The 72089-nt window shown below is 37.0% G+C and overlaps 1 protein-coding gene across 1 annotated transcript; it reads right to left on the bottom strand.

Moving 5' to 3' along the window:
- Positions 1 to 27754: 27754 nt before the first annotated feature.
- On the bottom strand, positions 27755 to 52683 carry LOC145681835 (protein THEM6-like). The gene is made up of 2 exons (XM_081753444.1): positions 52482 to 52683; positions 27755 to 28079 (listed from the first exon to the last, which is right to left on the bottom strand). Exons 1-2 carry the CDS (start codon positions 52548 to 52550, stop codon positions 27765 to 27767), a joined length of 384 nt encoding a protein of 127 aa, XP_081609570.1. The 5' UTR covers positions 52551 to 52683; the 3' UTR covers positions 27755 to 27764.
- Positions 52684 to 72089: the final 19406 nt, after the last annotated feature.

Here is a 72089-nt window from a genome sequence, read left to right as displayed (position 1 = left end):
CTGGTGGGGAACGACTTGGTCAACGACTCGCGAAAGAAATCTGAAAATGGTGTGTCGTAATAATAATATCAAAAACAGTTTTTATAAAGGAATATTAATACATACGAAAAGCTGTTTAAAGAATGAATTGTTATACTGACTTTACACGTATAAAAACATATACCATATACCAAACAGATTGAGCGATATGATGATAGCTGTTTTGAGACAAACTCTTTCGAAGTCCAACTTCGGGTATCTTCGGAAAACAGTAAACTAAAGCTGCTGGTTCGAACCTCCAAAGCCAACCTTAGTAATCGGGAAACGATGTACAGATATGTTTTTCCTTCTGTTAAATATAATAAGACATGTTGAAATGGTATTAAGTGTAGAAAAAAGTAACATTGAAATACTTAATGATACAATATTTCGAGACTATGTATTCACACTCTCGTTTCGTCATTGTGATTTCCATACGGAAAAGAGCATTTACGTATGAGCTCAGTTATATTTCAGAAGCAGCTTCCGAAAAGCGGTCATGTTAGCTCAGTGGTACACCACCGAGCGTTTAAATCGTGAGTTCGATACCCGTTCAGGTGAAATTCTTTTATGATATTCTACTTTCCTCAATGCATGAAAATTATGTAAAATAGTTACATTACAATTCATCAGTTGTATATATCAGTTGAATATATATCTTCATATCATTAGTTGTATATATCAGTTGAATATATATATTCATATCATTTCACGACATAAGTAATTCTTATCTTTAAAATATAACATCTGAGGTATTGACAGAACGTCGGTGTGTTATGTGTGAATATTGAATACAAATTTAAAAAATCGTGTAATAGCAATAAATAAGTTATGTAATGTATTTATTTGCAGCTACTTTCATCGCAGATAACTTCTCAATATTCGCATTACAGCATTTAGGTAGAGCATATCGAAAATCGGATCGTGGTCCAAGACAAAAAACTAGCTAGCCCCAAACTGTCACGTAAGAAATTCGCGAATCGCAAAAGTAAAGTGAAGAGATTGAGAGCAGTAATTCCTTAATCGCTCTCTCCCAACTCTCTCTTATCTGCATTTATACACATAAAAGTGTATGTATGTATGTTCCAACATAACTCATGTATGCCTAGGGCAGGGTTTCTCAACCTGGGAGTCGCGGCCCCTAGGGGATCGCGAAGATAGGCGGAAGAGATAAATATAGTTAGAATCTAATACCAGAAATTATTTTTAAATATTATTTTTAATTTTGTTCTGATAGGCATACTTTTGTTTTTTATACACACTGTAAAGAACAATAAAAAATAAGTCTACTGAACATTTTCAAAGGGTGTAGAATTCGTGTTACTATTCGGTTCAAAGTCTTGTCGTCGCGAATTCTGTCGAGAAATTTGAAGCTTAAAATATACAAAACGATAATCATGCCTGTTGTTCTGTATGGTTGCGAAGCATGGTCGCTTACTTTGAGGGAAGAACATAGACTGAAAGTATTTGAGAACAAGATCCTTAGACGAATATTCGGACCCAAGAGGAACGGGAATGGGGAATGGCGGAAACTTCATAACGAGGAACTACATAATTTATACGGTTTACCCAACATTGTTAGGGTCGTCAAGTCTAGAAGGCTTAGGTGGGCAGGTCATGTAGCTAGAATGGAAGAAAGTAGAAACGCTTTCAAAATCTTGACTGGAAGACCAATCGGAAAACGACCATTAGGAAGACCTAGGCGCAGATGGGAGGACAATATTAAAATGGATTTCGCTGAGATACGAATACAAAGTAGAAATTGGATCCAATTGGCTAAGGATAGAAGTCAGTGTAGAGCTTTTGTGAACGCGGCATTGAACCTCCGGGTTCCATAGGCCATAGAGTTAGTTAGTTAGTAGAGTTGTTTAAAAATGAATTTAAATCAAAGAGGTATGATATAAAACTAATGAGAACTGTATATAGAAATACTAGAAAAATACACATGCAACAAAACCTGCACATTGAAATACAATTAAAATTAAAACCTAATGAGATACCTAAGCATGGTGTAATTTCACTAGTTCAGCAATGTCCGGTTCAATCTTCATGACGAACATTATCAAGCCATTTTCAACTGATAAGCGATTTCTTATCTTTGTTTTAATGTTTACCATAAAAAACACACTTTCGCACAAATACGATATAGCAAATGGAATTATTACTTTTAAAGCAGCAATCCCCAGACCAGGATATTCTTCTCTCCTCATCAGGCAGAACTTGTCCAAGTCTTCGTTACAAAAAACCAGTTGCAAAGACTTGTCGCATGATCATTCTATTATTTGGTCAAGAAGTTGTGGGCTTAGATCGGATACGTTAATGGCCTCTTCAATGAAGGAGTTTAACATCCATCTTGAACCAGCACTTTCGTCGTTGGGAATATAGATATTACAGTTACTGTATCCACTGTCAGTGCCGGGCGCCGAAAAAAGGGGCCACACATTTCGGAGGAAGTGTGTTACTCATGTTAGGAAAGTGCATGTGCACATGTGTAAAATAGAAGGAAAAACGTAATAAAATGTGCTCAAAATTAAGGAAAGGTAGGGTTTATTTTGAAAATGTTATTGAGCTTCGTGCCAGCCATGGTGGCGCTTCGTAGCTAGTCTGTCGACGTCACTCATATATACGGTGACATCGTACTATACTCTCGCCCCGGGCGCTGATTTTCCATGGCACTGTTCACTATAAACAAAAAAATGGATTCTACTATTATAGAAATAGGTATGTTAAAAATCCCACACAAGCTTATTATAAAACAAATTATAAAAGGGTCGCTGGCAAGAGCGTGTGATAAAAGGGGATCGTGATAGGAATTAGATTGAGAACCACTGGCCTAGAGTAATTTTAACCACATTTCTTATAGTTTCGAAAAAAGTGCTGTCGGGTTACCTATGGTGAATGGGAGGGGGATACATATAAAAGATTAGTAGAAAATGATCGATATTAGATTCATAGTTTTCGGGGTCGCTTAGATAAATAGTGAGACTTTCAATTTCGCTTAACTCCGATTAAGCTCTCATTAGTAGGGATGGGCACGAACGACTTTTCTTTGAAACTCGACTCGACTCGAAACAGACATCTTTGAGGTCTACTCTTGGACTCGGCGCGAAAAATATCTTCCAACTCGACTCGGATTAGAGTCAAGTCGAACCAAAACGAGCAAAATCCTGTGTGTAGTCCTACCTGGACAATACATAGACAATAATTATTCTATCATCAATTATACTACTATTACTACAAATAATAATAATAATAATAACAACAATAATAATAATAATAATAATAATAATAATAATAATAATAATAATAATAATAATAATAATAATAATAATAATAATTATTATTATTATTATTATTATTATTATTATTATTATTATTATTATTATTATTATTATTATTATTATTATTATGACAACACCGTGTACAAACATGAACAATAGATGGTTAGTGAAGGAATACTAAAAGCTAGTTGACTGCCGACGTCGGTAGTCATGAACTCTACAAGGCAAAGACATCGTTCATTACTCTAAGCTGTAAGCGTCGGTGGACTACAGATGGTCAACTATTGACCTCTCGCCAGAAATTGGTGGCCCCGCAGCGACGATCCGTGGTGGCCCAAGTTCCATTTTGAAAACTTTACTACCAGCAGCAGAGACGCGATGAAACGCCAACGAACCACAAAATTACTCTCCCAAAATATGTCAAAATGCCTATATGTGTGATTTGTTTATATTTAGGTGAATCAAAAAACACAAAACAAATACCCGGGGTGGACGCAAACTATCAATATTACGATTACTAGGCACGTGTTCTTCTGACTTCCCCACGGAAACGATCATAAAAAGCTTGGTTGTTGAAGGATAAATCATTGACGTCTTAATTTAGCCAATCAGACAAACCCCTACATCTCGAGTTCTAGAAGGTGACACCGTGAACCGTTTCAGATTTATTGCTTCCTGGTGGAGTACTATCTATGAGCAAAATTTGAGCATAATAGCCGACATGCATCTTCGGTGCCTCTTATCTTTAGTACAATTTTAACCAGAGATGGTGTGGGTCAATGAAAATTTGATCCACGACCCACCATGACCCACTATCACCCACCACCCAAATGCCCCATTGGCCCACTCTGATCCATCAACCATCGTGATCCATTCTTACCCACCACCAACTATGAACCACTCTGAACCATTGTGACCAACTCCGACCCACCAAAACCCATCGACATCAACTCTGACCGATAGCCCACGTCCTCCTCTCCATTGGCTAAAGAGGTTACACTTGTAATAAAACAAGACTGTGAAATTATCACTTATCGGAGTTTGAATTTCTACCGTTAATGGCTCAAGCACCTCTCTGTTACAATACTGGTGGGTCTGACCTTTACGATATATAATGGCAAAGTGTTTCTCATCTTCCAAATTAAAATGAATTTAAATTTATCATATATAATTATTTCTTTGTTGCCTTACGGACACATTTCAGTAGAAAATAGGGTGAAATTTGAAAGTTTCAAATCAAGGAAAAGTAGACCAACGTAAACAACAGAGAGAGGGAGAGAGAGAGAAACTAATTTTCTATATAATTAAGCATGCCGTACTAATTGAAAATGCCCATGTAATTAAGTTTAGAATACAAATTTTATGGCCATTTTTCTCTAACTTTATGGCTTGATTGCCTTATGCTCGGAACGCTCCATATATTAAACACCAGCTTCAGCAATTATAAATAGAAAGCAGTGGGTATAAAATTCAAAAAGAACTTTAATTTGCATTACTCAATTTGTTTCTCAACTAATATCAATCGTTTTCGATTATTTTTACAAATCAACCCACTACCAATTTCCAATATATAGAAAATGCACCCCCGTCCCCCCGCTCATAAAAGATAATTTTAAAAAAATGCCAGGACATATTCTCTTTATTTTTAATAAAGAGTTATATGCTGAATTTCAGCTCTCAGTTGAACGGCTTGTGAGATACTCAATTTTTCGCTCATGTGGTTCGGATTCCACGTTAATCAGTAGGTCCACGTCTCATATAGCCTCGCTGCTGAAAGGGACGCTAAACTCAACTCAACTCAACTCAATTTTTCGCAAAAATTCGGACTTCTACTCCCCCTAAGGATATGTATTATAATGAAAGTGACACGCGTATGATAACTTCCCAGTTGGGATTGGAGCCTGATTATATACCAAACGTCAATTTATTTGACTTTGCAATTTGACCGTGATGATTACGGAGACATAGTTACTTTCAATTTTTTATGATACATATCCTTATTTCATATGTTACAGATGATTCAAAAATACTTTTTCAAGCAGTTAGCTCCTCTAGAATCTCACAGGCTGCATCCCAAAATCCAACTCCTACTATCCTATGACAATCCAAAAGTGACTGAACTGTTTTTATTAGGAACAAATGACAAAAGAAAAATGGAGATCTTGAAAGTAAAATGTAGAAAAGCTCGGTGCCCCCAATAACTACATATTTCTCCGCCCCTTCATCCCGAACTTAAAAATAAAACTTAATTCGAATATGGTTAATTAGTGAATTTATTACAGTTAAATTCCACTCACTACATGCTACAGCTACAACTATGTAACAAAAAATAACAACTGTAAAACATGTTCTGAATTACTATTAGATTTCTTACGCTATTATTAAACATATTAGAATAGTAAAAGAGGATTGTTCGTGAAATAGTATATTTGCTCTTGATTTATAACTTTTTCATACGGAAAAAAATAAAATATTATTCAAGTTTTAAACTTTGCACTCTGCAAATATGTTGCCCTCTAGGCAATGGGACTAATGTGAAATGTGGACTATTGTGGACTAATGGGAAATGCTGCACTGTTAGCGGCGCTGAAAACTTACGATTCGATTCTAATATCGAATGATTTCGATATCTTTATGTCGCTACGTAACCACCCTGGGTGCTAATGGGAGCTTAGTTGGACTTGAATTGAAAGTAGAACCATTCACCTAAGCGACCACGAAACTATGGATTCGATACTAATATCGACCCGTTTCTAGCATTTTTGATATGTATCCCGACAGTACTCTTTTTCCAGACTGTAAGAAATATAGTTAAAATTGCTCTAGATATATCAGAATTATGTTGAAATACACACATAAATCCACTTTTATATTCTGTATAAATAGAGAGTGAGCGAGCGAGCGAGCGAGAGAGGGCGACTGAAGGCATCACCACTTCCACATTGCAAAAGCATATATCAGGAATTGAATTGAAAATCTATGTAAGGACTTTCTGCTGTGGCATGCTTCATAAGGACAATTCCAGTCTGCTCACGTGACCTTTGGGGTTCATGAATTTTTTGTGAGCGTTCCGACTTTGGATTCTCTGTTTATACCTTCTGTTTATGCATCGAATAACTTTTCAAGAACATAAATGACATTCTGTATTATGAATGTTGAGAATTACCCTCTATATGACAAATAGCTGCAAATAAATACACTACATGATTTATTTATTGCTATTGAACGAGTTTCTTAAGTTGTATTTACATCCTCATATATAATACCGACCTACTGTGAAAATTATCTCAGATGTTATATTTTAAACATAATAATTACTATGTTCTGCAATGATTATGTTATATATACACAACTTATGTATTCTAATGTAATTATTTTATATAATTTTTCATGCATTGCGGAAAATATAATTTAAAAAAAGGACTAACCTAGACGGGATTCGAACTCTCAACCTTAAGATTTGAAATCCGACAGCTTACCAATGAGCTAACACAAGGACTTTTAGAACTATGCTTCTAGCGATGTATAAAGGATCTCAAGATAATTATGACATTCATATCCATTACAAACGCTGTTTCTGTTCTACTTTGACTTTTATTTTAGTACTCAGGTGATAATTATGTTCTATTTCTTAACTTTGAGCATTCTTTTACATATGGAAAGATTCTTTAACGTATTTAAATGTTCCACTACGTATGGAGAGCTAAATGACAAACAAGCATGTGCTGACATTAAAAAAAAAAAGGTTTCGAAATATTGTATCATTAAGTATTTCAATCAATGTTGCTTTTTTAAACACTTGGTAACAAGTCTTATTATATTTAAAAGAAGAAAAACAAATCTGCAAACTTTTTCCCGATTGCAAAGGCTGGCTTGGAGGTTCGAACCTGGCTTACTTTTTCCCGAAGATACCCGAAGCTGGACTTAGAAAATTATTGCCTCAAAACACCAGTAAAGAATGCGCTCAACCTTTTTGAGACAAGGTGTACATATATATTTTTTAAAAATAGATTTTCATTTTCATGATAGATGTGCAAACCATAGAAAATTTTGTCATTTCTATGACCAGTAACTTGTACCATTTGCGACTGAAAAAAAAAAGAGGTGAATTAGAAGTTGCAATGTGTTTTTAGCATAGGTTGATTGTGTTTGGATCAAATTTGTGAGAGAATTGTAATGAAAAAGTATGTTGTTGACGTACTGTTCCGCCAGGATGTGTCCACTTAGAGTGACTTGGGGGGTAAACCCTGTGGGTAAACACATGACATTATGGAATATGATGTGAGAATAAGTAACATATATACTAGCTGAATAAACCCATTCTTCGAATGGGTCAGATAAAATATCTATGTAAACAAACTGAACAACGAAAAAAATATCGGTCATTTTCTGCTACTTGTTCATATCTCGGTAAACGCTCCATGAGACCCCCTGGTTCGAATTATTAAAACGCCTCTGGCCCCAGCCGATGGGAGCTGTATTTGCAACTCAACGCCTGTAGGGGTATCACTATTCATCTCAGCGACCGCGAAAACTATGGATTTGACACTAACATCGGTCATTTTGGATTATTTTTACATGTCTCGATAACCTTTCTATTATGACCCCTGTTCCTGAGCTGATGGGGGCTAAATTTCGAAGTAAGCGCGATCTTGAGTTTCACCATTGAGCTCAGCGACCCCGAAAACTATGGATTTGACACTAATATCGGTCATTTTGGATTATTTTTACATGTCTCGGTAACCCCGGCCCGTATACAATAGTAGCTGAATTTGCAAATCACCGCTAATTGAAGTGTAGCCACTGTGAAAATTATGGATTTGCCACTAATATCAGTTATTTTGGATAAATTTTACATGTCTAGACATTTCCCCGGTGACCCCAGGCCCGCAGGAGAATGGCGTGAATGCAGTTGGAGTTTCACCATTGATCTTAGTGACCGCGAAAATTATGGATTTGACACTAATATCGCTCATTTTCTACTACTTTTACATGTCCCGGTAAACGCCCCCCTGAGACCACCCTTGCTCGAAATTTGAAGAAAACTCTTGGTCTTGATCTGGGGCCTGGGCCAAGGTACCCCTAACCAAAATTTGGTAACTTTCGACCCACTCGTCTGGTCCCCAGGCCGCACACAGACAGGCAGACAAACATAAAAACAAACTCATTCTTTTATTTATATTAGAATATATTAAGACGATAAAATCACTATTCTGGTTCTTTATAATTATTATTGAGCCTTAAGAAAACGAGCCTTAACTCCTTTGCTGCAATTCATCCATTTTATTTATATCATGATTCTGGTTGCCCCTGACAACCTCATATCCAAAATCATATTATTTAAAACATATACAAACATATAAACATATTTCTTTGTATCGATCTTATATAATTATATTTAACATATTTCTTTCTCTTCTTCGAATGTCATAATCAGTCTAGTACATATATAAAAATACTCTGCGCCTCAAAAATTTACAAGTAGTAAATATACAACGTATACAACGTATCGTTGTATGTTATGGCGCCCGACGGACTTTTCTTTTTATTCATTTACTTAATAAAAATAAAAAGAATTCTGGATCGTTTACTTTTTACATATCAATCATTCGAGTTTTCGAATGCACCTCGTATACTTGAAAATAACAATTCATATAATTATATATACATATATATCATATTTAATTTTATAACAATATTATTATCATATTTATTTTAAACTTTATCATCATTTTCATTTATTTATACATTTCAACGACGATAAGGCACATTCGAAATTTAATTTGTAAGTTATTTGATTTTAAATCCTCTTTCGGGTCCATTAAATGCTTGTTACAAATTATTAATTACTATTTAGGCAACATGAAGAATGTTTTGAAAAAAGATGTATGCGATATTCATATAGGTGTTCATCTAACGAAAAGTGATCGGATATATTTATATTATTAGCATATAATTCGAATGTAACAAGAACACAAAAATAAGAATTGTTTAAAATACAAATTCCTTATAGAAAATATAAATTGTTAACTTCAATATATATATCCTAGCATTACAATGATGTTTTCAAATATACTTCAATAACATGGAACACGACTGATTGATAATACAAATGTCAAAGAAAACAAATAACATTAAGACATATGTAGACATAATTTGAGTAATTGCGATCATATACATGAATTCAAGATACGAACAACACACGAAATCATACCGATATTTAAAGCAAAATCAATTGAATACGGTCCCCTCAGACGCCACTCCAATCTAAGTTACATGTCCAACAAATTCCTTCAAGTCACACTGAAAGTCACAAACCGGAATACGGTTTTTCGCTTTCTTTACGTCTATAGTTCTTAGTTTCTTACTTGTATTACTGTAATTCCTGCCATCTACGCAGCGTTTCTGACAAATCGTATTATTTCGGCTGTGATTAGATGGTGTTGTATTATTGGCCAAATCAGGTTCAGTTCTTCTTCGTTTCACTGGTAGTGAAATATCGTGTCTTCTAATGGATCTGTATTTGTCCTTTACGTGATATCTACGGTATTCTGTCCTGCCATGATTTCTGCTTCTTCTGCAATCAGACTCGGTTACATTACCGGTACATATGGATTTAACATAACCCTTTACATTGGGATCACACTTTAATTTCACATGAATGTATCGAAGTTGGTCTCGATTAACGTTAGTTCGGTTCAAGTTGTCACTATATTGTACCATTGAAGAATTTTCAAAATTTTGCAACGTCACACCTGGATGACTGAAATTAACGCACTGCATTACGTCCTGCGAAGACACCATCGGACCGTTCACCAACATCATTCTGGTCCTTTTGTTGAATGCACAATTCAACACCTAAAATTCAGTTGAACATTCACTACAAGCATTGATGGGAACGCACGCTTTCTTTCTGAATTTCATAAATATTGGAATCAACTTTCTTCCTGCTACATGAACCAATGTCGTGTACTTAACATCAAACGTTTCTATTATCATTACCTCATTTCCAACATTAATATCATATAGATTATATCGTGAATACAAACGATCAACAGCGTTCATGCCACGAAAATGATCATAACTGCTCGCACATTGATACATACCAAAATCTTCATTACACATAGTATCAGCAAAGCAGTCATAAACATTCGAATGAGGAAAGAAGTTAGGATAATCTGATCCAACCAATAGAACAGTATGCTTAATGTGCCCACCATTACGCACTACACTCTCGTGAATACACTTTTCTTTAATGAAGTTCAATTCATCCTGCAATCGTTTAATTCGGTTGTCGTGTTCTTCTACCACAGTCTCGATAGCCTCAACAGAGTCTTGAATCTCAGTGCACCTCTGTACTATCTTGCCCATTTCCTCATCATAATGTTCGAATTTAACTACAATTTGTTGATTCATGTGTTGCAATTGCTGTTGTAAGCCATCATTACGATGTTGCAATTGCTCTAATCGCTCATCAAAATGTTGACCTTGCTGATTCACCTTTTGGTCCAACTTTTCCAATTGCTGGTTCACCCTAGCAAACTGTTCAGCTTGGTCCTGAGCTTGGTCCTTGACTTGTCGGGATAGTTCCTCGCTACACCGAGCTTGGTCCTGAGCCTGTTCGTTGATCTGTCGGGATATTTCTTTTAAGAATTAAAACATGTTATCTGAAGAATTTTTCACTTGATTTTCGATCGTTTCTCTATCAGTAGTACTAATAATGGCCTTGTGTATAGCCCGCTCCCCCCAGTTCTTTGTCACCGGAACTAAAAGAGTCGTCACTACTACTACTACTCACTACTCGAGAACAGAACCCAACCAACCTCTGCGGGGCTTCTAACCCGTCCCTACTACTACTACTACTAGTACTATTACTACTATTGCTACTAACTACCACTACTACTACCTATACTGAAGCCTCCTTACCACAAGATTTATATCGTAAATCTTTATAACATACGATTCCAATTCATTATGAACTAATATGAATCGTTAGAATCACTATGATTTGTAAAAATCACTGGGAGGAGCGGGCTATACTCAATCCTCATAATGTTTATAATCCGGCCACTTCGTAAAATGTTTTACATACATTGTATAAATTTATTAGTCAAACTGATGATAAATATATTTTTCAACATTAGTTATAGCATATTTGTTCCCAAATAAACATCGGACAGCTTGACAACAATATCTTCCGGGTCTTTAACGATTTTGAGCAACAAAGTAAAATCTGTAGATACTTGTAATGTTGCTACCACTCCCAAATTTACCAGTATATTCGTAAAATAGTATAATTAATATTGGGCTCAATACTGATCGCTTTTTACTGTACTTCTAAAAACGATACTAATTACTTTTCCACTCTCGGGTTTCCGGCACCATATAAGACGATAAAATCACTATTCTGGTTCTTTATTATTATTATTATTATTGAGCCTTAAGAAAACGATAACTCCTCTGCTGCAATTCATCCATTTTATTTATATTATGATTCTGGTTGCCCCTGACAACCTCCTATCCAAAATCATATTATTTAAAACATATACAAACATATAAACATATTTCTTTTTATCGATCTTAAATAATTATATTCAACATATTTCTTTTTCTTCTTCGAATGGCATAACCAGTCTAGTACATATATAAAAATACTCTGCGCCCCAAAAATTTACAAGTATTAAATATTTACAAGTAGTAAATATACAACGTATACAACGTATCGTTGTTATATATATATATATATATATATATATATATATATATATATATATATATATATATATATATATATATATATATTATAAACAGAAACACTTGAAGCTTGCAACACGCAATATGGGTGAATTGGTAATACTGACGGTGCGTCTTCAACTGGTTAGTGGTATATTAAGTGATCGAATTTAGTAGGTCAGTTGGTGTAGAATGGAGTCGTAGTATTGAAGCCAGCGGGCGATGTAATATAAAATAGGAGACCTCTTTGAATTCAAAGAGCACAAATTGTATGTCGGTGGGCACAAGTATGTCGAGTTGCAATTTCCTAACCGCTGATCAGTGCCAATAGTACTTTCTCTCGAATTGAATGGTGCTGAAAACCGACGATTGGAAACGCATAATATGGTCGAATCCTCTTGCTTATGTATGTCGGACCTTCAAAGAAACTTATGTTCCGAGCGGTTTTCTCTCTACCATGAAACATGGTGGCGACTCTGTGATGCTGTGGACCGCAATTTCCTGGTACTTCATGACTCTTGTGATTATGCTTACAGGATGTCTTTACGTGCATCCTATAGTCCTGATGTTTCCGACCAAGGACACTATTTAGTATCCAATGACAATGCAATAGTTCATATTATTGGATCTATTGATACCTGGTTTCATAATCATTGGGATTAGCAGCAAACTTTCCTGGCGCTCCCAATCCCTAGATCTGAACGTTATTGAAATTTAGTGGCAAGTTATGGAGTTTAGAATGCGGAGTACATATACTCCTCCATCCATGCTGACGGAGTTCAGTGCTGCACTGCCTGAGAGATGCTACATTATTCCTCTGGAAACAATTTGTATGGCATTGGACAATTTCGCCCCCAGAACAGATCTGGTATGATGTGGGATAGTTCACAAAGGTCGTGAATGGTAACAAGTGAAATATTACATCATCTCGTTTGCAGTGTATCACTCAGTTCCGTTGAAAGGATAGAGACATAAATCTGAGCAGGATTCGTGTCTCCGAAATGGACCATGGGAGTTTAATTTAGATCAGGTCTGGAGTTTGGGTAGGCCAGTGGAGGTGTTCGACTCCATTTTGATGTATCTCAACAGCTCCAGCTCTGCGAATGGACTATTACCATCCCGAGATATGGCCAGAAACGTCATCTGGACGGCAGAATGTACGTGGTCTCATAAAATGGCAACAATCATGACCGGTGATACAACCGGTAATCGTCAGCTCAGGATTTCCACCACTGATAATCACTGAAAGCCAGGATATTGTAGCCCACAACATCACGGAACCGTTACTATGTTTCACAGTAGGGTGGATACAGTTCTTTGACATTCTCTGCACATTATCACAGCCCGTGGTTTGAAATAAGCTGAACTATTGTTCATCTGATCATATCACACATTTCCAGTTACCAGTGGTCCAAATTCCATGTTTACGGGATCACCACAGCTTCACCCGTACAGCCCGACGCCGTATGTCAGCAACATGACGGAAAAAATCGTAATAATGTTTTGTTCCGCTGATAAAAGCACATAAAATAACCAAATAACAAAACCACAGGTTTATTTGTTATATTATGAGACCAAGTTGTTTAGGAAAAAAGCGTGTTCGGTGAATCTGTATTTCGCCATCAATATTTCTCTAGAGCACGATATTTAACCTAGATGTCTTCACATATTTTCGTTTAATAGTTTATTTTTTGCTCAATTGACTATTTTTGCTTCACTGAATTAATATCATACATGCGACTTAGAGTGCAAAGTTTTTTTTTTTTTTAATATATAGCGGATTTCCAGAACAACCTGAGTTTCTAATATATTCAAGTAGATATATCAAACTACAGTTTGACATAGTTTGGGTGTTGTTCTGGGTATCCGCTCTATTGTTAATACAACTCCGAAAACGAATATTGATGGCGAAATACAGATTCACCGAACACGCTTTTTCCTAAACAACTTGCTCTCATAATGTAACAAATAAACCTGTGGTTTTGCTATTTCGTTATTTTATGTGTTTTTATCAGCGGAACAAAATATTATTACGAATTTTCCCGCTATGTTGCCGCTTTTCTCGCAAATTCGTTTATCACGCACCCACCGACTTTTCGAAGGTTGGAGTCAGGGGTCCGCTCTACAGGGACAACCAGAAATGATCTCAACATAATCTAAACGACCTTTGACGTGGAATATGGTGGAGATTAAAGGTATCAACTTTCATAACAATCCATTGCTAGGCAGAAAATGGCCCTTATTATGACCCATCCTTTATATGTTTCTGGTACTGTAACGCCCTTAGTTTGCAACACTGAATAAGAAATGTGATATTGTAAATTTTCACTTAACGTGTAGATTTTAAATATGTAATAACCTGCTGTAGTGGCATTTGAAAAGTATAATTTTATATTAGGTTAGAAATATTATTAACCTGATGTTATCACAGAGCATGTCAAAACAAGTTCCCATGTTAATGTTTGCGTGCGTCCAAATTTCAGAGTTTTTTTTGTTTTGTTTATTAGTTTAAAAATCAAAAGGGCGCATCAAAATGAATTGTCCACCCTGTATATGAATGGCGGTATAAATCTTATGATCTCGGGTGGAGGCAAAATTTCCTTGGATAATTTTTACTCTTAATTGTAAAATATATTAAGTGGTCCAGAAGGGACTTTTGCCATATTTCGTATTGTTCATAGATTATTCAAAAATGAAAGCTAGTGTACAGAAAATAGGTATTGTCTTTGTAATTGGTGTTCTGTGATCACGACTCAATAAGGATTTAGGATTTGACTATTTCAGAAGGCCATGAGAGCTAAATAATTTCAAGTAAGAATTGTAGAATTATGATTAATTCCGATATTTTTTTTAAAAAAAATGCAAAAGATAGGGTTGGAATTAAATAAACAGAAAATGCATTCATTTGTTACGAATTAAATAACTTTGGTGAGAAAACGCTAATATTCCGCCTACTAATTTTCATTTTTCTAGAACTTTTATTAGTGAAAATGATGGGAAAAAGTATTTTCCCTTGACTTTTAACATTTAAACGCCGATTGACGTAACTGCTGCATCAAGGATTTAAGCCTCAACAGCTCAATTCCTAATTAAGCTAGAAAGATAATTTTGGTATCAATGTATTCCTGAAGGACGAAGCTTTCACCCATTATTCATTACGTATGTGTGTGTGTGACGGGGGGGGGGGGTACAACGGCGGATGGGAGGATATATATTTTTTTTTGTTTTTTGCATCAGGTTTTTTTTGGGGGGGTCATTCCTCTCTTTGGGGGTACACTCATAAAAATTGGTATGTGAAGCAATTAAGTAGTTCACTATATGATAGTACCCTGTATGTGCTTTAGTTGCTTATATTGGTGAGGAGTGGGACAAAGCTGTCCAAATTTTTTAGTCTCAGTTTTTTTTTACGTAAATTACATTTATTTTCAGGACAGTTCCATGAACGACAAGATATCTTTTCACTGACTTGGTCTAGAAGCATAATTCTTGTTGCTGTGCATGATGTGTGCAGCAAAAATGATGTGCATATAACGTGGTACTTTGGGGGAGGGGAGGATTTTAAATTCAATGAGTTTTTCTTTTGCTCATAACATTTTTTGAGATTTTTTACATAACATGAATCCATTACGCCTTCCTTTTTAGTAAAACATTAAACTACTATTTTCTTTTACACACAAACACACACGTTCTCAATATTTCTTTCAAGAAGAAAAGAGTAACTAACATCATTTTCACACCTACATTCTTTTCTACAACTTAAGCTAAAAATAGAAAGCTAGCGAGGGAGTGATTGTTTACTGGAGTTCAGATGGTTGTTGATAAAAAAAAAGGAGGTTTTGTCTCCGAGCGCGAAGTACGAATGCCAAAACAGAAGCAGTTTCGTCAACCTACCCCTTCCATGCTCCTCCAGCACCCTCTCCAACGTGATAAAGATTTCAACTCAGGCTTCCTTTTACTTATTAATTTGAAATGTGCTTCTCTGTCAGTGCAAGGGTGTCAGATTTAGTTATGATAGAGAGTGAATAGTGCATCTTTTGTTTTATATAAAATTGTGGACGCAGGGTACTGGTGACAAATTGGTTCATTATTTCCTTAGAGGGGGACTATTTTTGAAGCTTACGAAACTTGAAATTCGAGGTTGTGCGAAGGTATCTTTCTGAAAAAGGCATAATGGATATACTCGATGAGGATACTGATGTTGAAGATTTGGATGAAGTAGAGGAAAAAAATGAAATGAAATCTTTGAGTTTTACGTCCCACGGTTATGCCGGTTAGGCTAAAGGAGACGGTGATGATGAATAATGAATGAAATGGTGGAATGAAGAAAGTGGGAGGAAACAGGAGAACCCTGAGAAAACCCACGCACACGGTGTTTGTCCACCACAAAGTTCACTTGGCGGGGGCTGGGATTGAACCCGGAACCCCAAGCACCAGAGGTGAACGCTCTACCACTGAGCCACCGCGGCCCCCATAAAGTAGAGGAATATGCAGGAGAGGCGAGAGGGGAGATCTATTATGAGGTTATTGATGATGGAGATGATGATGAATCTGAAGACAATCCTCAGCTCTCAACTAGTCAATCCTCAGATTGGATGAGGGCTGAAGGTTCTTTCAGACAGCGAATGCCAACTGTTGCATAATTCGGTGCAACAGCTAGAGTGGCTGTAAGGAATCTTATAGACACAAGCGCTCTTTTTGTTGCTGTTGACGAAGGAGGCGCTCGATATTGTAGTGCAGCAGACAAGCCTGTATTATCTCGCTTGCTGTTATAAATACGGAGTTGATTTTGGAGAACAAGAACCTTACGTTACTCTTTACGAATTTTATATCTTTTCGGCTATAATTATATATATATATATGGGACGAAAGATCAAACTGACGTTCAGACACTATCGTAAAAGTCGTCTAATTTGTAATTTATAAAAAGAAGGCAAAAATAAATAAAAACGAGTAAAAAGGAAATAACAAATAAAACTACGTATTCCAAATTAATTTTTATTGCATAGAAAAAAAAATACTTTTCTTACTCATTCAATCGGCCTTCAGCATTAGCCGGGAAACAGACATGCAGACAGAGCAGAAGATAAAAAAAATTCAACAAAACTCCAAACCTAAAATGAAAACGCATTGAGGAGAGCTTTCCCATCGCCAAAAAATCGATTTGCTGAGGTATAAACGCTTCATCGCTCGAAGAACGCCATACAAAGTTACAAATAAAACTAACAATTTGTAACATTAATCTTTTTGCCTCTAAAATTCTGTCGCGCAAAATCTCTGTGTGCGAGCGCATCCTATTTGCTTTACTTTATCACCAAAAAACATTAATATGAGGAAAAAAATATCCAATATGTAAAAAAAAAAACTGTTTTATAAACCTTTAAATCCTTCAAAATATTTAAAAAATACCCTCGACGTTCTCCCAAAAAGAGGGAAGTCGCCAAAAACATCGCCCTCACAGAAAAGAAGGGAAGGGACGATTGCTAGCCAATTACGATGCTGGAACCCCGCCTCCTTATTGGTCACCGCACAGGACTAACCTTCTAGCAATTTTAATGTCCAATGAATTAAAGGACTTTTCATTCTTCTTTATGAACTGAACAAGTGCCACCGAACAATTTCTACAAACTGTGTTAGTAGTAAAGTGTTTGTGTGAGTGTTTGTGTCAATTACAACAAACTAAAATTAAAAAAAAAAACTTTAAGTCCGTAAGTAATAATCATTTATTAACATAAATCTAAATCTATTACAATTTCTTTACAAATTCCTATAACTCTGCTCTCCCGTCTAAATGTCTTTTAAAGCTGTGTTGTTTTCAGTCCAACACTAATCAAAATTTTCCCAAAAACTAAATCCCAAATTAAATTCATTTTAAAAACAAAGGTACTCGCATTAAGCCTCACACATTACCTTTGCTATTAATAAATGTTTCCTTTTGCTCACATTTTCCTCCACAAAATTTATATACCTTTTATTTACTCAAATAATCTCCCTAATAAAATAAACATGGACATACATTGTAGGTATAAAAATCTCATCTAAAAAAAGCGTTTAGTGTGCGCTGCGCCTCTAAACCCAAGTAAGCCTCAGTAGCATAGGCACACAACGCTATGGTCGACTGACGAATTCTACTACCAATCATGGTTCGATAACACCATGTCTTGTAATAGATTTCTTCTCACTCTTTGCTCATTTCGAAGAAAATCAGAAAGCTCCAAATCATGATACAGGTCCCAATTACAATAAACTACGGAAGTTTTGCAAGGTTTTTAAGTTACTCAATGCTTCATTCAAGAAAGTTTTCAGTTCAACTGAAAAACTTTCCTGGATCAAGCTATTGTGCCATTCAAAGGTCTTGTCGGCTTCTAACAGTATATTCCGAAAAAGGACAAGAGATTTGAAATTAAAGTATTCGAAGTTTGTATTCGAACAGATATACTTTTAGTATTCTTACGTAGTTGGGAAAGATATACGATTTGGATCCTTCTGAGGGGACTGGGCTGAAGCCATAGTTCACAAACTTCTAGAGGAATTGAGCGGAGTTGGCCATAAAGCTTTTATGAACAACTATTTCTCTTCTCGTAAATTGTTTGATGAATAAAACTATTGAATATATATTGCTGCAATACAGGTGCACTTTGGAGTAAGAACACATCACGTGACTTTTCTTCCAACAGGGTGAATAAAGGTGACGTTAATGCATACGTTAGCGGTGATCTTACCGCAATACGGTGGAAGAATAAAAGTGATATTTATGTTCTCACAAATATGCACCCTGCATCACAAATCAGGACATTCCTATCCTCAAATGGAGATGCTCATAAGCCTGATATAATACAGGACTGCAGCTTGCATATGGGATATGTAGATCTGTCTTATCGGATGGCCAATTCGTACTCAGCTGCAAGAAGAACCAGTAAGTGGTCGACAAAGTTGTGCTTCCATCTTGTCTACGTCGTTCTGGTGAACGCATTCGTAGTATGTTCCAACGCTTCATCGACACATTTGGAGTTTAGGGAACAGGTCGTGCGTGGATTGGCGGCGGTGGGGAGAAAGATAGTAGCCGCTTGCAATTTTGTCCCAGAGCGGGGATCCGTGACTAGAAACAATCCATCAAGGAACATTTTGGAACACATTCCAACCAAACTCGACAGCCGTAGACGCTGTGGAGTTCGTGCGAGTAACAATATTCATAAAGATACCTGGATATTTTGTACAGGCTGCAACGTCCCATGCTGCGTCTCAGACTTCTGTGGACGGTTCCACTGTTGCCAATAGCGGTGAGTATATTTTTTGTTGCTATTAGTTTCATTCTCAAATATTATATCGTTATGTATTGAGGGGATCGTTTTTACACCATTATTTATATTATTGTCACAAATGTGTTTCCTACACATTAGCATCCTTTTGTAAGCGTAGGTTGAATGCAAGGGTTGCCAGGGTCCCCCAAATTCTATTTTCTTCCTATTTTTAGGACATTTTGTTTCTTCTTCTTCTACGAATAGGGCGGGAATTGCACAAATGTTCCCTGGTAGAAATTTTGTGTTCCACAAGCTTTCCAACGATGTATGAATCATGACTCTGTGATAATTCAGAGGGTCACCAGGGCCACCAACGTGAAGGTCTGCAATACCTCTTCGAAAATGATATACAGGGAGTTTTTATAGGAATTTCGTTTTAAATTTTTATCTCGGTTTGTATTGCAGCAATACCTACTAATTTTTATATTATCGTCACAAGTGTGTTTCCTACACATTAGCATTATTTTGTCTGAGTAGGGTGATTGCAAGGTTTGTCAGGGGCCCCGAAATTATGTTTTTTTTCTTTCCTCATATTTTTAGAACTCTATTGTCTTTTCCTTCTACGAACAAGGCGGGAATTACTCAAATGTTACCTCGTTGGAATCTGTTTTATAAACTTTCCAACGATGTATCAATTGTGGGTCTGTAATAATTAGGGGTTCACCAGGGTTTCCATCGTGAGAGTCTATGATTTCGTTCAAATCCCTGGCGGGCGTAGAAAGGTTAACACTCAAATATTACGACATTAGAACATTTTAGCAAGATACTGAGAGATTACACGAGTAATATATAATTACCCGTGCTTTTTATCTAGTGTGTAGTCTTAAGTGCAACAGTTTTTGTTTGAAAGTGTACAGTTTAATCTGCGAGTTCGGTTTGAACTTAAAATCAACTAGCAACTCGAAAATTATGGAATCAAATATAAAGTTGTGTGAGATATCTGATGTGGTCATCTTGTGGGAAAATTCTTAACGGACAGTTCTATTTTCCAATTTTGCTTAACCTAACTCGACGTCGAAAGGAAGTTAATATAATAATAATAATAATAATAATAATAATAATAATAATAATAATAATAATAATAATAATAATAATAATAATAATAATAATAATAATAATAATAATAATAACAACAACAACAACAACAATAATAATAATAATAATAATAATAATAATAATAATAATAATAATAATAATAATAATAATAATAATAATAATAAAATAGGGATAAAAGTGCAGGAACGTCGCCCATGGTCTCTAAAGCTATCACTCAAACATTCAGCTAGTTTACTGAGAGAAGAAAAGTTTATTTTTAGTCCAGATAATTTGGAGAGGCGAAATTGAGCAGAATTCTGTATCATACCCACCAGGTTAGGCACAGATTTGTTGCTACTAAGGACCAATGTACAGCCGTAAATAGACAGAAATCATATGTATCCTCCATTTGGCACACGCAGGATACAGAAAAACATGGTTATGTGCTTTGATTAACATTATCTGGTTGTGTACGGTACAGAAATTCTGCACCACAACATGGATTTTCTAAGATGGCAGGACCAGCGTCAGGCAAGCCATCTGCAGCCTGAAACTAGGGATTTTCCATTTTCATGTGCTTGGTTTTTTCTCTCCGTGTGGGACTGAAGTGTTTCGTTGTTTTTGTCGATTTATTTATGCAGAACAAGAACAGAGCAGAAAGAGAAAATCGTGATTGCCAAATAAGCAACAGTTCACAATACTACTTCTACAAAGTTCATAGACACATTAATATTATTAAAAGTCAGATCACGAACAAGTCTTAAATATAAATGAGAAGTACACCACTGTTCGGAAATGGGCCAATTAACAGCATTTAGTTTAATCTCGTCCCTGGATACTATAGAAAATTGATAGAATAGTTGATTCAGAATAGCGAGGTAGTTTACAATAGATCGCTTCAAATATACTACATTAGGATTTGCGATGACATGCAGTAGTCCTAAATTGTACAAATCCTGAAGAACATAGATTGTACGCTTTTGTATCTATCATGCACTAACCCTAAGGTGCAGAAGTTCTAAAATCAACTAGGTGCACAAATCCTGCATTGCGTAAATCCTTAAATGCACAAGTGCGTCCTAAAGTGCGTGAGTTCTAAATTGCAGAAGACCTAAACACTTAGAATTTGTGGTCATATTTTAAAGACTTATGAACGATACCAAGGATTTCCAGGAGATAGTCTGAAATGAAATGAAATCTGTAAGTTTTACGTCCCACGATTATGCCGGTTAGGCTAAAGGAGACGGTGATGATGAGAGATGAGTGAAATGGTGGAATGAAGAAAGTGGGAGGAAACGGGAGAACCCCGAGAAAACCCACGAGCAAAGTCCACACGGCGCAAGCTGGGATCGAACCAGTGACCACAAGCACTGGAGATGGACGCTCTACCAGTAAGCCACCGCGCCCCCCACGAGATAGACTATATAGCGTTTAATGTATCGTGATACATGATAAGAAAGGCTATTCAAATGGCTCCAGTAGATACACTTAGCAGATTCTTTTCTATAAATGTGATAGAGGTTTGGATATTTGCCAACGTTTGATAACCATGCTTTTCTATAAATGTGATAGAGGTTGGGAAATTGGCCAACGTTTGATAACCATGCTTTTCTATAAATGTGATAGAGGTTGGGAAATTGGCCAACGTTTGATAACCGTAGGCATTCTGGGAAATCATAGACCAACACTAGATGATCGTAATTAAGCCTACACAAAAACGAGTATAATTCTGTATTCATCGGCGGCTCCAAAGCTCTATAAGAGGGAATTCATATCGGCATTGGAAACGAAATTGGCTTTTCCTCTCCTCCGCGGAAGTCCTATTCACCAGTTTTTGGAGCTTTAGTGATTTTTCACTTTGAAGATTTTATTTTTTTAATAATGACGCGAGGCACAGTCAACGGCAAAAGTAGTTGAACCCCTGACTACTATAATTTAATTAGGCCGAGTCCAATACTTTTGCTGGTACCAAAAGTACCCGGACAGATGTAACAAAACGTACATCTAAATTGCAAGTTGTCAGTAAACCTGTGGGGAACTAAAACGATTTTTGCTGTGCAAACGATGAACGAAAAAATCTCTACTTTAAGACTATGTTGTTTTGAGCGTCTTGGCCAATGACTGCCATACACGAGGGCTATTTTTTCAACCTCCGATGGAGCATAACACACACACACACACACACACAAAGTGAATCACAAAGTCATTTTATTACCAAAAGTCAAGCACAATTACAATTACTTCTCCACATAGCATCATAAAGCTTAAGGCATTTGTCACATCGGTGAACGAGCTTTCCAATACCCTCTTCATAAACAGTTGCACCAGTGTATGGAGATAGGTCCTCACAACATTTTGAAGTTCTCCATTGGTGGGAAAGTGCTGTCCTCCCAGACCTTGTTTCAGTTCGAAAGAGATGAAAAAATCACTAGGTGCTAGATCTGAGCTGTATACCGGGTGTTGGAACACTTCCCACTGAAACAGCAAGCAGCTGCCTGATTACGACAGCAGTATGCGGTTTCGCGTTGTCATGAATCAAAAAATGACACAGTGTGCACCATAAACACGGTTCATTTTGTGGTGAATTTCTGCTGCGCTATTCCCTTCTGCCTGTAGGAAATGAATGACGCTTCGTATCTCACAGTTGGCGGGAGAATCAATGATGGCAGACATGTTTACCCTCCTGTAGCTCAACTCCTACTAACGTACCGTGGCAGATGTTATGGTGGAGTAGTTGCGCAGTAGCACAGTGCGCAGATCTTCATCCTTATGCTTCTCTGGTCACCTATAAGAGCAACCGGAGGTTAAAAAATAGCGCTCGTATCAAAGATAATATCAAATCAGGAACAATTAAAGAAAGTAAGTTGGTAAATCTTTTTCTCGATTCCTGGTACTACTCCAATTCCACGTCATTCTCCTCATTCCAACATCTCTTTCCTTTCCCAAAGGGGAAAATCTTGCTTATCACACTAACTAGGAAGTATGAATTGACATTGAAATTGAAATGTAAAAAAGTTTGTACCTGCGGAGTACCGGAACCCGGAACTTCATCTTAGTAATTCAATGTGTTTACCACTTTTTGACTTTATTAACAGTTCAATTACAGTGAAACCTATGTATGTTGGCCACCATCGGTTCCATTGAAAAGTGGCCAACTGAGACAGGTGGCCAACTTGCAGAAAATAAGTGTAATTGGTGTGTTTTTAAAATAGGATTTCTATTATTACTTGATTGTAAAATTTTAATAAGCAATGGCACGACAGCTACTTTTAAATAATGCATATAGAGTAATTATAACTAGTATCATAAGATACTTAATCATAGGATCCCTAATCATAACACACACACACACACACCGAAATCGGAAATCGCTCTTTTGCTGCCTGTAGAGTAAGAACCTTTTATCTCAATTGATTAAATAGTGACACATATTTTATGGTGGTTAATTCTAGAAGTATTTCTTTTATTCTTTTTGGCACATATGCACATTCTAATATTGTGATTCTTGTATAGTATCGTTTACCTCTTGTTCATGTGCTACAAGTGTTTCCCTCGGATGGTTTGAGACATTCTTAAGGGAATTCATATCTCAAAACCTCCCCTATATTTCGACAAGCCATCAGGTGCCAATAATTGACAATTGAGACGGATAGCTTTACCTCAAGATTTTTCCAGAATTAGTAAATTTCCTCACTGATGAAAGCAGCCGATATAGCTAATGGTTTTACCAAAACAGACAGAGTAAAAAGATACCCACAACCATTTTCTGAATCTCTGTACGTGCTTTTTCTTATTCACATCTTCCTTCACGGCTACTTTATCAGGATAGTGTTCTGGCCATTGGTCTCCAAGAACAAATCGAGAGAATCCATGCTTCTTTGTCTCCAGTCACAAATACAGAACATCTGCCTCTCATATGGGAATACCAAAGAGTTAAGAAAAAAAACGGTGTGTAGCCAAGATACGCAGGTAAATTTATCATTATTGTCATAGGGTAAACATTGCTTCAATGCGGCCAAGTTTCAAGATAGACAGGTGGCCAACTTACAGAGTAATAAGTAACGAATGTCTTATGGGAAAATGCAGGTTCAAGACGAACCATTCCAAGATGAGCAGCTGATCAATTTAGAGAGGTAGCCAAGTTGTCAGGTTTTACTGTACATACAATGGTGGACAGGTTTATTTGGTTATCATACTTTGAACTTTTTATATCAGCTGTCTGATACAAGAGTGAACTAACTGTATATTCAGGTTTGGGGGAAAATTTGTCTATGAAAACAGTGACAACTTGACACGGACTGCTGCTATTGAGAAATGGATTTCTTGTCACCGTTACATCAGTTTTGTATATTTTGTCCGTTGTATCACAAGTTGCGTTTTGGAATATGCATAGCTCAAATGATTTCATGCTCAAACTCAGAAATCGGCCAAAAAATATTGTTAATTTACTCTGGTTTCATACAATTCATGTCTTCCCCCTACAACGATAACGTATATTTTATTATTATTATTATTATTATTATTATTATTATTATTATTATTATTATTATTATTATTATTATTATTATTATTATTATTATTATTATTATTATTTTGTTTATACAGGGCAAAAGTGCTATTCAAACATACACTAACTAAATAATATCGAATGTTATAAAAGAAAATGTTGATTTGTAATGTTTATTTTTTCGGTTGCTAAGCAGAAGGGATTTGTTTATTGATTCTTATGGCAACAAGCTGCTATTGACCTAGTTAATAAGGTACATGTTATTGATACACAACAAACCTAGATGTTGTGTAATACCAACATATATACTATAAAGCTAACCAAGAAAGTTCTGTCACTTTTTCACCCACCACCATCGAACAACGATATGTCACCTAAGAGGTACCTGGAAGATCAAAAATAGTCACAATCACCATCGATGACCTGCCAACGTTCTGAAAGGCCACGGATTCCATCGCAGTAGAATTTGGTGGGCCACGAAACGAAGAAGGTATCAAGTGCATTTGGCACCTCTACTAGGGATTTGGACTGGTGTCCTCTAAGGTGATTGTCCATGGAATGGAACAGGTGATAATCGGAGGGTGCAATGTCCGGGGAGTATAGCGGATGCAATAGTGTTTCCCATCCAAGGCGTAGAATGGTGTTCTGGTCACCCTAGCCACGTGTGACTTAGCGAGGTCCTATAACAGAAGGGCACCTTTGCGATTCAGAAGCACTGGCTCCAGACTTTCGAGTTTTTCTTGAACATGGCTCAACTTCTGACACTACACAGTTGCATTGATGCTCTGACCAGCTGGTAGCAGTTTCCAATGCACGATCTCGTGATCAGTCCACCAAACACACAGGAGGACCTTCTTCTGATGCAGTGCTGGTTTCGGCTGTTTTGGAACCGGTTCATGGGATGCTAACCAATGATGACGACATCGTGGAGCTTCGTACAAGACCCACTTCTCATCACATGTCAACACCCTGTCCAGAAATGCCTATTTCCTCAGACGAGACAGCAAAGAAACACAGGTGTCTGCTCGCATTGCCTTCTGGCCCGGGGTCAAATTATGTGAGACCCGTCGACACAACTTGTAGTGTTTCCCAAGTTGATGGAGGTGCTGCCGAATGGTTTCTCCACTCACACGGAATTGTAGTTGCAGTTCCTCACATGTCTGGCCACTGTTCGCCTCAATTGCTGCATGAAGATCTTCATTTTGTACATGTGTTGGCCTTCCGGCAAGTAGTACGTCTTCGAGCGTTTTGTCACCGTCCTTAAACTTGTTAAACCATCGCTGTGCACTGTCCACGTAGTCACGAGATCCTCACCAAAGGTCTGGCATATCTCCCGCCCCACTGTAGCGGTGTTTGACCCCAGTTTGAACTCGTACAGCAAATATGCCCTTATGACGTTCTGTGAAGGTCCCATGCAGTGATGCTAGATCCTCAAGTTAAAATTTCCCTTAGGAATACTAAAAATTCCCTTCCCTTTAAAATCTTCCTAATTGTCGTTCACTCGTATGTATGTATGTAACGTATATATATAATTGTTTAAAGAGAGCATTATTGCATATCTATGGATTATTATACTGTGCTCATATCTCCAAACATACATTTGTGCTTTTGATCTTCTGTTATTAGTTGAATGTTATCTCGTATAATGACATTCTCAAGAAAAGCCGGAGAAGACTTGTAAGGGAAAAAGTTCGTTGCTTTATGTATGAGATTGTGGATAGCAGGCCAGCGTCTTTCGTCATAGTGCTTAGTAACATTTGTTGAAATTATTAAAAGAACAAAGGGTTGGAATTTCCCTAAATTTTATCTCATAGTCGTAAAATCTCCCTTTTTCCTCCTTAAAAAATTCTTTGCTAAATCTCCCTACGCCGCGGGAAATTTCCCTCAAACTAGCATCACTTTTCCCACGATCACTCTGTAGTTAGTCGCATTCACGGTGTAACTGAACTGCCACAACCAGGTAGTAAGTTGGATATACCCACGCCAACAACTGACCTTCGCCTTATCTCCTTTCGCATTCAACTCACGGTGTGAGGGCCAATTGAACACAGAGCTCCACATAAAGCGACAGAACTTTCTTATTCGCCTCTATACATCAATGGTGTAAAATAAGTGATATTTACACCGAAACGATGTGTGTTTTAAGCAAATCAACTGGTGTATAATTCTTTATTAATTGTATTAGTAAACAACAGTCAAATATGTATGTAGTTGACTACGAAATATTGACTAAAATAATACTAACTGCGGAAGTTAATGTTATACCCCGAAAAATTTCGTCCTAAATTATGTTAGTAAGACTATCCATGGCTTTGGATTGATTATTTTATCAAAAGAAACAGATTGGATAAAGAAGGTAGAAAGAGATAAACTGATGAACTGGACAGGAGGCTTACTTATTAATGAATTATGGCAAGGAAGTTTGGATAGCATAGGCAAGAAGAAGAAGAAGAGAAAAAAAGCTTTTATAAGAACCAGAAATGTCGGAACGTGATTAGTTGGAAAGTGAACAAGAAGACTTACGGGATTGGCTGAAGGCCTCAGCAAATAGAAGGAAAAAAGAAAAAAAAGTATAACAATAACTATATATATGTCTGTTAAAAGAATTTAAACTTTTTCATAACAATGACTATATATATGTCTGTATTTTCATTTATTGTCGATAGAGTCTGAAGAAGGATATGTTAGATATCCGAAACCGTTACAAATTATAATTTAAAATAAAGTGGGTTTTAAGCTTTGGTAAGTGTTTCTTTTGTTAATTTAAATTATGTTATATTAGCAAAAACTGTTTCATGTCAACTAAATAAAAAAAAAAGAACTTTATTGTTTTGTAAAATAATACACACATACACACAATAATTTCCTATTCATACGTTAAATTATTTCCCACTACAACCTCTCCTCTTCTCTTTTTTCTTCCAAAGACTCGGTCACAGTGTATGCGAAATTGTACACTCCCTGAAGAAGTTTAATGGTGCTGTTTCTCAACCTCCAGCTGGAAACCTCGTTGCTTTCAATCCATTTTTGCAATAATGCAGGCATCGGAGGACTTTCAATTCTGCTACCTGTAGCACTGTACACAATGTCTGTGATGTTACTGTTTAACACAGTGAATTTTTGTATTCCAATTGCTAACACTTCTTCATTCTTCCAAGATAAAAACCTTTCTTGGATATAAAAGAATTTTTCGTCCCAGTAAATTAGCTGAAAAAAAAATAATAAAATAAAATGTGTAGCAGTTATATTTTATTAATCGTATTTTAACGATTTATCATCATTAATATTATTATACACCAAGGTGACCAGAATTCTTACTTGCAAAAACGGGACGCATACGAATCAGCTACGGGGGTGGTAGTGTAAATATTTGATTTCCAGATTGCATTTTGGGACTCAGCAGTGTTTTCAATTTACAAAATACACAAGTAAGAGTGATAACACAGCGTTTCTAACTTAAGTACTATCCAACAATACTTTTAACTACTAATAAACTACTTACCTCATTATTGAATATGTTATTCTATACTATATCATTACTTTCACTACATCGTCTATAGCGTAATTTTCACTGGCATTTTTGGGAGAATGGATCTTCTTTAAAAGTTCTTTCTTTGTTTGCACTTAACAATTTGTAGAAATGGGTACAAGACTGATCAAAATTAATCTTACTGGTCAGCACAGCTTCCAAAGTATCTGTAAACAATTGGGTTTTTATCACTTATCCACAAAGCATTCATGTGCGAGAATACACGTTCAGTTGGAGTATTAGTCCCGGGTAAACAGAGAAGGAAGTTTTAGAAGATTTGAGTACGGTACGTTATATGAACAGAAATGGGAAAATACTTCTACCCAGCAGCTGTCAGGAGATACTTTATTTGAGTTCCACTTAAATGAACCTTTCCAATGAGTGTTGGTACGGAAGAGTGTAGAGTTTGTATTGACCATTTATGTTTTGAATATTAATTACGGGACACCTGGGTCATTTTTGCTTTAAAACGGGACATTTAGGCGTCCCGTTTGAGAATCAGAAAAAAGCGGGACAATGATTGAAAAAAAGGGACTGTCCCGCCTAAAACGGGACTTCTGGTCACCTTGTTATACACTTGATTTCCAATATTGTAAAACGTAAGATATACATTAATATGCCGCTTTTACACTTTTCAAGGGACCAGAAAATCTTCAACTACTAGTATCATCAGCAGAAAATCTTCAACTACTAGTATCATCAGCAGTATAGACTATACTGCTGATGATACTAGTAGTTGAAGATTTTCTGGTCCCTTGAAAAGTTCCTTCTATAGCACAGCCAACAAGAGATGGTCTCTGACGTTTCTTACCACATGCGGTGGGACATTGCAGTCCCTACTTTGATACCAGTGTTACCAACCACGATCACTCTGTCTTATACCATTAATTAAATTGCCACTACAGTTACACCGAAAAAAACCTTGACACGCGAGTAGTGGTAATGCCACTGCGAGCTGTCAGAGACGTTCTGTTACTGGACGCACTTTACGACACAAAAATTGCATGTATCTAACACACACACACACACACACACCCACTCACACACACACACACACACACACACACACATATATATATATATATATATATATATATATATATATATATATATATATATATATATATATATATATATATATATATATATATATATATATATAAGTGCTATTGCCTAGCATGCACATAAAATACCTAGGAAATGAACGGAAACAAAAGTAGAATTGACATAGGGGAAAGTATGCAGAAGAAGAAAGGAAGATCTTTAGGGAGAAGCCTGAGTTGAAGAGAATAGAAAAAGTGACAGAGCGGGAATCGAAGTACGTTTGTGAAGGTAGCATAAAATTAAAAAAAAAGTGCTCGTGAAGCAAGGAAAGGTCATTGAGAATGCTTGCGTAAAATACTTAAAAAAAAAAAAACAATTCTTCACGAAATGTAGCAAAAGCAAACTTTTTCACCATAAATGGTATGCGTAAAAAATAATCTACAATCAAAAGTGGAGAATCATATACAGTAAGCCTAGACGAGGCTAGAAAATAGCATCTCCACCATGAGTACGGTGAGAGTTGGAGAGACAACAGAGTTGTTTTTGACGGGCGAATGTAGAATCTCCAGTTCAAACCAAAGGTCATCAGTTTGAAGTTTTGTAAATTAGGCTGAGAAGACTGCGAACTAACATCGGGACGGTATATTCTCTTGGGATTTTTGAGCTGCAAGCAACAGGGTTCCTACTAGAAAGGAAATGAAAATTTTTGACAAAATTCTTTAAGTAAAGATTTGGTTCACTTTTCTGACAGTCTCAAGCCTTGTTTAAGTGTGAGGGAAGCTACTTAACACGATGAAAAAAGTTCAATTATAGGTTGTAAACATCCCGGTGCAAATATAAAACGGGCGCATTCCCTCCCTTTTTTGGGGGGATAGCGAGTAAATTTCCAAGGCACATTGTTTTCGCATTCTTGAAAATTTCTACACAGCTGTTTTATGCTTTGATAAGGTCTCTTCTTCCTAACTGCATCTAAATATTCTATCCTTGGTCTTCTTCCTGGTTTTCCTTCTGCCCTTCCCTCTATCAACACAGTGATCCAATCGGAGTGTCGAATAAGATGGCCAAGCATGCTGTTTCTTCTTTTTCCTATTATCTTCATGATCCGTCGTCCTTCATTAGCTTCTTTAATACGTCTTCATTCCTTTTCCTTTCGGTCCATGATATGCAGAGCACCTGCGCCAACACCACATTTCAAATGCTTCCAGCTTGGATATTTAAGCTTTCTTCAATGTCCACGTCTTTGATCCGTACAGCGCCACGCTCCATACCAGGGTCTTAATAAATCGTTTACGAACATCCAAATACACATTTCTTGATGTTATCAGTCCTCTTTTCCTACTGATTGTTTCTTTAGCCTGCGTTATCCTTGAACTTACGTCTTTTTCACTTTTTCCGTCTGAGGATATTAGACTTATTAAATAGGAGAACGTCTTAGCGTCTTTGATTTTCTCCCCATCTAGCCATACATTTGCCCCTTCCTGTCCTGCTCTTTTGTACTTTATTACTTAGGTTTTCTTCTTATTTATCTTTATTTTGCATGTTTTTTTCAATTAGTCATTTAAATTTGAGAGTCTTAAGTAAGAAGTTCTATAGTACCTACCATGTGTCCACTCAGGTGAGATTTTAAGTTTTTCCGTAAAGTAAAAAAAAGTAAGAAGATTCAAGGTAATCTGATTATACAGCATCATTGAATCGCTCGTGCTGCTATCTGGAAAGTGTTGTCCTAAATTGAAGATATTTCACTTTATTTCGTGCTAATAGATGTAGATCTATAATTATTTAATTGAGCCTGTCTATGTGCTTGTTGCCTTAAGGTTGGTGTAAAGAGACAAGTTTTGTCGATAGCTGTCACTACACTCTTCGTATCTCTCGCATGTATTTTTTTACCTTTCAGGAAAATTTACAATTTCTCTTACAAATTTCAACCTAGAGACTTCAAACTTTTAGAGAATGAACTCCGTAACCTATCAAAGGGAAAAATCCGTGCCGATTTTTTATTTAGAATTTTCTTTATTGTTGAAACAGTTCCATTGTTAAAGGTTTGGATATCCATTTCAACAATTAGCCATTTCAACAATGAAGAAATCTCTAAATAAAAAATAGGCACGGATTATTGCCTTTGATAGATTATGAAGTTCATTTTTTTTTTTAAATTGAAGTCTGTAGGTTGAAATTTGTAAGAGAAACACTGTTCAACAACGAAAATGTAAATTGAACAAAATCAGCTAATTCTTATTGATTTTGTGGTGCTCATCACGAATTTGAAAGTTATTTTCGAATATTAGCTCTACTTTTCGTTTTACAGGCATGCCTAATAATAACGCTTTAAAAATAAATATATTCGCTTCGTTTGGGGTAAAATGTTACACTGATCCGGCAACACTGGAAAAACTATATGAACGCTTGGTTTCATTGTATTCCTTATCTCAGTAGTGTTCTGCTATTGTTAGAAAAGACAGGTTTAGTGCAGTTATCAGCGTTTTGGGTGTGACGTTTGAGTAGTGCAGGACATAAAAATACAACTACAAGTACGCAAAAATACTGGTATTTCGAATGTATATTTTTAAATAGTTGTCGGAACTATTTCAAGTGACATTTTGAGGATTTCAATAAACAAAAATGCCGCGAAATTGTGTAAACAGTGCGGATAACTTTTGCTACGTGTGTGGGGAAGTGACATTTTCCTCACAAAAGCAGACTATAACACCACTAATAAGAAAAGCCTATCAATATTACTTTGGTTGTAAAATTGGAGACCAAGATAAATCTTGGGCACCCCACATTGTGTGCAACACTTGTGCCAGCAATCTAAGAAATTGGATTAATGGGAAGGGGCGCTCAATGCCTTTTGCAGTGCCCATGATTTGGAGGGAGCCAAGCGACCACATCAGAGGCTGTTATTTTTGTATGGTTCCTTCCGTCAAGAAGGGAATTTCCACGAAGAAGAAGCGGGCCTTGATCTATCCTTACATTCCTTCTGCAATGCGCCCTGTTCCACATGGAGAAGAACTACCTGTTCCTGACCCACCTAAAGAATACGATCTTTTTTCTGATGATGATCAAGAAGTTGAAGCTCCTGAATCAAGTACTTCGAAGGACCCTACGTTTGTTGTAGAAGAACCTCCATGTGAACCACATAGACTTACTCAAGAGGAACTAAGTGATCTAATCAGAGACTTGGACCTCTCGAAAAGCAAAGCCGAAATTTTAGCGTCACGCTTAAAGCAATGAAATTTATTGCAGGAAAAAGGAAATATTTCAGTGTATCGGAATAGGGAGAAGATGTTCACTTCATTTTTTACTATGGAAGACACACTCGTGGCATGTACACATTAAATGGTCTCATGAGGGCACTTAAAATTAATTACGAACCTACGGAGTGGAGGCTCTTTATAGATTCGACCAAGGTGAGTTTAAAGGCAGTGCTTTTACATATTGGAAATGAACTTCCTTCAATTCCTGTAGGTTACGCAGTTCATATGAAGGAATCTTATGAAAACTTGAAACGTTTACTTCAAGCCATTAAATATTACGATTTTCAGTTTCTCATTTGTGGTGACCTTATAAAGTAATAGCACTGTTGCTAGGTATGCAGTTAGGGTATACAAAGTATTGTTGCTTTATATGTGAATGGGACAGTAGAGATCGTGGATCTCATTACCGCAAAAGTGATTGGAGTACCAGAGAAACTCTTCAGCCGGGAGTGAAAAATGTGTAGCATGAACCACTGGTGGATCGTAACCGAATTTTGCTTCTCCCTCTACATATTAAATTAGGTCTTATGAAAAGTTTTGTTAAGAGCATGAACCAAGAGGATGAGGCCTATAAGTACCTAAGAGGACAATTCCCTCGATTAAGTGATGCCAAAGTTAAAGAGGGTGTTTTCATAGGGCCACAGATTAGGCAACTATTCAAAGATCACAAGTTCGACGAAATTCTCCAAGGTGAGGAGAAAGCTGCGTGGGAAAGCTTGAAGAGTGTTTGTTCACAGTTCTTGGGAAGACACCGAGCAACAAATTACAAACAACTGGTAGCAAAGTTGTTACTGTGCTACGAAAATCTTGGTTGCAATATGTCTCTGAAATTCCACTTTCTTCATTCACATCTAGACTTCCTTCCCGAAGATTGTGGAGCAGTAAGTGACGAACATGGTGAGCGTTTCCATTAGGATATTGCAGCCATGGAGAAGAGATATGAGGGAAAGTGGAATTCTAACATATTGGCCGACTACTGTTGGACTATTGCAAGCGATGCTCCAGATGTAACCTACAAAAGGCAAGTCAAGCGAAGACGCTCAAAATAAAATAAACATAATCCTGTACAAGGGATCACTTGAAACTTTTGTCTACATTGCAGTGTAGTTCTTGCACAAAAAGGTATTTGCACATATTTTTCATGTTTTGATGTTAATACTGATTTTTATTACGGAATTGTTAATGTTTAACTTGACCACGGTTACTTTATTTTCTGTATCGCTGTGAAACTGGTGATTCCATGTCAGAAGGGCCCGGACAAAAGGGCGAGGACAGAAAGGCCCGAGTCAAAACGGCCCCGCGTCAAAAGGGCCCGGGTCAAAAGGGCCCCGCGTCAAAAGGGCCCCGGTCAAAAAGCCCTGCGTCAAAAGGGCCTTGGTCAAAAGGGCCCCGCGTCAAAAGGGCCCAGGTCAAAAGGGCTCCGCGTCAAAAGGGCCCGGGTCAAAAGGGCCCCGCGTCAAAACGGCCCCGCGTCAAAAGGGCCCAGGTCAAAAGGGCCCCGCGTCAAAAGGGCCCGGGTCAAAAAGGCCCCGCGTCAAAAGGGCCCCGCGTCAAAAGGGCCCGGGTCAAAAGGGCCCGTGTCAAAAGGGCCCCGGTCAAAAGGGCCCGTGTCAAAAGGGCCTTGCGTCAAAACTGCCCGGGACAAAAGGGACCTGCGATAAAAGGGCCCGGGTCAAAAGGGCACCGCAACAAAAGGGCCTGAGTCTAAAGGGCCTCTCTCTCAAAACGGCCCCGCGAGAAAAGGGCCCGAGTCAAAAGAGCCTCATGTCAAAAGGGTCCCGCGAAAAAGGGCTTGAGTGGAAAGAGCCCGGGTAGAAATAGTTCCACGGCCAGAAAGCCTGAAATCAAAACAGAAGTGGAAATCAAAGATGCACGAGTGGATAGTGCCACCTTAGTAAGTAGAAGTGATTGTCTAATAGAAGGGAGAATATCAGTGGTTATTAGAGACAAAAAGGAAACTTGAATGGTGATCTTAATTTTGTTTGGTTGCTGTTTGTTCTGCAACAATCCCTATCGCTTAAGTCGTTTCTCGATGAAAGTTTGCTTTCAACCGCGTCTCTCTGAGTTTGTAGACGTGGAAGACCCGGGTTCGATTCCCGGCGGGATCTCATGTGGTTCGAATTCCACGTTAATCAGTAGGTCCACATCTCATACAGCCTCGCTGCTGAAAGGGATGCTAAAGTGAAAATCATATCATATCATATCTCTAAGTTTGTATTCTCGAGACCTAGCCCAATCAGACTATCTATTAATGACTGTTCCCTTAGTTCTAAAATTCAATTTCTGCCCCTGAATCAAAGTAGAAAAATACGTATTATATGAATAATATTATCTTGAAAACGTTTCTTTAATTTTGGTGTAAGAACATACATGTGGATCTCCATACAGGGTTAGTCAAAAGTATTGGGACAGAACAATAATAACGACACGCGTGGACGGGGGAAAATCAAATGTTGCAATTGGTGTTATTGCAAAAACTGCATTGGCTTGGAGTGTGGTCACCGTGGAAGCCATTTTGAATTACACTATATTGCGGATCGTCAATTTTTTAATGGAAAAGGCTATGATCTTACACTTCAGTTTAGGCTTTATATTTCCACAAATGTGAAGGTGAACTCATTTTTGACACATTACCATTTGTTTATGAGACAGGGTGACATATGTATCTAATAGAAAAAAAAGTATCATGACAGGGCAGTAACAAAGAGACAAATGGACAAAGGAAAAGTAAATGTTACAGGTTGGTATTGGTGTTAAAACTGCGTTAAATGATCATGGCACCCAACTTGAATTCCGCATATTATATACCATAAAATATTTTCAAATAGACAAAGGTACTTGTGTCACATAAATTTAGGCTAGAATCTGGCTACAAACGATAATCTGAATTAGGGATGCGCACGAGACAAGATTTGAGGCTGTCTCGTCTCAAAAATGTACTGTAAATGTGATGTCTCGACTCGAAAAATGTGCATTTTTCTATTGGAAGAGCTGTCTCGACTCGAATATTCTCAGAAAAATTCTGTCTCGACTCGTCTCTTGCGCATTCCTTACTGAGTCGACTTTTGACCGATCTCTATTCATTTACGCGATAGTGTGTGCTAAGTTTGACATTTGTTTCTAGTAGAAGAAAGTATTTAGACAGGTAACTAATAAATAGTACTTCATTGTGTTCTTAAAGTTTCTGTTCGTTTGCTTACGTTTGTAAAATATTGAGAAGTTACCACGTATGTATAACATATTTTAATAGTAAGTATATTTGTGATTAATTGTTACTTTACGACTATAAAGCAATAGAATGCTTTAATGTGCAGTTTCGAATATTTGGTAGAGCTCAACAACGTCGTTCAAATAGTAGTGGGTGATAACGATGTTTCTTCTGGTCAGTGTGTTGTACCATGCAGAGTTAATACGGGAAGGATATAATGGTAGAATTGCTAGAAAGAAACCATGTATACCCAAATTAAGAAATATAAGATACTTAAATTTTCTAGAGCTTTTGAAAATAAACTCAAAAACTGGTGGGAATGTTTTTATCGGCGAATTTAAGTTAAACCTGCATGAATATGATGGTAGAATAATAGTGTTTCGACAAGTAAATACAGAAATAAATGTCAAGAACTTCCAGCCTGCTTTAAAATACAGAAGAAATATATATCTTAACGTTCTTAGAAGGACTTCTAATTTTATCAAGATATTGATCCCAAACAAAGTATATGTTGTAAAGAAAAGATTGCTTTAAAACTGCCCAAAAGTTTGCTAAACCCCACCACACAGTACCGGCTTTAATCCCATTGAGAATCTTTGGAGCGAATTGCAACGTAAGGTCAATATATACGAGTTACGGTGAAAGAAGGTTTGAGAAAAGCATTACATACAGATTGGAACAATATTTCCCCACACTACACCAAGAAAATTGTAACAACGATGCAGAAATGCTTAAGGAAAGTTATAAATCATTGTGTGTTTGCTATTAAATACTAACTGTATTAACTTGGAGGAATAAAATAATTTTAGAGGACATTTTATAGTAGTTTTTTAATAATATCTGAATATTTATGTGATCAACAGTGTCCACATCCCCATTCAATGTAGTTTTTGCAACAACACACACTTGCAACATTTGCTTTTCCTCCGCCACATTATTATTTTATTGTCCTGATACTTTTGTCTACTACACACTAATGTCAAACATAGCACACTTTCCTCGTAAAAGAATGAGGATTGGTAAAGAATGAATCATATTCTCGTTTGTAGGAAAATTCAATCCTAAATTGATGTGCTAAACATACTCCTTTCCATTTAAAAATATTATGTGATATCCAATATGGCGAATCTAGGATGGCTGTCATTATGTCCACGCCCTCACTCAGTGTAGTTTTCGCATCAACCTGCAACCTTTTACTTTTCTACGTCTACGTGTCTCTTTGCCTGTCCAGATACTTTGGTCTACTAGATACAAATGTCAAACGTAGCACCCTATCTCGCAAACGAATGAAGATAGATTTTAAAAAATGAGTTCTTCTTCTCATCTGTGGGAACATTCTAGCCTAAATCGATGTGTCAAACCCACCTCTTTCCATTCAAAAGATATTGAGTGATATCAAATATCGCAGAATCCACCATCTGCAATATTTACTTTACCTCCGTCCAAGCGTATCGTTATTACTGGCCTGTCGTAACATTTTTACTAACCCTATATTTTTTCCACATGTATGTTCTTTCAACACAAATAAACAGGTAAGTCCACGTAATATTTTTCATCTAATAAGTATTTTTATACTTCTGAAGTTTTGCAGGCTATATCTCAGATTTCTTGACATGGGGCCTTTTTGTTAGGGGGCCCTTTTGACCAGGGTCCTTTTGACTCAGGCCCTTATGACTGGAGCCCTTTTGACTAAGGCCTTTCTGTCCTCGCCCTTTTGTTCGGGCCCTTCTGACGTGACACCGGTTATAGGATAGGAAGAGATCATATACAGAGGTACAACAGTTATTTAATGCTACATTTTCCGACCATAACCCAATTTCGAAGTCAACTGCCTAAGAGACCATTAAATGTTTTGCAGAACCGCATGCGATCAGGGAGACCGAAACAATGTAGCAATTTGGCAGTTTCTTTTAATTTACAATCTTTTGTGGAAATTCCGCATTCATTGATAACCAGAGTTGCTAACAAGCTTGGTGTTTCCCAGAGTTCAGCGCAATGAATTTTTGTACACTATGCTCTTTATGTAAAGTCATTCTGAAGTATGATTAGTACCATACTAAAGAGTTCGATTAACATATGTTAATTGCAGTAGTCAAACCTTTAGTATGACGCTAATCATACGTCAAAACGACTCTGCATAAGGCGGTATAAATTGAAACCCTAGGAGAATGCGTTTAGTGCATGAAATAACGGAAGACGACTTTGATCACCGCATTGAGTTTTGCGAAGTAATGATATGAAATATCGATGACAGCAATATTGTCGTAAATGACATGGTATTCTCTGGTAACTTTCAGACTGTCAGTTTAACGTCTCACATTATGCTCTTTAGGATGACGATGATTAAAGCAAGTGAATGATGATGAAAGAACGGGTGAAATCAAAAGGAAACGAGTGTACCCCGGGAAAACTCACCTATACAATATTGTCCACCACAACCTTACTTGGTCGGGAATCGAACCAGTAGTCCTACACACCAGAGCTAAGCGTTCTACCACTGAACCACCGTGCCCCTCCCTCCGGTATTCTTTGATGAAGTGATATTTACCTTATATGGTCTGGTGAACCGAAAAAATTATCACTATTGGAGCGATGAAAACCCACATTGATGGGATGTTATTTCGAAGAACAGAAGTGCAGAAGCTACTGACAGAAATAAACTACATTCTTAATTAGAAATATTAAGAATGATATAAGAGATATGTTAAATTAAAAGTAGGAATGCAAAATATTTTTTGAATACGAACTGTGGTTTAATTAGGAATACAGCTGGTAAATAATAATATTGGACTACAAAGGTATTCAGAAGTCCTGCTAGAGAAAATATAAATATATTGAGATTATTATTATTATTATTATTATTATCGAATTGAAAATTCAATGGTGTATCTAAAATCAGGTAAAAGATCAGAAAAAGTACGTGTAGCCAACAATCGGTAAGAAATGTGTGAAGTATTAAGGGCTTGCATTGAGGGTGCCAGGTAAACATGATTGGGAGCCACTGATATACGATATTGCATTGAAGACGACCCCTTCTGTACACGTCGTTCTTTGTCTAGGCCTTACTGACATGGAATCAAATAAAAAATAATGAAACAAGAAGTATATTATAAACAAAAAACTATTATATATATTTTCTCCACTAAATCTCATCAAATTATATATATAGATATATATAATATTAACAACTTGACTTCGGTGAACATTACATTATTCTTATTATATATTAACTGTGCTAACCTAACACGAAGCCTTATAATAAGGATTTAAAAACAGCTGAAAGACAAATGACAAAAATTACAAACAAATAGCATTTGTTTGTATTTTCTGTTGCATCTGATCAGATTTTATACGTAAATAATTATTTTACATTACAGTATATTTTTTGAACAACTCTACTTTGATTAACATTACACTATGATCATTATATTTTAGAAGTACCAATCTTGCATAAAGCCTTACAGTAAGATAAAAAGAGTGAAAAAAGACATTACTAACAAAAAGTATTTTTGAGATAAACATATTACATTTATTATATTTGAAAAGTACTTACTTAACATGAATCCTTAGAAAAAATCTTCATATCTTGTCGATTAAATTTGGTCTAAAAGGGCCAGTGTCACTTGTTGGCAAAAAAAATGAGATGTTCGTCAAATTTTAACGCGTATAAATGGATATTTTCTTTTGCAAGAAAAGCAAATGTTAATATGAATAGTATATATACTCCAAACTACTTCGTGTTGCCATTAGCCCTTTTAGTCCCAAGTCGCAGATATATAAAGTATGTGAACTTACATTGAAAAATTCTGGCTACTTTAATGTTTTGAAATTTTTCCAACTTATATTGGACATAAGTTTATTATCATTTTTGCTTAACTTTCCAAATGCCAAATACGATTGACATTTGTCTCAAACTGCTTGCGTGGATTGCAAATTAAAATTGTGAACCAAGCCACGAAGATATTTCTCTAAAGGTCTTTGAGTATACTCCTGTACAATAGTACGTACTCGACTTGCAGTTACTCTGTATTTTTTTCTGCCGGTGGTCAATACTTGTCTAGCAACTTCTATTAATTTGATCAACAGAGTGCTCCTTTAACCGTGTATATTCGTCGATAACCGTTTACGATAAGATAAAATTCGTTGCGCCATATAATTTTATGATAAAATTACGCGCATCTCTTTACTTTATTTCATAGTTGTATCATATTCACTTTTTAATATTCGGCGACAGTTGTCATCGAAATTCATACAGTTATACGCAAAATAATAATAATAATAATAATAATAATAATAATAATAATATAATAAATAAATAATAATAATAATAATAATAATAACAATATCAATTACATAAACAATACCTTCGAATAAAGAAAAAATAACTGTCACGCTGGGATTCGAACCCGAGTCACTGAAATGGCAGTTCTCTGCTTTCACACTTGATACAAAGATAAGAAAATAAACTAGTAGCTATGTTACATAAACATAGCACACACTATTTCTACACGTGTTGATGCAATTCAAAGAATGCGAAAATAATGTCTGCCGGCTTTTCTTCTTTAGAAATTAGAAGTCAAGGTGAGGAAGAATTGCAGTAATATAAATCGGGACCAGTTAAAAACAATGAGGTAGCCTCATCTTGAAGAACGCTTCGCGATATTTTCCTCATTGACGAAGGTCTATATCACTTGTTTTTGAGTTAAAGAAGGAAACCTCGAGTAAGTCACTGTGACATTCATAAGGAACACATCCTTATACGAGTATTAGTACGGGTATTTTGTGTATAGTCTTACATGCAATGCTTTTAACTAGCTAATAGTTTAGGCGGAAGATGAAGTGACGAGGTGGGTAAGTTTTTAACGCATTGAACTTATATTCGGCGGACCCGCGTTCAAATCCCGGTCATTTTCTAACTTTTTCAAATGTTTCAATTTCAATTTCAATACATGCTCAGTGTGACAACCAAGATTTTCTCTCCTCCAGAAAGAAAAAAAAATATTGGAATGAGGAGAATTGGAGAAGGTCTCTCAATGAAGGCAATCATTTACTAACTTATTTCCAGCAGTTGTTCTAGATTTGATATTTTCGTCTACTTTCAAGCATTTTCTGATTTATGTGTGATCAGTGTTTTTATTTCTTTGAATATACAGTATATAGTGAAATAATACATTACATACACAACAATATTGAGATTAACATATGATGTTCATTGGACAACACGCTCTAAACCAGAGAGGTTCATCTCAGAATGGAGAAATGTTTCGTGCGTCATCTACTCACAATTTTACTTGCATAAAGACTGGATTCAGTGCTACCAACTTTTGTCTGTGCCGAGAAAAGTTACGTGTAAATTGGGTTGCATCTGTCCAGGCGTTCTATCAACTGCAAATTACCTGGACCCCAAGTTATGGAATTAGAGCACTTAGGGTGGAGAGACTTTTGTTGTTGGGTGTACATAGATTTTCCTAACACAAGTAACACAATCTGATATTGATCTAAAATATTCCAAGTATTTTTCCTCTTTCTCTTTCTTTCCTTCTTTCCTTTTATTTCTTACTCCCGAATTTTGCGCCACCTTACTTCGGCAGCCAGGGTCGTTGCCCCGCTCACCCGCACCATGACACGGCACTGATTAATACCTACCTGCAACACTTTTCTCTGTTCACATGAATCGTAACTGGGCTGTTGTAATAACTTTGACTAACACTGTATACAGATATACATGTACGTTCTTTCAACACAGAGCAGGTGGTGTCCACTGAATACTTTTAATCTAATAAAACGCTATATCTCAGGCTTTTTTGATGTGAGGCCCTTTGATCGCGGGGTCCTTTTGACTCGGGGCCCCTTTTGGCTCAGGGCCTTTTTGACTCGCGCCCTTTTGCCGGGGACCCTTTTGACCCGGCATCTTTGGACGCAGGGCCCTTTTGACTCGGGCCCTTATGACCGGGGCCCTTTTGACGCGGGGCCCTTTTGACTCGGGCCCTTATGACCGGGGCCCTTTTGATGCGGGGCCGGTTTGACTCGGACCCTTATAACCGGGCCCTTTTGACGCGGGGCCCTTTTGACTCGGGCCCTTTTGTCTCGGGCCCTTATGACCGGGGCCCTTTTGACTCGGGCCCTTATGACCGGGGCCCTTTTGACGCGGGGCCCTTTTGACTCGGGCCCTTTTGTCGCGGGGCCCTTTTGACGCGGGGCCCTTTTGACGTGGGGCCCTTATGACCGGGGCCCTTTTGACCTGGGCCCTTTTGACGCGGGGCCCTTTTGACGTGGGGCCCTTTTGACTCGGGCCCTTATGACCGGGGCCCTTTTGACGCGGGGCCGTTTTGACTCGGGCCTTTTTGTCCTCGCCCTTTTGTCCGGGCCCTTCTGACGTGACACCGAAACTGGTATTTGCGCAATTTTGAAAAAGGAAGTACAAGGGTATAGAAAGCTATAGGTTAGGATACTTCTTAACTCCCCAGCTTATCACATCACAGTGAAATAGATAAAAAAAAAGTGAAATGTAGGTTTTTACAAGGATTTTGCTAAAATGTTCTATAAATATTAATACATTTGTATATATACAGCTACTGTTGTACAAGGGCGTTTTTTTTCACAACCTGAGCTAAGAAAATTCTTCTATTATCATTTCCTTTCACATTATGCTTAAATGAATGTAAAAATCGCAATTTCAAAGAATTTACATACTTTCGATCAAAAATTGTTGAACAGTGAAATCGTGAATTTTCGTGAAAGGTAAAAGAATACACGGGAGAGATACAGACTGTAGTGCCATCTATCGGAAAAACTTGTTTCTTTAAATCAACCTTAAGTTTGAAATACCAATACATTGAAAAACTAACGTTGTCAACGACCTGTGAGAAGAATGCGTTAGATTGTAGTTTTTTCTTTTACTTTTGTATCTACTTGTAGATACTTGATTTTATTTTCCATCTCTTGTGGTTCCAAAAAACGAATTACGCTGCATGAACTGTGATTTTATCCAGTTGAATTAATATTAGTACGTGGCTGCTAATATCCATTAAAATGTGAAACCAAAGACTACACAGCATGACTTGGTTATCCACAGAAGATGTAATAAAAAATACGGTTTTGAGGCGTCTAATGCTCAATAGAGTTAAACCCCATATTCTTAATTGTTACTATATTTTTTTTGTCTTATTTCTTACATGAAGTTTTCTTCACTTTTGATCACATAATTAAATTTGTGCTGTATCTAAAATGTCATGGATTCATTTTCCTTGTAAATTGCTTTTTTCTCATGAAAATCAGCTGTATTTCTGGGATGAGGATCATATTTTTGTTCTGTTGTATGGGAAAGCAAAGTATCATATCTGCAAGAAGTTTGTATAACATTCGGTAGATGTCACTAGATGTAGATAGCTGTTTATGACACTCGAACCACGTAACATTTTACTCCGATTTTTTTTTTTTTTTTTTGCGGAGGTTATATACATCTTTATTTAAAAAATGTCCTGAGTGACTGATTGATTCAAAAAAAAAAGTCTTGAGTGACTGATTGATCCACCAGGCCAAGCCGCTTAAGTTAGAAACTTCAAATTTGGATAGTGCATAGTATTTGTTACGTGATTTGCCTCCAAGGAAGGATTTTTGGAAATTCGGCGATGAAGGGGGGAATAGGAGTGACAATTAATATATTGAAATTTCCATATTTGGGAATCTCTTAAGGTTAGAAACATAAAATTTGGTATATGCACTTCTCATGGAAAATAATTAGACAGCTAGACAGCCGTTTTAGCGTTTTTTAAATTGTATCGGGAGAAAGAAAAAAGAATGAGATTACAACTGTTATATATATATATATATCCTATACAAGAGAATAAAAGAGGTGAGAAGAAACTCTCCTGGGGGTTGCGACTATAATCGGATGTCCATATTTCCTAATCCGTTATGATGAGAGACATAAAAATTGACATTTGGACTTTTCACCTATATTAATACAATAAAATAATATGTATATATGTATCTGTCTGTCTGTCATAAGTTTTACACATAGAAAGGAAGGATCTAGCACTACCAAATTTTGTAACCAATTAGATTTTCTCCTCCTCTATTCCTGAACGAAGCCTCTTTCTCGGCTGATCCTTTAATAATGATTATGGTAGTGATGCCAACTAGAAACACTATATAATATCCCTTCACGAGAGACAGAAATTCCCATTCTGCTTTTGAATTTCCCACGCTATACTAATTACAAAAAAACTTATAAAATATGAAACCAGAAACGTTTTTCATTATATGAAGAAATGATCCGTAAATTCCAGTCTTCTGCGTTTACCGAATAGTTTATGAATAATTCTTTTCCTTAATTGAAAGAGGTAATTGAAAATATAAACGAAAAATGTACATTTTGTTGTCATAGTATTTCTGTCACGCTTTTGTACCGTAACTTTCTGCTGGACGTAACGAAACTAGACAAGCTTCATTTTTCAGTTACTTCGCGTGAAATGATTTGGAAGTTGTCCATCTCTTTGATATTTTGCTGTCTTCTTAATATTTTGCTCTCTCTTTTTTTTTTTTTTAATACCAGAATAGTACAATTTATGTTCCTTGTTTTTCTTGACAAGTCACTGTATAATTCACTTCTATTCCACAATAGCGTGTATTTTCCAGTAAAAATATACAATTAATACTGATATTATGTTCATTGAAGATCATTAGTCTGTTTCCCTCTTCATTGAGATTTTTGTTGGTATTAATCAGTGTTGGGCAAAATCAATTGAAATCAATTGCAATTGATCAATCAATTGAAAGTAATTCCTCTGAAAATCAATTGCAATTGATTTCAATTTGTAATTGACAATTAATTTCAATTGCAATTGAATTCAATCATAAAATTTGCAATTAAATTTTCGTCAATTGTTAATTGTTAATTGGTCACCAGGCAATTGAAACTTTTAATTGTTAATTGTCAATTGCAAAGGGTGCAATTGAAACATTCAATTGTTAACTGCAATTGACAATTGAAACTTGTAATTGTTAATTGTAATTGTTAATTGCAATTGAAATCAGCAATTAAAACTGAAGATAAGAAGATATGTGTATATTGTATTGTTCACTTGTTACTGTTTTACATATTTCAAATAAGGTACTTATAAGAAATGCTGGATACCTACCATCCCTTTCCCCCCTGGGAAGAAAGCCGTGAAACTAAGTATTTTTTAAATATATTATGTTTATGGTTCTATCCCCCTCGAAAGAACTCTATATGCCCGTCATGCATACAATAGGAATGAGCACGAGCGAGTTCGAGCGAGTTTTCTTTAAAACTCGACTCGACTCGAAGCAGACATCTTTGAGTTCGACTCGAGATCTCGGCTCGAAAAATTTCCCCCAACTCGACTCGAATTCGGATCGAGTTTCCAGTCGAGTCGAGCCAATTCGAGCTAAGTCCTTTGTGTAGTTGCAAGTACTACTATCTTCAAGTATCCTACATAGACAATATAATTATCAATGATACTACTACTACTATTATAACTAATTATTATTATAACACCGTGTACCTGTATAAACATGGAATATAGGCGGTTTGTATCGGAATACTAAAAATTAGTTAACTGTCGATCTCGGTAGTCAAGAAATCTTCAGGAGGCAAGGACATCGGTCACCAGGTTCTTGGTTTGAGTTCAGGAGGAGCAAGTATTCGGGCTCGAGCCAAAAATTGTTAGAAGTTATGGGACTCCAGCCAAACATGTTTAAAACTGTTCGACCCGGGTTTAGGGTTGTCAACGACTCAAGCGGCTCGCTCACAGCTCATTCACTTATCGAGCCGAACCGAGAAGTGAGCCGAGCCAACAGCTTATCCAACCGAGCCAGCTCGAGCCGAAGGCTCACACGAGCCGAACCGAACCGAGCTGATTGCTTACCCCAACCGAGCCGGTTCAAGCCATTGGCTCAATTGAGCCCAGTCGATGGGTAATCCCAACCAAGCCAGCTCAAGCTGTACGCTCAGTTGAACCGAGCCGAGCCGGTTGACATCATTATTCCGGTTGGGCTTCTACTTTGGCTAAAAAATTGGACCGTGCAGTTCTCAGCCTTGATGGTAAGAACTACAAAAAGTGATATGAAATCTTTAGTTTTACGTCCCACGCTTATGCCGGTTAGGCTAAAGGAGACGGTGATGATGGGAAATGAATGACATGAAGAAAGTGGGAGGAAACGGGAGAACCCCGAGAAAATCCACGAGCACGGTATTTGTCCACCACAAAGTCCAAACTGCGCGAGCTGGGATCGAACCAGGGACCTCAAGCACCGGAGGTGAACGCTCTACCACTGACCCACCGCGCCCCCTGGTAAGAACTACAGTATATACTTATATTGGTGCTCACGGTATAATTAACTTGTTCCACCACCAACGAATTTCGAGGTACTTTGTTTTGCATCTTTTGTGCGTGTTTTGTGTCGCTTTGTGCGCCTATTCCCACATTTTGTGCATCACCGGAAGTGGGTCAAAATGGTCCTACAAATATGGTGGAACAAATTATTGCTCTTCCGCCACCAATGAATTTCGAGGTCGTTTCCTTCACATCGTTTTGTGCCGTTTTGTGCGTCTACTTCCGTTTTGTGCGTCATGGGAAGTGGGTCAAAATGGGCTTCCAAGATGGGACGAAAATAACCAAGAGTTCCGCTACTATCGAATTTCGAGGTCGTTAATTTCACACCGCGTACCTTTTGTGTGCCTATTTCGACGTTTTGTGCGTCACTGGAAGATGGTCAAAATGGGCCTCGAAGGTGGGATGAAAATGACCCACTTCTCCGCCACTAAAGAATTTCGAGGTCCTTCATTTTGCATCGACTACTTTATTTTCGTGCTGTTTCGTGCCCCCATTTCCACGTTTCGTGTGTCACCAGAAGTGGGTCAAAATAGGCTTCCAAGATGGGACGAAAATGACCCACTGTTCCGCCACTATCAAATTTCGAAGTCATTAATTTCACATCACGTACCCTTTTGTGCGCGTATTTCGACGTTTTGTGCGTCACTGGAAGACGGTCAAAATGGGCCTCGAATGTGGGACGAAAATGACCCACTGCTCCGCCACTACCAAATTTTGTGGTCCTTCCTTTCGCATCGACTAGTGAATGTTTCGTGCCGTTTCGTGCCCTTATTTCCACGTTTTGCGCGTCACCAGAAGTGTGTCAAAATGGGCCTCTAAAGTGTGACCAAAATGACCCATTGTTCCGACACTATCGAATTTCTAGGTCGTTTCTTTTGCATCGTTTAGTGCCTATTTTTTAAAAAAAGTTTTATGTACCTACTTCCTCGTCTTGTGTGTCAGTGAGTTAAACAGGCCTTTAAAATGGGAGTTAAATGGCTCACTGTTCCGCCACTATCGAATTTCGGGGTCCGTTCTTTCGCATCGTTTAGTGTCTGTTTTGTACGTTTTGTGCGTCACCAGAAGTGTGTCAAAATGGGCTTCCAAAGTGTGACGAAAATGACCCACTTCTCCGTCACTACCGAATATCGTGGTCCTTCCTTTCGCATCGACTAGTGAATGTTTTGTTACGTTTTGTGCCCCTATTTCCACGTTTTGTTCGTCACCAGAAGTGTGTCAAGATGAGCCTCCAAGGTGTGACGAAAATGACCCACTGTTCCGACACTATCGAATTTCTAGATCGTTACTTTCGCATCGTTTAGTGCCTTTTTTTTTAAGTTTTCTGCGCCTATTTCTTGTCTTATGCATCACCCGAGGTGAGTTAAACGGGGCTTTAAAGTGGGAGTTAAATGACCCACTGTTCCGACACTATCGAATTTGGAGATCGTTTCTTTCGCATCGTATAATGCCTGCTTTGTACTGTTTTGTGCTCCTATTTCCACTTTAGTGCGACAACGAAAATGGGTCAAAATGGCCTACAAGTATAGCGGAATAACTTAATGCTGTTCCGTCACCATCGAATGTCGAGGTCGTTTTCTTCACATTTTTTATGCATGATTTGTGTCGCTTTGTGCATCATGGGAGAGGGTCAAAATGGACCTTGAAAGTGGAATGGATATGTCTTTTTCTGCCATATTTGTAGCTCGTCTTTGACCCACTTTCGTTGGCCTACAAAACGTGAAAATATGCGCAGAAACGGTAAAAACATGCACTAAACAATGCGAAAAAGCGACCTTGAAATTTGATACTGGTGGGAGAGTGGATCACTTTTCTTCCCACATTGAATGCCCATTTCGACCCACTACCATTGATTCACAAAACGTGGAAATAGGCTTACAAAACGGCAAGATGATGTGAAGGAAACGACCTCGAAATCGTTCCTGACGGAACAGCATTAACTTGTTCCGCCATATTTGTAGGATAACATTGACCCATTTCCGGTGACGCAGAAAACGAGGAAATAGGCGCACAAAACGACACAAAATATTTCCATGTAATTAAGCTAAATTTCCATTTAAGTTTGTAAGCTTAATTATATGGAAAATTTTATACATTTTTCCTTTACGTTGGTCTACTTTACGTTGATTTGGAACTTTTAAATTTTATTCAGTTTTCCACTGAAAAGTATCTATAATTCAACAAGGAAATAATTATTAATTATAATTATTATCTATATAATTGAATTCATTGTAATGTGTTCCATAACAAACACTTTACCATTTCGTACTAGCTGTTATGCCCGTTCTTCGCATGGATCAGATAAAATATCAATGTAAACGAACTGAACAACGGGAGAACAATTAAGAAACATTTCTAAAATTGGATATATTTTGTGTGAATATATATCCAACAACGTGCATCTGTTTTCATTGGGAAGGCCGATGGTGGCTGAATTTGAACGTATACACTATCGGGGGTGTCACTATAGGTCTGAGCAACCCCAATAAATATGGATTCGACACAAATTCTACTACTTTTACATGTCCCGGTGAAAAACCCCTCAGACCCCCTAGGTTCGTATTGTGAAAAAAATTCCTCTGGCCCCACTAACCCCCAACCAATACCGCGAAAACTATGAATGTGACACTAACATCTGCCATTTTCTACTACTTTTTACATATGCCGGTAAAAGTCCCTATAATCCTCTGGTTCCAATTTAAAAAAAATGCCCCTGGCCCACAGCCGATGGGGGCTGTATTTGGAAGTCAACGCCTGTGGAAGTATCACCATTCATCTCAGCGACAGCGAAAACTATGGATTTGACACTAATATCGGTCACTTTCCATTATTTTTACGTCTCGCAATTCCCCACCCCCGGTGACTCCCGGCCTGCATTCAATGGTGGCTAAATTTGAAAATCATCGCTAATAAAAGTATCACCATTGATCTCAGCCACCGCCAAAACTACGGATTTGACATCGGTCATTGTGGATTATTTTTACATGTCTCGTGATCCCCTTTATAATGCCCCCGTTTCTTAGCTGATGGGGGCTAAATATGAAAGTAAACGCGGTCTTGAGTTTCACCATTGAGCTCAGCTATCCCGAAAACTATGGATTTGACATTAATATCGGTCATTTTCGATTATTTTTACATGTCTCGGAATTTCCCCCTCTGGTGACCCAAGGCCCGCATACAACGGTGGATGAATTTGAAAGTCATCGCTAATGCTAGTGTCGCCATTGATATCAGCAACCGCGAAAACTATGGATTTGACACTAATATTGGTCATTTTGGATTACTTTTACGTTTCGGTATCCCCCCCCCCGTTGACCCACGGCCCGCAGCCGAATACGGTGAATTTGGAAGTTAATGCGATCGGAGTTCCACCATTGATCTCAGCGACCGCGAAAACTATGAAATCGACACTGATATTGTTCTACTTTTACATGTCCCGTTAAACGCCCCCCTGAGACCCCCTGGTTCGAATTTTGTTGAAAACGCTTTGCCTTGGTGTGGGACCTAGACCAAGGTATCTTTGACCAAAATTTGGTAACTCTCGGTCGACTTTTCTGGTCCCCAGGCCGGTCCCGGTAAACGTCCCCTGGAGACCCCCTAGTAAGGAATTTAAAAAAAGTCTTCGTCTTGGTCTAGGGCCTAGACCAAGCTACCCGTGACCAAATTATGAAAAGTTTCGGTCCACTCGTCTCGTCCCCAGGCCGCACAAAGATAGACAGACAGACACACGAACAAACTCTATTTTATTTATATTAGAAAGGTCAGATCCGCCGTTATTGTATTAGTGCGGTGCTTGAGCGATTGATCATAGAAATTCAAACTCCGATGAGTGATTCATAGGCTTGTTTTATTACAAGTTTAAACTCTTTAGTCAGTAGAGAGGAGGGCGTGAATCATGGGTCAGAGTTGATGACAATGGGTTTTGGTGGGTCTGTGGATCACAGTGGGTAAGAGTGGTTTATGGTGTGTGGTGGGTCAGAGTGGGTCACGGTGGGTCGTGGGTCACGATGGGTAGTGAGTTAATTGGTCGTGGCTAAAGTTTTCATTGCCCCACGCCCTCTCTGAACTACAGTGTTGAAAATTAATCAGTGAAAATCAATTGCAATTGATCAATCAATTGAAAGTAATTGCTGTGGAAATCAATTGCAATTGAATCAATTGCCAATTAATTTCAATTGCAATTGAATTACAGAATTCAATTGCAATTACTTTCCACTGCAATTACTTTCAATCAATTGATCAATTGCAATTGATTCTCCTTTTTCAATGGCCAACTGCAATTAACAATTAACCATTACTTATTTCAATTGTTAATTGCAATTAACAATTAAATTTACAGATTAATAGTTAATTGTTAATTCAATTGAAATTTGCCCAACACTGGTATTAATGAAGTAAATATATAACAAATCCCAAATATGATGCGAATTTCTACGAAAATTCCCTTTATCCCTATTCGAGAAATTAATGTTTAAAAATCCCACAAAAAGGGAGTTTTTTCACGCGTTGGCATCACTGATGAGGGATGAAAATGTATGCGTGTTTCTGGTAACGCCATACATGTATGCAACCCCAATTACTACATGAATGGGCGGGCTTATATAACAGCAAGGATAAATACTGGGAAAAGGAGTGTGGACTTTTTCTTATCTCTTTTAGTCTATGTTCTGAATTAAGAGTCGGCAACGACGGGTCCTTACTGTTTTTATTCATTTTATGAACTAGGACTCGTCAATGACGGGTGCTTCCAGTTAGTCTAAAGTAATCAAGCATGCTTCAGGGTTTGATCTAAAATGGAAGAAAAAGGATCGGCCAGTTCACTAAGATGACACGAGACGTTCGAATTTCGTGAGTGACTTCGAGTTCAGACGAATATTACATGAAAATTCGTCCTCACACTATTGTCCTCACACTATTGTAGAAGGCAGAGGGCACACTATTGTCCTCAATAACACATCGGGAGATTTACTAGTTGTCTATATATTTTGCTTCTGTGGTTAGCTATTATCGATAACAGTAAAACAAGAAAATGAAATGAAATCTTTGAGTTTTACGTCCCACGGTTATGCCGGTTAGGCTAAAGGAGACGGTGATGATGAGTGATGAATGAAATGGTGGAATGAAGAAAGTAACGGGAGAACTCCGAGAAAACCCACGCACACGGTGTTTGTCCACCACAAAGTTCACTTGGCGGGGGCTGGGATCGAACCCAGGACCCCAAGCACCAGAGGTGAACGCTCTACCACTGACAGTAAAACAAGATCACCTACAAATGTTACAATACAGATATGAAGGTTTAACGTGTGTACCAGATGCCATTAGGTATATTTTATCCATAATTTTATATTTTTTATTCTAAAATTTTGCAAGACACTTAAAATCCCGTAACAATTACCTCAGAAAGAACGTTAAAAATTTGAAGTACATAAATTTACGTCTATATAGATTACTTACATTCTCTGATGCACATTTTCAGTGTAAATGCTTTTATGCAATCTTCTGCACAAGTTATGAATACAAAATAGTTCAGTTCTAAGTTAAAAAATCAATTTATGATTTTAGAGAGAATTATAATTTCCGTCCATGTACCAAAAACCGACCAAGTTTTCTTCTTATGGTACTACTGGCGCTAGAAGGACCTGAATCTTCTAATTATTGGCTGTCAGCGTGATCCGTTCAGTTAGTTTCGTTGTCCCCGCTTCAGTGCTGGCACCTTAATGTAAGCAGAAGGTCCATTGTTTAGGCCTATACTAAATATGAAAAATTAAGTGCGAAGGAGCGCAAAATTTTCTTGAGCCCAGGGGAGCAAAATACCTAAATACGGGCCTGGCTCCAGACACATACGTAGGAATTTGTTTCGGGGGTGAAAAAGTTTTCGGGGGGGGGGTCCAAATTCAATATGAGGGTAAATTATATGAAAATTTGTAAAATAATTATTAAAATTAGGTTAAATTTACAGAAAAGTCAGGATTTCTTGGAGGTCCGGATCTCAGAAGCCACCTCTTGCGTACGTCCCTATTTGGCTCAATTGATACTTGAAATATTATGCATTCTTTGGTATTCAACTATTAACACACTACAGGGGCATAATAGTTGTAGAATACTTACTTCTGGAAAGAGGGGTATGTCCCTATATATAGACAAATTTAACTAGTTTTACCATATTACATTATATTCTTCCGATCCTTGTTAATAAAAAGTAGTACACATACGTACCTTTGATTTTATTTTGTAAAAACTGAAAGGTGTAATTCCTTTTAAAATTATGAAATTTGCTGCAACCATTCTGTAATTCTGCCATGTCTTAAAGTTGAGGGAGGTAAGATTCGTGCTTATTAAACAGTGAGCTCTTGAGAAATCTAAATCTCTAGCGTATCTGTCAACTGTTACTTGTCCTGTAACTAAGCTTACGTCACTTGTGCTGCTGAAGCCTAGACGAGAAAGAAGAAAAAGAAATTATTATTCACTTTTCAGTTCCTAATTATATTTATTATTCTAGTTATCCAAGTTTCAATATAAAAAGAGTTTTTTAACTGTGTCCCAAAACAACTGAAAAGTGTTTGGAGAAGAAAAACACATGTGTTAATAATCAAGAAAGTGATCAACTTTATCTCAGTACTATTTAACTGAATACAAGAGTTTAAGTGTTTATACCATTTTTCAGACGCATTTTGCAGTTAACCCTTTGCGTACCACCGACATTCATGTTTATCTCATAAAATACTCCGTTGCAGAACACCAGTAACATCCACGGGGAAATATGAAAACTTATCCTTTATTAAAAATTAGATTAATCCTGGAGATGACGAAATTTTTTAGTGGATGCGAGGCACAATTTAGTTCTACTATTTCTCCTTAGGTGACAGCACCTTACTGACAGAAAAACAAAGAAAAACTTTTGTCTCAGTAGATGGCACACCTAAAGGAACATTCAATTATGACATACATGGTTTGTTTTGACGATAAACAATCAGAAAATTCGAGATAGTATTTCGAGATCGGAAAAAAAGAGAAAAACTGTCTTTGATCTCAGGTCAGTGCTGGCGACTTGAAGCAAAATAAAATCCCTTCAGAACATCAAAATTTCCCTGTTGCAGTCCAAATATTCCACAATGCAAGTATCACAATGACAATCTAGTGGTACTAATAACTAGCGGTTCTAACAGTCTTTTAACAGTAAGTGAAACGCAAGGGGTTAATTATGTGGAACCCTGGCTCAAAACCTCTGACAAGCTGTTGTGAATTGTTAGCTAGTTTCAAGTTTTGTACCATGTAACTCCTTTTTAAAAAATTTGGAAATAGCCAAAAGTGACAAATATCTACTATATGAAGGTTGTGGCACGCAATAACATTCACTTACTGCAAGTAAGAAATAAATGATTGGTAGTATGTGATCTGGTGTTATCATAGTGCAATGTCTCATTTGTTTTCTTGTCTGATTGCTTTCGTACCGTGCTTCCTTTGTCTGCAGTTCTGTTTCGACGTCCTGTAATTGTTAAGTATGTAGTTGTGTAGCGCAGCGCTTTTAATATTGATATTTACCATTGTTATAGTAATTACAAGGCCTTTCTCTGAGCGCGATTAAAGCGGAGGGTTCACGGCCGTCCATTAACTTTTTAAATCACCTGTATACTGTTGGTTTCCCCCAGGCATTCCTTTGCCTAAGCTTCTGCAGAAAACTCCTACAAGTTTCCTAATTAGACATCACAAATTAATGGCACACTTCTGCTACTCCTTCACATCCATTTCTTTCTGCAAACAGCCTTTGGCGTGGGAGACCCGAGTTCAATTCCCGGCGGGAGATCATGTGGTTCGGATTCCACGTTAATCAGTAGGTCCACGTCTCATATAGCCTCGCTGCTGAACGGGACGTTAAACTCAAAATCAACTCAACTCTTTCTGCAAATATAAACTACAGACATTTTATAGGAGTACAGAAAACAACGTTTAGCAAATGTAATGTAGCGTACACTTACAAAATGAGCCTTATTATATACTTTCCCCTAATTATTCTTTTGACTTGATTTATTGTTTCTTTTACATAGATTTTATTTTTTAACTATTTACTTATTTATTTTTTCTATCATATTACTTCTTGGAACGTTAACATTTTCCCACTTATAAGCTGCGATAGAAAACAATATCCTACTAATATATCTTTCTTTATCTTAAGCTGTATTTATATACCAGGATGACGATAACATATTTATCATTATTACTAAACGTCATGCAGAGCCGTAGCTAGAGATTTCGGCTCCCGCGGGGCAAAGTAGAATTCGGTGCCCCCTACACTCATCTCAGCAAGCTTTCCCTTCTGTTCTTATAAAAGAAGCAGCTTTTCTTGTTATGCTACACTGAATTTTTATGAAGCTACTTGGACAGACCATTGCAACAGCCAAAAGCGATCGTTATGTATTCCCTTTCAAATAAGAGCTGTTTTCAAGAGGCTTATTAAATTTTTGTTAAACTTGACAAAACTGCTTTTTGGTTGGTAAACAGATCCACTTAGAAAAACAGTTATAGAAATGCTTCTAAAATCTTCGAAATGAGTGCAGCATTAATTTCCAGTAATAATTGTAATAATTGTAAACTTTTGAAATTTTGTTCTGTATGTGACCACACATATAACATTTTTAATTTCTTTTACAACAAAAAATATTTTGTGAAATGTAACGGAAATTCAGAAGAAGCCTTCTTTGCGAATTTCTCAATATTGCTCGATAGAACTGAAGAATATGTTTAATGTTTGTATTTAAAATCCAAAATATAATTTGGTTACTACATATCTTTGAAGTTACAGTAATTACTTAGTTTCTTAATAAATGAAAGTTCTGAATTTAAAATTATTTATTATTAATTAACATATTAAAATATACTAACATACATACACACATATATAATATAATATGTGTATCTATTTGTATATAGATAGATCAAAATGTCACACAACTACATATGAATACACAAAAAAGTATCTTGGAGATACAAGTAGTTGATAGAGAAATGATCCCAACAAATTCCATCAGATTGGAAGCATTTCATATATTAATCAGATGAGAAAAAATCACTAGTAGTGATTAGTCTGGAAAGGCGAAATTCGTTGGGTTAAATTCTCACTCCTCAAGTTTCTATTCTACAACTGCTACAAGTTCAAAAATGTTAATATTCCCCTTATTTATGCTCATTTTTAATATTCCCATGTAAACTGCAAATTACGTGGGTCTCTTCTCCTCTCTCATTTTCATACCTTCATTCTCACCATTGTGATCAAATGATTGGGTAGAAAAGCGGGATTAATTAACCAAACTGATCACCATCAAAATGACAACCACGTATTTCAGGCCAATACCGTTTTTTATTTTGAAAATGTTGCTGCATATTGTCATTACTCGGTAACTTATATATTTTATTGTCATTTACAAATCATACATAATAACTTTTTTAAAGTAATAAGTAAAAACTTGTTGTGACTCTTATTGAAACATTTGAGGATCGAGGGGGCCAGGAAGGAATTTTTTACCAAATTTATTTCTTTGCAAACGGACAAAAATAAATTTAATAGGGCGTCAATACTTTTACGGGGCGCCGCGTCGTTTACTCTTTTTCAACATTTTCCCCTTATTGCTCGTCAGGCGCCCTCTTGCTATCAGAGCCCGGGACGACGGCCCCGCTTTTCCCTCCGTAGCTTCGGCTCTGATGTCATGCATTGAAGTACTATCACATATTATAATTCAAGGGGTAAACTAATCGTAAGTTGGAATAAACACATTCCAATAATCCGTTCCATTATGTTAGGTTTATCGAATCCCGATTGACATGTTATTTGCCTTTACCATATTAAAATAAGCCTATATGTATTGAAAAGATAATACAGACTATATATTTAGTATTGAATTCAGCTTTTCTTTCACGCTATCGGTAGATTAATAGCTGCGATAGGAAATCCTGCCAAATATATATAGAATATTAATTTTTCATTATTTCAGTTTTCGTGATAGAGAAATATATCATAAATTCGCAATTAGCATGGGTGAAAGTGAGGGGGAATGCAGGAGGACGCCGTTACCGCACTTCCAAAAAATATCAATGGCGTCCCCCCACTTCCTAAAAATTAGAATGGGTGAAGATATGCATGGGAGACAGCGTGACGTAATATGTCCCCCTAACCTATCAGATACATTTTTACCCCTGGCTATACGTAATGAGTTACCAGACTTTTAAAATAATATTTATATTATTATTCTCTTTGTTTTATTGTTCTAGCAAGTCTCATCAATATACGATTAACCACATTTTAGACAAATTTCTGTTTATTTTTTAACACTTCATTAAGTTTGTAGAGATTGTAATCGTTGGAATAGATTACACTTCTATTTATGGCACCAATTTACGTCAGTATCGCTATCTCTATTATATGATGCGTGTTTACACTTTATAAATAGAACAGCAATTAATTATAACTTCAAAAAACGTGCAAACTTAAACAAAATAGACAGGTTCAGATTAAGAATGCAGTAGAAGTGTAATAAAATGAGTTTCTTTTTTATTTTTCTCGAAAACCCCACGTGGGAATTGAACCTGAAATATATAATTTCGTTCATCTTGACGTCATCTTTGGTTATTATTTTAGCAAACCAGGAATTGAAATTTAACACCAAAAGATAATTTTATACTATATCTCATTAACAATAGTATGTACCCGACTCTATTTTTTTTTCTAGTGTGAATATGAAAATCTTAATGAAAGTAATCAATTCCGCTTAATAGGTGCCATCGTTATCGTTTCAGCATTAATTATTGCGTTAACGAAATAATCCAATTTTCTCCATTTTGTTGGTATTTGACTTATTTTTGGAGATACCCACCATCAGGGACGCGCCATTTATCTAGAAAGTATCAGAAACTTCCTGCGCCACCAAAGGTTCAGTTAGGGTGTGATAAACATTTAAGCCACATTTATTATTAGAGTATATTGTGTAATGTCTTGCACATCTTGAAAAGTTGATAAATGATATTCACTGTATTCGTACAAACTCTTTTTAATTCATTACTCTGATTTCTTCTGTATCTCAGGTCAGATTTCTGGTGAAGAAGAACACAGTATGAATCCATCAATGTATCAACATTTATTTAGTACTTATTTTGTGAACCTTTAACTTTTTTCTGCATTATTTACATCAAAATTTCTACAATTCCAATTGTTCAAGACACTTTACAAAATCGAAATACAAACTTAGCATGTAAAACTTTTCGTAACAGTTCTGGAAAACTATTACAATTTTAGTTCTTATAATCAAAATTTCATAGTAATAATAATAATAGTACACTTTCTAGAACAAATAGTTGGAATTTCAGATTTTATAATCAAAATTTACAAACCCTTTGGTACAGTCCGCAGTAAAAAACCTCCAACATAAGCATGTAAGTTTATTGTGAAATGACGAAGTCTTTTGGTACAAAATAAGTGTGCAGGGAAGGACGCCGAGGTTTCTCCTGACGTGATTCATGCCACTTAGACGTTATGGTAATTCCCTGCGCTGTTAGGCGTAGTTTCACAATAAACTTACATGCTCATGTTGCAGTTTTTTTGCTGCGGACTGTACAATTAAGTTTTCCAGAACAAATACTTATAATATCAACTTCTATAAACAAAGTTTCCTACACCAATAACGGAGCAAGTAAGTTTTCCAGAATAAATATTTACCATTTCAGATTTTATAATCAAGATTTCGAAAAATATTGGAACAAGTAATGTTTTTACAACTTCAATCGTTTGTTTATGAACGGTTTCAGGGGGGGAGGTCCTTCGTTTATGAATCATACATATAGCTTCACACATATCATATTGGATGCAACATAAGCACATTATATTAATATTAATGTATCCAGTTTTTAATGGAATATTGCTAAATTATACTGCCAGATTTGCTAAGATGGCCACTGTCTACCAACTTATTGCCTCCCCTGCAGATAACCAGGCTTTCTTCCAGAAAATTCTGTTCACGGCAAATTTATAAAAATGGAAGGGGGCTGCACAGAGACACCATATGCCAAAAGACGTGCCTTGTATAGGAGTGACATGAAATCACATCTTTATCTTATGTCCGGGATGCGTTTGGATAACTCCGGAGGGGGTAGTCGGCAATGATTTACGAAGTATGCCTGCAGGAAACACTTTTTTGCAATATGGTTTAAAAACTAGGTACGGTGTCCGTGTAGCATTGACACAACCATCTAAGAGACCAATAGAAAAGCTTAATCCTAAAAGCAAACCTATTGTTGTTTACAAATGTATCAAGAACAACATTTTGGTATTTTATACAATTTCATTCCTTACATTGGACTACAGTTTAAAATATTTTCTTAAGAAATATGAGATAAAGTTAACATTGGCCTGATTTTAATTCCTTGGATAATTATTGAAGTTATTCCTTGGATTATAATTAACACACATTATTATCTAGTTATAATCCACGAAGCAATGACAATATCGCTATCGACTCTGGTGGAAACAAATTCTTCATATCATAATGATGGCTTTTGCTTTTGCGTCTGATGTTGAAACACGAAATTTTTCATTGTAAGAAAATCTGTTTTTATAAAATTAAATGACACAAAAGATAACTAAAAAGAATTCTCTCAATAACCAGCAGGTCCACTACTCAAGTTGACATTCAACTGAAACAATGTGCATTTGTTTATATTTAAATTGGCAACGTGCGGAAAGGGTAGCATATTCACCATTGCAGAGTGAGAGAAATGAACCACTACAATTGGATGAACGTGCTGTTGCCATAGAAACATTTATTCTTTATTGATTGTTGTGTCCATGTGCAGGAAGGAAAACACAGAGGAAAACAACTGTCAGAAGGGACAAGTTGTATCAAATGGACTGTACTTTGCATAATAATTAACTTCATTCAAGTTAGCATTGAGTACACATTTGAACTGCGGAATTTCTAGCTTTGGACTTCTTGAAGGATTGAATTCTTTTCTTCATTTTGTGATTATTGTTTATTTTGCACAAAGATTTATTAAATTCAAGTTAGGATTGAATACACACTTGAACTACGAGATTCGAATCATAGCTTTGAATTTGTTGATGGATTGGAGTTTCTAGAGAATCAGGCGCTTTAGTGGCAAAAAGTTTGTACAGTACTTTTTCAGTAACGTACTAATCACGGATTTCACTACCCGGAACCTAACGTGAATTCATCACAGACACAGACATGTGATTGATAACGTGGTTCTACCAATCGCAACTTTCGCTCGTTCTTCAGCTCTTTTTTTTTTAATCATTTTCTTCTATTGAAATGTTATATCAATAATATTGTTCGGATGACTACTTATAGCGGAAACATCTGCCTGGATCTTTTAAGTTGGTCATACACGCGGCGAGTTGGCGCCCAGCGACCGGTAATTTGGTCAATGGGCAATAAGATTGCACGAATTTCATATGGTCCTATGTATTGGACCGTTTCGACCAGATTGCAGACAACCTTGTCATCGCTTAGTGATAGTTTGATCGACTGAACAATTCATTCTGTCCAGCAGGTTGCTGAGCGATCAAGACATCGTTGGGCGATGGGATTGCCAGAAAAATTGGTATTTGTGGCGCCAAGCAATGATATTGAGGGACCGCTGAATATCTGCGTACACACAAAGCAGACAAAGCCACATGCTCCACCCAGTAGGAGACGCCTCATGAACTGAGGAAGTAGAGATTGCCTACTTGATTGCTGGGATCAGAAAACGTTTTTAACCGGCAATTTGTTGCCCATAATCCAAATTGCCGGTCACTAGGAGACCAAATCGTCTCGTGTATGGCCAGCTTTGGATTTGCCTGGAGTCTTCGATACACTGAGTCGCGACCTAGACTCGGGTGACCTGGATGAAAAAGATCACGAACCAATTATTCAAGATGATTCATGTCATTATTGCTTTCCGGAACAAACTTCTGGATGCACTACTGAACTAAACACTGAGGAAAAAAGTCCTTGATTCACAACAACTATTAGACCCTATAGAACACCATTAACAAATGTCCGAAGTCGATTGGATTTCTTTCACCCTAGAATTGGTGGCTTTAAGAGTTGATAATTGGCTATTAATAGAGTCCATCCAAAGCTTAAGTTCCTCAGGAGGAATAGGCCTTTTGATGACCTCCCCGCCAACTGAATTCATGATTTCATCACTGGTGGTGCCTATGATATCGTGTTTAGTCATAACAATAGCCTTAACAAACTTATCTCGCAACGATTCAAAGCGATGCTCCAAGTATATTGACGTTTCGTCCCAATAGATGACCTGCAAGACAACAAAATTACAAAATAATTCAAATTTTACTTTGCGTTCTTACTCTTTATGGTGATCAATATCTTGTTTAAAACACTTTTTTCATTTCAAGTTACCAAATTTTAAACTTATTAAACTAATGGATGTAGTCATGAATTGTTAATCTAGTATCTGGAAACTTATTTTAATCATGTACAAAGTGTGCATATTAACGTATAACGTGTACTACCAAAAACAAGGAAAAATGGTGCTCAAACAGCTTATTTGTTAGCTGCAGAATTGAATGTTCGACAGGTGTAGAGTCGAAACATTACAAATTTAATAGGGAAATTTAAAAGAACAGGTAGTGTAAATGATGTCCCAAGATCCGGTAAGCCAGTTTCAGCAACACGTGTGGAAAAGTGTGCAGAAGTAATAGAATTATTGTTTTGCACTCCTCAAAAATCCAGTAGACGCCTCTTTCAAGAGTTAAGTATTAGTGATAGAAGTGTTCGTAGAGTCTTAAAGAAACTTAAGATACGACCATACATCCCTCGTTTGGTACAAAATTTGCATAATGGAAATGAAGACAGGTGATTAGAGTTTTGTACAATTTTCATGAAAAAAGTTAATGAAGATGAGACTTTTCTTGATAAGATACGGTGGTCAGATGAAGCAACCTTTAAGTTGAACGGACATATTATCAATCGCCATAACTGTGTATACTGGAGCGATGTTAACCCATATGTCATTTTGGAAAAAGATGTTAACTTACCAGGAGTTACAGTTTGGACAGCCATTTCTTCAATGGGGATAATATGCCCTATATTCTTTGAAGGCACTATTAATCAAGATAATTTTTTACATATGCTACTGGCCCCGAGTTCAAATTAAATTCTGGCCCCGAGTTCAAAATCAGAATGATATTTACCTTCAACAAGATGGTCCATCGCCCCACTATGTTGTAAACGTTCGGGAATCTTTAAATGTTCGTTTTAAGGGCAGGTAAATAGGACGACATGGAGCAATTGAGTGGCCCTCAAGGTCACCAGAACTAACACTATCTGACTTTCTTGTGGGGTGTATTGAAAGGCCATGCTTACAGCCTAAACCAAAAGCAGTTTCTGAGTTAAAACAAGTAATTTCAGAGAAAAATGGAAAGTGGAAATGTGTCAAAAGGTTTGTAGAAGTGTTGCTAGTAGGGTTCAACATTGAATTGAACAAGAAGATGGGCATTTTGAAACTGTTATTTCATCTGAATGAGTGGCGTTGTTTTGTTGTTTTCATGGAGCAATACTTAATTTCTCAGAAACTATTGTACTTTTTTTTCATTTTATACATTTAACTAGTGCAATAAATTTGAGTAATTAAGAATAGGGCGTTACTTATGCCGCATCCCATAAATATTAGATAGCGAGTATCAGTGTCTTGATGGCGACCTGTGGGGAAAATTTCATTTCGTGGTATTTTATGACATTCAGTTAAAAAAGTAAAATAAAATAAAGGGAATTTTAGTGGAAATTGGCAACATAAATGGGATTTCTCACTCAAGCCAACAAAATTCTGTAAGACGAGAAGTAGATATAGAGAGTTATCAATAACCGTAAAATCAAAATCAAACATTACCGAACACAAATTATGCTTTGCTATTAAAGGAAAGAAAAATAACTAGCAACTTTTAAAACTTTCTGTGCGTAGTAAGTGGAGAATGAAGTTTCTAAAGCAGGGTTTCTCAACCTGGGGATCGCGACTCCTAGGACGGTCGCGAGAGGGTTTTATGAAGGTAGCGAAGATAAGCGGAAGAGATAAATGTAATTAGAATCTGATACCGAAACATATTTTAAAACATTATTTTGAACTTAGTTCTGAAAGGTGTATTTTTTATATACATACCGTTAAGAACAACAAAAAAAGGTATACTAAACACTTTCAACAGGTGTAGAGTTGTTAAAAATAAACTTAAATGAAAGATATACGATATGAAAGTAATGAGAACTGCGTATTGAAACACCAGAAAAATACAAATACAACAAACCTTGCATATTGAATTACAATTAAAATTGAAAACTAATGAGATACCTGAGCATGGTGTGATCTCACTAGTGCGGCGATGTCTGCTTCAATTTTCGTGAGGCACATTAAGTCATTTAAAATACTCAATAACTTTTTTAAACAACTGTCCAAGTTTTTTAAAACCTGAATTTGAAATCACTTTTTTTTTTATCATATGGCCCAAAATTAAGGGAGTTATGAAGTTTTTAAGATTTCTCAACAATTTCCATTTTGGAACAGTATGACGGATCGGATTTGATATTTGTAGTATGAATAAACTGACCAAATTTGGTTTTAATCCGTTCGCTTTTAGGGAAGTTACTGTATCCACTATTTACAAGAAATGGATTCTACTATTATAGAAGTAGATGGATATCGTGAGATCTCTGCAATAGGTATATTAAAAATCTCACACAAGCTTATTACAAACCAGAAATTATAAGGGGGTCACTGGCAAGAAGATGTGATAAAATGGAGGTTGTGATAGGAATTAGGTTGAGAACCACTGGTCTATGTGATAAAATGGGGGTGGTGATAGGAATTAGGTTGAGAACCACTGGTCTATGTGATAAAATGGGGGTGGTGATAGGAATTAGGTTGAGAACCACTGGTCTATGTGATAAAATGGGGGTGGTGATAGGAATTAGGTTGAGAACCACTGGTCTATGTGATAAAATGGGGGTGGTGATAGGAATTAGGTTGAGAACCACTGGTCTATGTGATAAAATGGGGGTGGTGATAGGAATTAGGTTGAGAACCACTGGTCTATGTGATAAAATGGGGTGGTGATAGGAATTAGGTTGAGAACCACTGGTCTATGTGATAAAATGGGGGGGGTGATAGGAATTAGGTTGAGAACCACTGGTCTATGTGATAAAATGGGGGTGGTGATAGGAATTAGGTTGAGAACCACTGGTCTAAAGTATCATTACGCTCAGTAGAAGCTAATTACAGAATGGCGTAATGGAGACACTGCATTTCTGGCTACAAAATGTACTTTTTAACTATAATAACTAAGGATGATCATGTCAGAAAAATATAAGTACATTTCTTTTCCACTTCCCAACGCATTCCAATGAAATGACGATCATAGTTCGAAATAAATCGCCCCATGAGGTCAGCTCTACAATTTGACCTTTCTCATGGGATTCTATTCCCTGTGGAACGTTTCAGAAGGCTCACCTTTTAAATAAGTGAGTTTCTTTTCAAATTTGTGAATCTATAGTAGACTTTCAATCTACAGGGGTCCAATAGTTTAAACCAATATACTAAAAAAATTTATCAATTTGGATTTTAAGGCGTATGTGGAGGGAGATGGAACCTACCCTGGGGGATGCTGAATCTACAATACGTGTATATCGAAAAGAAATAATTTCTTTGAGTTTCAATCAAAAACAAAGAAATAATTTTTCACTCTCTTACTGTCCAATATTTAAATTGAATGTGACAGATTTTTATAACTTCTGGTTGCAGTATAGTCATCGACTGACCTATTCTCGTAGTCTCGTGCCCACAAGACTCGTCTCGTCTCGATTCTCGGAAAGAGTTTCTCGTCTCGCTTGGTAAATTTATGAACGAAACTTATGCCTTTATTTTTCTTTCTTTCTTCATTTCAACTAGAATATATCGTAATTCTTTCGTGTCACGAGAGGTACATAAAGGGCGTGATAGAGCAACATTTAATATTGGAGTGTATTGTTTAATGACTTCCTTATCTTTAAAGATTGATAAATGCTCTTCACTATGTCCGTAAACCATTTTATCAACTATGAATCATTCAATAGGATTTGAGATGTAAGATCTGGGTGAGCTACATAGTGTTGCTCAAGATACTCCATAAATCTTTCGTCTCCTCTCGAATTTGAAAATAGTGGTTCCGCGTAATGTAGTCGCTAGCGCTCTTGCCTTTGGTGCGAGCTGTCCCGATTCGATTCTAAATAGGAACACTCGGTCGTAAAAGATGTAAAATCTTTTTCAAGCCAGCCATCCTGAATGAGGTTTTCTTTGATTTTCCTCATTCACACCAGGCAAATGCTGGGATGATAACTCACATAGTGGTCCGAGGCCGCTTCTTTTCTTCCCCAATCCTTTCTCCATTCCCTTTCCTCGGATAGTGTGCTCACCGAGGGACGTCATGGTCCGAGGCCGCTTCTTTTCTTCCCCAATCCTTTCTCCATTCCCTTTCCTCGGATGGTGTGCTCGCCGAGGGACGTCATGGTCCGAGGCCACTTCTTTTCTTCCCCAATCCTTTCTCCATTCCCTTTCCTCGGATAGTGTGCTCACCGAGGGAAGTCATGGTCCGAGACCGCTTCTTTTCTTCCCCAGTCCTTTCTCCATTCCCTTTCCTCGGATAGTGTGCTCGCCGAAGGACCTCATGGTCGAGACCGCTTCTTTTCTACCCCAATCCTTTCTCCATTCAATTTCCTCGGATAGTGTGCTCGCCGAAGGACGTCATGGTCCGAGACCGCTTCTTTTCTTCCCCAATCCTTTCTCCATTCCCTTTCCTCGGATAGTGTGCTCACCGAGGGACGTCATGGTCCGAGACCGCTTCTTTTCTTCCCCAATCCTTTCTCCATTCCCTTTCCTCGGATAGTGTGCTCGCCGAAGGACCTCATGGCCCGAGACCGCTTCTTTTCTACCCCAATCCTTTCTCCATTCAATTTCCTCGGATAGTGTGCTCGCCGAAGGACGTCATGGTCCGAGACCGCTTCTTTTCTTCCCCAATCCTTTCTCCATTCCCTTTCCACGGATAGTGTGCTAGCCGAGGGATGTCATGGTCCGAGGCCGCTTCTTTTCTTCCCCAATCCTTTCTCGATTCCCTTTCCTCGAATATGTGCTCGCCGAGGGACGTCATGGTCCGAGGCCGCTTCTTTTCTTCCCCAATAATTTCTCCATTCCCTTTCCTCGGATAGTGTGCTCGCCGAAGGACGTCATGGTCCGAGACCGCTTCTTTTCTTCCCCAATCCTTTCTCCATTCCCTTTCCTCGGATAGTGTGCTCGCCGAGGGACGTCATCCCTCATATGTGACGAGCTAACGAGGCCATGAATGCCAAAAATCCAGAAATCTAATTTCTAACCCTGAAGGAGGGAATTACAGGGGCTACATTTCTGGGTTTTCGGCATCTATGGTCATGTTAGTCCATCACGCATACGAGAGATGATGTCTTTCGGCGATCAAACTGCCCGGAAGAGAGGAATGGAGAAGGAAAGAAGCGGCCTCAGACCATTATGATAGGTACCAATCCGGCATTTGCCAGGTCTAAATGAGGAAAACCAAGGAAAAACCTCATTCAGGATGGCTGGTCTAAAAAAGCTGTTACATCTTTTCGACCGAGAGTTCCTACGGAGAATAGAACCCGGGACCAATTCCTAATTCCTCAAACTCTTGGGGGGCAATTGCCCCCTCCTGCCCCCCCCTAAATGACGCCCCTGCTCTGTTAGGCTAAAGTGTACAGATAATGGAAGAATTGGTGGAATGAGAATGTGGACGGGAATACCCCGAGAAAATCCACGGACATGGTGTTGTCCACCACAAACTTACTTGGCCGGGGATTGAACTATGGACCGCACGCACCAGAGATAAGTGCTCTATCACTGAGTTACTGTACCCCCTCAAAGCAAGTGAATAGTGATGGAATAATTAGTGAAATTAAAATGTGGGAGGAAACGGGAGTACCCTAAGAAAACCTACAGACACAATGTGTACTACGCCAAGTTTGAGTATTGAATTCCTGTATTTTGGAAGTCTAGTAAACGATTTATTAAGACACTGGTATGGAGCGTGGCGCTGTACGGATCAGACACGTGGACATTGAGAAAAGCTGAAATATGTAAGCTGGAAGAATTTGAAATGTGGTGTTGGCGCAGAATTATGACCATATCATGGACCAAAAGGAAAAGGAATGAAGACTTACTAAAGGAAGCTAATGAAGGACGACAGATCACGAAGATAATAGGAAAAAAAGAAGCAACATGCTTGGCCATCTTATTCGACACTCCGATTAGATCACTCTACTGATAAAGGGAAAGGCAGAAGGTAAAACAGGAAGAGGAAGACCAAGGATAGAATATCAAATTGCAGTTACGAAGAAGAGACCTTATTAAAGTATAAAACAGCTCTCCCAAGCGAGAGAAAAGTTTTAAAATTTCCATGTTGCCCACCAACCAATGCTTGAGGTGAACAAGAAGACCATAGTTTCACGAGATGAAACGAAACTAACTTATTTTCGAAACAAATTACCTGATCGATTTTCCTAACCAAAATTGACTCGACTTTAGATACCAAAATTGCCCAGAATACAAAACACAATTTTCGTGATGAGATTTTATCGAGATATTGGCATCACACAGTAATTCTCCTATTCCATTTTTCTTCAAGTAGTAAAGCTTGATTTCAAAGTTGCAGTATACTACATAATTTAATTTTTAGTACAAGATAAAACATTAAACTAATTAGTATTTGATTGCCAAATAATCTGAGAATAGCATGCGTGACATATCGTTATAGTCTTATAATAATTACTGCAAATCACAATGTTTTTTCTTTCTTTCTTTCTTTCTTTCTTTCTTTCTTTTCTTTTTTTTGGAATTATATCGGGTTGAGCATATGTTTACAATGAATCAACGGTCTATTGTTTTAGCATAGAATATTTAATTATGACAAACAGTCAAGCTATTGGCTCGAGTATTATAGTTGGACATTATACAAATCTGTTAATTCGATGTAAATTAAATGAAAACAGAAAAAGCTGGAACTAAAATTTAACTTTGAAACTTTGGCTGTAAATGTTTTTACAATGTCCTCAAAAGATAGCTTCGAAGCTAACTTATGCCCTATGGATACGATCCAGTGGCATAACTGAGGGGCCTACAGGGTCTGCAGTGCGGTGAGGCCCGTAGGGTGTGGGGGCCCACCGCGAAGCAAATGCTAAGAACTATAGGCTACAAAAAGTGAGCTGAATACGGAATATCCATTTTCCTGAACAACATTATTTACTTTAGAAAAGAAAAATATGCTCTGGGTGAAAATTCATCCATTCTAACATCAGTTTAAAAAATCATCTTAGCACTTGAAGGTTAAGGGAAAATAATTTTTGCCTTTTTCGGTGAATATTAATTTTAATTGTAATTTTATTATATTCCATGGATTTATTAACCATCGTCTTCTACAGAGACATAATGTAGTGGGAAGTTAATGGGCATAGGAAGGGGGAAACCAAAAATAATCCTGCGGGAGGCCTGACACTTTTGTGTTACGCTACTGATACGATCCTAAGGTTGAGAGTCGTTATTGTCCTATTAAGTTTTTGACGTAATTTTATTCATGATCTTTAGTTTGCCAAAACTCCTTTCCTTACCTTATGGTGAAAATAAATACTTGCCTATTTTTGCGCCCCCTCAATCCGGCGCCCGGGGCACAAGCTTCGTTTCCTCCCCCCTTAGTTACGTCACTGATTAGAAACACCATTTTCTTTACATTCATCAGTTACGTCAATCCCGTTATTGCATGCTATCTCAAAATTAGATAAAAAAAAAAAAGACTGGAAAAAATATTTCAAAAATATGTAAGATTGTTTTAAGCATCGACTGGTAGGCAGTCTACGTTGAACAATAAAGGATTCCAACCAGTTTATTATATAAGTACTTGTAACAGACGGCAAGTAGCAGTAATTAAAAATATTTCACATTTAACGGACATCCAAACACTTTTATTTACGCAGCACGCAGAGAGAGAGAGAGAGAGAGAGAGAGAGAGAGAAAGAAAGAAAGAAATAGTGTATCTTTTGAAATGGAGGGAAAATTTTAATTGTTTTCTCTGACCTTGAATTCTTTTGACTCTTGCTATAACCTCGGTCTGTTAATAACTTGTAAAGACCCACTTACTTAATACTTCCCCTCCCACAGTTCACTGAATTGTTTATTACTGAGCGCAAGTTAGGGTTTTCTCTGAATTTTTTTACACTAAATATCAATTCAGCAACTTACCTTATACGAGGTATTATTTTCTACACACAACTTAGGAAAAAACCAGAAAATAATTACAATAGAAAGTCGTTTGTTATACTCAAAAAATAAACAAAAAAATATGTATGTAGCTTACTAGATGTGCTTCAATTTCTCATGTCTTTTGTTTTTGTACGCTACATGTATGTATAATTCTGTACAGTAATTCTATATATATATATATATATATATATATATATATATATATATATATATATATATATATATATATATATATATATATATATATATATATATATATATATATAAAGTACAGTATATTGTAATAAAAACATAAACCTGTATTATAGTGTTCTTTTCAGTGGCGTATCTAGAAGGTAAAATCTGAGGGGGCAGCCAGGACCCAGACTATATGATAGATATATCATGAGTTTACGTACATCATTTTATATCTCCTTCATTTATATATATATACATATATCTCCCAACATAACTGTTGCTTGAGCAGTTGGATAATCCCACCAGGTGAAGCTAATCAAAGAAATGCTGCTAGCGTCGTGAGAGGGCAATCATTAATATTTGGATCCCCTAGAAAAAGTTGTTTTGGGTTTAGTTTTCGCATTCATCAAAACCCATTAACGCGCTTGCTGAATTGGAAATAAAACGATTTCCAAAAACATTGCTAATACGTGATGGAATTAAAATTTCAAAATTGTGAAAGCAGTGAATAAAAATCAAACACAGCTCTTACAATTTCTTAAGGACATTGCTAGAAGATCCAGATAATTCGGACACCAAAACTTTCATGACTGCAAAAGCCTACGTGTCTTCATTGAAGGATTTCAATTTTGTATTTCTACTAAATGTTTTGACCCATATTTTTTCACTCATGCACATACTACTCACAAGTAAACCTTACGTTTGGGTGAATCGAGTTGCTGACTGAGACACATATGAGAAAGTAGTACTAAATGTGGTCAGTATTTCAGTGAAGTTTTAGGTGCGAAGCTCCAGGGGTTTAGGAGATACAGCTACCAGAACATCACATGGAAGTACAGAATAGTCTTCATACAGTTGGAGGTAAAAGCTCTGTAAGACCTCTTGTAACGACGAAAGGTGAATAACAAATATATGGGTACATATAAGGACTAGGGACAAGTCATATAGTAAGGGTATACCTGACTGCGGCCATCTTGAAATCCGCCATTTTGAATTAAGGTTAAGTTTTTAAAATAGGAATAGGGTCATGTGATTGTTGGAAATAGGATTGGGTAATAAGTGCTTAGAAATATGTAAATGTCCGTTATGTAGTTAAAGAAACAGTCTGTGCAAATAAGATTTAGAATTATGATGAATGTATAAGTTGATGTGTGCGATATGAATAAGTATGAAGAGATTGTCCATATTAAATATGTAATCGCTGTGGAGTGACAAAGCTGAATTGTGATAAGTAAAGAGTGCACTGGGCACAGATTAATAATAAAGAGGTATAGAAGAACTCAAGTATTCATTGTATATATAATAAGATGGAACATAGTTGCTAAGAAGGTTTACATATATATAAATTATTGCATCCTTTGGGCTCTGGTTTAATATTTGGTGCAGGGAATACATTTGTTGTTTTTTAGTGTTAACAATTGGCGCAGTCGATTTTGAACAACGCTTCCGAATTGAAATATTATGGCAACGTTTTCAGGTTTCAAGCAAGACCAAAGTCATAAGGTAGTCATGACCAGTTCAGACATCAAGTGCAGTAAATGGGCACATCGTTTCAAATTTCATTCGATGAAGCAACAAAACCAGCAAAGTGTTGTGCAGTTTATTACAGATCTTCAGAACGCTGTTTCTTCCTGTGCATTTGAAAGATATGAAGAACTTGCTTTATGCAATCAATTTATTTTTGGATTAGGTAGCAATCAAATACGTAATGTATTACTGTCTAAAGACAAATTGTCGTTTGCAGAAGCAGTACAACTAGCTTGTGATATGGAGAGTTCGAGCGTTCAAGTTTATGCTAACCAAACACAAAATAACCAGCATGAGTTACCAGCTGTTTGTCAGCGGTGTTCGTATCGGTCTAAATATCAAAAATGGAAGTTTCCGTGCGGAAGATGTAAGAAATATCATGAGTTTAAGAACTGTCCGGCGTATAAAAAGAAATGTTTTTCTTGCAATGAGATGAATCATTTCGCCTACGCATGTAGACATAAAAGGGTTTCAAATAGTGTTCAGCCGATAAAACAAGAGCCAACAGTAGTCATGCAAGGCAGTAACAATGGTAGTGGTCAAACAAATAATACGGTTATCAATTCTAATAGTCCGTTGTTAAGTGCGAATGTAAATGGCGACAGATTTAGGATATCAAACAGGAATGGTGTTGGTTCCCATATAACAGTGAACCAGTCTATTCTAGATTTGAGTGTAATGGACTCAGTAGTACAGAATGAGAGGAAAAGTTGTGAAAAAGGAAATACAGCAATCGATCACAATGAAACAAGTCAAGAAATAAACGATAATCTACAGGTAATAAGTGACTGTGATGTTAGAGCAGATTCTGAATTGCAAGACAAGGAAGGACAAATGACAATGTATGGGAAGAAAAATAAAAGGAAAGGAAAAAATGGTAAGAAAGTTTCGGAAAACCAAACCACACATACTTCGGTAGACAGCAAGCCTAGTTCGTCGGAGGTTATTATAAGCAAGAATACGGTAGAAGTGGTGAAAGAAAAAGCGAAATTAAATGGGAATAGAGTAATGAAAAAGATGACTTCGGGCTAGAAGTTAATCAGAAATACAATGGTGGCGTAACAAATGCTGGTTAATGATAAAGCAAAAATGGTTATACCGTTGAATTTATGGTAAAATTTGCTATTAATAAGGTGTCACTGTTATGCATTTTGTTTAAACCTTTTGTCTGATTTAAAATGGAGGAACTGAACATGGCCGCCATCAAGGCAACTCTTACCATAGACCTAATATTTATCCACCTGCTTTTTATTTAATTATTATCATTAACACAAAATTTACAAGGTGGGGTAAAGGACTAATACATATGCTGCAACAATATTTAATTTCTCTGTAACTTTTTACCAATTGCGCGTAAATTAAAATTAACGTCACCATTGTTCTTCTGGTTAAATTTGCGCCTTAAATCATGTATCACATGACCCTATTCCTATTTTAAAAACTTAACCTTAATTCAAAATGGCGAATTTCAAGATGGCCGCAGTCAGGTATACCCTTACTATATGACTTGTCCCTAGTCCTTATATGTACCCATATATTTGTTATTCACCTTTCGTCGTTACAAGAGGTCTTACAGAGCTTTTACCTCCAACTGTATGAAGACTATTCTGTACTTCCATGTGATGTTCTGGTAGCTGTATCTCCTAAACCCCTGGAGCTTCGCACCTAAAACTTCACTGAAATACTGACCACATTTAGTACTACTTTCTCATATGTGTCTCAGTCAGCAACTCGATTCACCCAAACGTAAGGTTTACTTGTCAGCATTCTTCAAAGTAAGTCCTTGGA

Source organism: Thermobia domestica, chromosome 3 (genome assembly GCF_964235325.1).
Source record: "Thermobia domestica chromosome 3, izTheDome1.hap1.1, whole genome shotgun sequence".
NCBI classification, from domain to species: domain Eukaryota; kingdom Metazoa; phylum Arthropoda; class Insecta; order Zygentoma; family Lepismatidae; genus Thermobia; species Thermobia domestica.
The sequence above is the reverse complement of the archived record's forward strand: the minus strand, read 5'-3'. Positions and strand labels throughout refer to the sequence as shown.

Excerpts from the sequence above, each read along its gene's own strand:
- LOC145681835 (XM_081753444.1), bottom strand. The coding sequence starts at position 52,550 with ATGGTTGCAGCAAATTTCATAATTTTAAAAGGAATTACACCTTTCAGT. Across the intron at positions 28,080-52,481 it reads TTTACAAAATAAAATCAAAG|CTAATTTACTGGGACGAAAA; the intron begins GTACGTATGTGT and ends TTTTTTTTTCAG.